Consider the following 72,089-nt stretch of genomic DNA (forward strand, 5'->3'; position numbering starts at 1 on the left):
TTTCCGAGAAAAAATTTAGCTTATTTTTGCAGGAAAAAGAACAAAAAACATTGCAAGCGAAAAAAACCAAAAAATCTTGCTTGAAAACTTTTGAAAACCGATTTTTCCCAAAAATGTATGAAATATTGACGTATTTTCATAATTATCATAACTCCCCCTCACTTAGCTGATTGAGTGGTAAGTTTTTTTCAGTTTTTGTGCCAAAACTGGTAGGAGCCTTACTGAAGTATACGAAAATTAGTTTCTAAGGGTTTTCGAGGATACTAACTCCATTCCCAAACTTAGTTTCTACTTAGCTACTCTCGAAAAAGGTGAAAATGAGCGGTGAAGGTGAAAATTTGAGATTCTTCAATAGCAGCTTTTTATGTTATATCACATAAAAATTCCCAGTTTTTTAGGATACTAGATTCTTACATCAAAATCAAACAAATCTCACTGTCCCCAAAGGTAAAGAAATAAGGGTTGGGGGTGAAATTTTTAGATTTTTCACATGACATGGAAATTGTACATTTTCCAGGATACTGTACTCCTTTTTGAAATAAAAAAAATTTCGCGATCCTCAAAAAATGCTCAACAAAAAAAAAATTCCAATACCGATCAACTAACTAAGGAGGACAGGAAATTGAAAGCTAATTTTTTTCTGTTTTATCGTATAAACCTCATGTTTCTGACTCTGATTATCTAGGAACAAGAATATCTTAGAATTGGTCAAAGAATACCCGCAATTGTTTAAGAAAAAAAAAACAAAATTAGCAATTTTAGTTTTTTTGATATTTTGGAAAACCAAAAATCATCTCAAAAAATTTTTTTAAAATGTCAGGATATTCTTTGACCAATTCTAAGATATTCTTGTTCCTAGATAATTTGTGCTAAACTCAATAGTTTCCGAGAAAAAAATTAGCTTATTTTTGCAGGAAAGAGAACAAACAACATTGCAAGCGAAAAAAAACCAAAAAATCTTGCTTGAAAACTTTTAAAAACCGATGCCTCATTCATCTCATCTTATTCGAAAAATTTCAAAAATATGTATTCCTTATACTTTTCCCAAAAATTTATGAAATATTGACGTATTTTTATAATCATCATAACTCCCCCTCACGTAACTGATTGAGTGGTAAGTTTTTTTCAGTTATTCCCAGTTTTTTAGGATACTAGATTCTTACATCAAAATCGAACAAATCTCACTGTCCCCAAAGGTAAAGAAATAAGGGTTGGGAGTGAAATTTTTAGATTTTTCACATGACATGGAAATTGTACATTTTCCAGGATACTGTACTCTTTTTTGAAATAAAACAAATTTCACGATCCTCAAGAAATGCTCAACAAAAAAATCAATTTCCTGTCCTCCTTAGTTAGTTGATCGGTATTGGATAATGTAAAAATTCAAAAAAATTTATTAATTGTCTATTAATTTTGATAACAATGGTAATCAACCGTATTTTGGGCTACTTTGTGGAACCAAGGAAATAGTACAACACTACTCAAAATATCAGCTGCTAATTGTGTCGTATATTTGTAAAGATGGCTTTCACATGTGGGTGAAAAGATGGAGTTTGAGTCGTTCAATACCTAAAAATATGAGTTTTATTCCGTTAATCAATTAACGCGCATGCGTCCCGATTTTTTACCAAACTTGGACGCAATGATTTTTTTATGTTATCGGCGTTGGAAAAATTGTTGTTTTCAGATATATCGACGTAGAATTGTATGCTCTTCCAGAATATTGGCTCAAAATTCCGATTAAATTTAAAGAAAAAAAGTATGGTCGATTTAAACGTGAAAAACATGAATATTTTTTGAAAAAAACTTTTTTTAATTTTTGAAAAATCAACAACCATAAAAAATCCCAAAACCTCTCTTTCCCACAATTTTGCCAACACATTTATTTTTATTATTAGAATATAAAATTGTGTTTGAAAGTTAGTTGAGGGAATATTGGTTCGAGCCGGGACGCTTTATCGAAATTATTAAAAAATCCACAACCATAAGAAATTCCAAAATCTCTCTTTCCAACAATTAGAACGATACCAACACATTTATTGTTATTATTAGAACATGAAATTTGCTCATTCAGAAATATTAATAGAAACACACATGTGGCGCACAACATTTACAGATCGATGTATCGACATTGTGGCAACCAACAATCATGAACCTTATTGAAAATGATTTTAACACGACAATTGAAAAAAACACAATGTCAATTTGAGACCAAGTGTTTATCGGTAATTCGGAATATCTATTTCTACGGGACGCATCAGAAACTTAAAAAGGTTTGAGGAATCAAAACATTTACCAAGTGACGTCCAGCACTCAAATTAACTTTTTCGGTTTTTATTTGAACGAGCAATCTGACTAAAAAGTGATGTGTCAGACCGGTATACGGTGAGAAAAATACGGTTACTGTATTTTGTTTAATAGAAAATTGGGCTCTGAAAATATGAGATCAATAAGATAATAAAACGTTGAACTGTCGATCGACGTGCCGAATGTTCCATGCTGGTGTGCGTGGAGCACACGAGTACGACTTGATTTCTTCAGTCGCCCGTCTTCTTCTCACACGGACACGAAATTAGATATATTTTAGTTATGATTATTTTCTGAGTCAGAATGTGAAACGTATCGTCAATCGAACATGCAGAAAGGGAGTGAGGCAGGTCAGCGCGAAATAAAGAAAACACAAGAAATTATAGATCGTCCGTTTATTCGAGAAATAAAGTGTTGTTACAGAGAATGCAGAAGAGAAGCTTCTGTGCGTTGAGACGCGCAATTTCCTACAATAGACGGGAGAAAATACTTCGTAACATTCATAGACGAATTTACTCATTACACTGTTGTTTATTTATTGAGTCATAAATTCAATAGGTTATGAATAAGGTACAATGCATACAATTATTTTTTATAAAAATGAAAAGCAGTTTTTTCTTTCTTACATGAAACCAAAATAATATGCATTATAAAAAATCCACATGCTCGCTCTCGATGATTCTGTGAATGATGATGATGATGATGATGATGGGATGATGATGAACATCATCATAGTCATGATCATGATTATAATGATGATTGTGGTACGAACCATCGTCACGTTGAAAACCATCCGTAGTTGATAATGCTGACCAGAAAAAACACAAACATGTATTAATTTATAGAAAAATTTATTGAAATTATATTTCTTAAACCTTCGTCTGTAAATCTAGGTCGTTCGTATCTGAGCAAAAAGAGCTTTGGCCCTTTGACAGCTTTATTGAATAAAAAAAATGATGAAAAAAATTAATTTTCGAGAAATAATGGATGAAACGCCAATGATCCACGTTTACAGGTAGGATGTGTGCAAAAAACGTTTGCAGACAAAGCGTTAATAGAACAACAAATGTGATTACTTACCATGATTAATTAAGTACGATTACGTCGTCGTCGTCGTCGTTATCCTTGTCCTTGTCCTTGTTGTTCTTATCCTCGTCGTCATCGATGGGGCCATACGGCAAAAACCAATATTCACCGTGATTGCACCTAAACAGCTGTGTCTCTATCCCAGCGATTGTGAGAGTCACATCATTACCTCCCGCGATGTAGGATCGAAGCGCTCGCTGGAGGATACTTTTCAGCTCAGCCCTCGAACAGGCTGTTATCCACTGTCTCGGCACGTTAACCGCAACAACTACTGAACTAGTCGACGATTTCATGATCTTAAAAATTCATATTAAAAATTGTAATGATATAATTTTCCTAGACTTCACTTTTTTAATCCCTCTTAACATTAAGTGCGTGCACAGACATAAATGTTCTGATACCTTTTGAATGATCACAAAATTGTGTATTATTGTTATTATTATTCATTATTTTAAATATTTAGAAATAATTTTATTTAAATGGTATTTATACTGGTATGTCTCGCATTAAAAAAGTTAGTGAATAATAATGAATATCACTATGAAAAACTTGTTAAATAAACTTGTTATCAGGACAATTTATCAAAATTTATTGTTATGAATCACTTTAAAAATTAAATTTTTGGTTAAAATCACTTGACGACCGAGTTTATTGGAAAAAGTATCAGAACATTTATTCGCTCCGTACAATCAATGTTAAGACACTTTTAAAATTTACGCACGAAATATTACGTACTGACGATGATGATGTTAATTGTTCGGCAACTCCCGGCGATTGATAGGTCCGACTCTGTGATGTGTCGCTTTATAAGGTCTCAAATGTTTATGTTTGATGATTCGAAAAAGATACAAATGCGACTTTTACAAAATTCTCTTTAAATTCTTTCAAAAATTAATTATAGCATTGAATTGGTTTTCAATAGAGATATACAGACTTCTTCTCTACAAAATGTTTCCTTCGAATCCGGTAAAATGGTAGATTACTTTAGATCAAATTGTTCAAATAATTTTATACATTTCTTCGTATGCTTCTATAGGAGTATCAAGAACATTCGAATAAATAAATTCAAAATAATATAATAATCAAAGTAAAAAATCATTTTAATAAAGAATGCATATTGTTTTCAAAAAGTTATTGATTTACCCTAGTGTTCACTATCAAAAATGGTTTTAATGGAAAAAACGTCATTTTCTTATAATAAAACCTTTTTTCAACGATAGATGGCTCTAGAAGTTTCTATATAAGTATGTATCAGTAAGAATGTTCAATAAATAATCATTTAAAATTCAAATGCATTTCTATAGATTTTTTTCAATATCATTTCTATTTACAAATTATATATGCAAAACATTTGTTATAAAAGGTACTTTGCAAAAAAAAACATTATAATAAACAATTAGTATTAATAATAACGTAATGCGTATGTCGTGAGTCTCGTGTCACTGGACCACGCAAAAGAAGATCGGGTTACAGGAGATAAGACGCTCCACTACGAAAAATGTTTGTTCATTCTATAGGTAAACTTGAATAAGCAGGTAATAATTCAAAATTTTTTTTGGATCATAGAGCAAAATGCATTGCTACGTATTTACGTCACTCGGTCACTCAGAATAATATAAATAATTATTTTTTCTCCACGTGACTGACTCCGCAAAGCATCATATTACAAGCATGCTCGAACTATCATGAATATTGAGACAGAATCCTTGTTCTTCACCCGGCGCGGCCGTGGTCCGTTCGGCTGCCGGGGCTCTTACAAATTATCTATTATAGATTTTCCTTTTTGGGCGCCAGCTAGATACTCTAGCAATTATATTTTCAGACTCTTTATTCTTTCGGGTGGGTCACGTTGAGGACCGTTAGGGATATGCAGGGTTGACAAACATGCGCGAAAGACGGCAAGAAAGATTGACAGCCCCGAGTAAATTAAATGGATTTATTCGACTTACTTTGTTCGTTGACAATCAGATTGACAAATTCTCCCAATTCGGGTTTTGACGAAACAATTTCCTGAGTTTTCCTCGTACTATAGGGCGCTGAACACGTTGAGACGTAACGAACTCCTCGAGGGTTTACACAATGCGCGTTAGACGACTTGACGATTTGCGTAGGATCACGCTTACGAATAACGACAAATACTACTTTCGACTCTCGTATTACAGACGAGACGAGATGTCGAATTACAATATTCTTTTGCCAAAATTCAGAATCGTTTCCCGTAAGAAGTCTCGACTCGATTTCCAAGACGGCTCGACTCGACAGATCTTATCGGGTTCTCGTAACTCAGTGTCTGTTTTTCCTATCGAACTGGCGATCCACGCTTCTCCCCACCCTCGATAGCTGGATCCCCAGTCACCCAAAATCGATTATGCGCATGCCAGCCCTCGAACTAGCCCTGTACGCATTGACTTCTTTACCTATCGAGCGCCCGTCGGTCAAATCGTACGCAAGTATGATCGACTCGACGAATCCTCGATTGAATGTGGGATGACGTGAAATTTTATCGGTTAACGCCTGGCCTAAAACTAAAGGCGGCATAATTATGGCTTTTTGGTTCGATACACTCGAGGAGTTAGTCGAGCGTTGATGTCGAGGCTATTTTACCTTCCTGTCACATTCTCCTCCCTCAAACCTTGACATCATAAGGGAGGCATCGTTCTCAATGTGGCTTGCCCGATTCTCGCGAAATCCAAGAAATTTTCCGGGGCGACCTTGGATCCATCCTGCAATGTCTTTCACGTATATTTGGTTTGTCAACCCTGCAGATCTTAAAAGGGTGATAGAAAGAAGGCGGAGGATACGCAATTGTTTGTTTAAGGTAGGTTTTAATGAACGAAGGTACGTAATTAAGCCCTGTGTGGGTTACATATTGTCGAATAATCCTAATGGTTTGACAAGTCGTATGAGTCGTATTATAGGACGAAACTCTGACGTAAGAAAGAATTTAGGAATTTTAGAGCAAAAAAAAACGAAAAAAATGAATAAACTGAATGTTAATAGTCAAAATTCGAAACGGTAGGAAAATGAACTTTTCAAAGCCGATGACTCAGTCTTCCCGCCTTGATGATGCTCGTTGCTTGTATTTCGTCGGGATGATGACGCGAATCTCTTCGCCTTCGTATAGTTCCGGTCGTTCTCGCATTATTTCGTCGAGGTGTTTGAGTGCGTTGGGTGTAGAGAGGGCCTGAACTGCTCTTTGTCGTTTCTCTTCTGGCAGACTCAATGCTTTTCTGGCACTAGGTGTTTTCAGGTGATTCAAAGCTCCTGCCTTGGCCAATGCATTTTCTCGTATTAGGAAATTCCTGATTCGGTTCGGACGGTCTTGAGGGTCGTCAAACTTAGCTTTGACTTTTCTCTTCAGGAACTCTTTTCCTTCGTTGACGAGGTATCGGTGGTCTTCGGGAATCCACGCAGTTGGCCATGTCGCATAATTCAATCGTAGCCAGTCGACCATTCCGCCATATCGAATGTTGCAGTCTGGGCATTCCGGGCAGTATAAACTTAAGTCCCGAGAACAGCCAGGGCATCTTCCCAGAGCAATTTCGTGCTCGATCCCGTGGGGGTAAATGCAGTCGTCTGTTTCGAATCCGTCTGCACCACAGATTTGGCAAAATCCTGGTCGGTATGGGAGGAGACAATCTTTGAAGTGGTGTTCAGACGACCGGCAGTTGACACAGCCCGCGACATATTTCTTCCCCACATAGGAAACGAAGGTTTGCGTGCCTCGGTCGATTTTTTTTGCTTCCAAACGTTTGACGAAGTATTCTGCACGTTTGCTGATTATTTTCTTCAGAAGAGGCTCGCTTATTATTCTGCAATCGGTGAAATACAATGGTTGTTGCCCCGTTGATGGGACGAAACCTGGGACTTGGAGTTCACGGAGGATGTCGTCGAATGACAGAACTTCTTCCAATGGCAAAGGTTTCACCGATACTGACGGTGCGAGGATAGCTTCTGGCATATCGAGTGAAGTCAATGGTCTCCCCATGGGTGATAGCTGGACTGGGTGGTTACGAGCGGGGATGCGGTTCCGCTTGAGATTTTCGGCTCGTATTTCTGCTGTTGAAACTCTGGCGGGCTCTGTTAATCTCAGTCGAGGCGGTGGGAGATTGTGAATTCCTCTTAATAATTCTTTTATTTCCGTACTGGAGCAGGCTCTTCGGCTTGATTGCTTACTTCTGGCCCCCGTATTTTTAGAGGTAGATGGTGTTGTCGTCGTTCTTTTGACCGCTCCTGTAGCCTCAGTGATTGGTGGCGTCGATGTTGCTGATTTGCATACGGTTCCCGTGACTGGGTTAGATGGAGCTGTTATTGTCGCCGACTCGACTGTCAGGTCTGTGTCCTCGCTATCGTCACTGCCATCGCTATCTTCGTCAGACTCTTCAGAATCATCGGTACTTGATGCCGATTGTTCATCCTCCGTTTCTGTGGCCGAGGCAGTAGCAGAGGCTTGTGAACGTTGCTCTTGATCGACGTCCTCCGTTGACATCCTTTTTATTCGGTCTTGAAGTTCCATGATTTCCTGCTGTAGGGCCAGTTGTCGATTAACTAGGGACTCCAGTTCTGGTTTGACTCGTGGGGGTTTCTCCTCGGTCCTCCCTTGATCCGGCGAATTTGACATCTTGCGCTAGTTACAGGACAATTCAAACGTTTCGTAAACTCCTTCTTGGTATTTTCAAATCCGTTACATAATATTTTCCAACAGATTTGTCATTCCTATCTACCAACTCGACAATCATAGGTCCGATCAAATTTTTCACTCTCGCGGGGAGGTATTTATGGCCTAATTTCGCGGTGTAACCCTCGGCCTTATTGCTCAGTTTTTTATTCGGGTAATACACTTCCATTCCCTTTTCTAGTTTAATTTGTGGAATTTTATCAGCGTTGGCTTTAGCAAGACGTTTGTCTGAATATATTTTCATTTGTTGTTCGACTTTATGGCGTAATTCGTCAAATTTGTCCATTCTCTTTACCCAATCGTCTATTAACGCGTTGGTTATTACCGGACTCTCATCAGAGAGACGTTCTTTCGGTTTGATTTGACCTTCTCGAGCATGGTTCAAGTAAAACGGCGTGATTCTACTTCCGGAGTGTGGTACGGTATTATACGCGAGTTGTAATTTCGACAAATTTTCGTCCCATTCATTTTGGTTATTCTTTAAAGTCGCGGCAATCATGGGTTTAATCGTTCTATTTACTCTCTCGACCGGATTGGCTTGAGGATGGGCTAGTGGGGTAGTTATATGACGAATATTTTTCGCGGCTAGAAATGCTTCTACGTCCTTGTTTACGTACTCGGTGCCGTTGTCTGTTATTATTGATTCTGGCGACGCTCCCCATCTGTCAAAAATGGTGTCTAAGACTTTTACAACGATTTTACCTGTTTGATTTCGGACGGGGAACAGCTCGATATACTTCGTATACGTATCTTGAACAACGATGAGGTAAGAATTACCCCTTTTCGAACGTGTTAGTGGACCTACGGTATCGACTGACAATTGTGCCCATGGTTTCAATAAGGGTCTTGTTGACAGTGGGCCCTTTATGGGTCTTTGGTTAAATTTCACTTTTAGGCAAGTTTCACAACTCTCTACGAAGGATTTTATATCCTGGGTCATACCTGGCCAATAGAAGTTTTGCCTGATTCGTTCGTAAGTGTTATCTCTGCCTAAATGTCCCGCCTGCGGAACCTCGTGGTTTTCTTCGAGGATTTTCACGACTTCACATGGTCTAATTACGCGTTTCCACGGGTGTTCGTCATCAATAAGCATTTTAGTATAGTCGGGTTTATGATAATAAAGTTCCCCATTTTCGACTTTCCATTCGGGGAAACGATCCGGTTGCTTTTCGACAATTTCGTATTTTGTCTCATACCAATTTGCACCTCGAATTGTTGACAATTGCCAATCTCCCCGGACTGTACCGTCAATTATTTTTTCCCAGCCTAGAGGGTCTACGTCAATGTCAAACATTCGCGAAAGAGCGTCGGGTGCTTCGTTGGTTGTACCTCGCCTGTACTCGACTGTCATTAAGTGTTGCAAAAGATAAATAGCCCATCTCGCGAGGCGACCGACTGGTTTCTTTAGACTGTAAAGCCACTGTAGGGCCTGGTGATCGGTTATTACCTTGAAAGGCATTCCTTCCAAGTAACAACGAAGTTTAGTTACTGCCCAGACCACAGCTAAGCATTCTTTCTCAGTTGTTGTATAGTGGACCTCCGCGCCTCTCAACGGTCTACTCAGTACTTCTAATAAGTTTTCCTTGTCGCTCGCCGGGTCCTTTTGTACCAGGATCGCTCCTAGTCCAAAATCACTGGCGTCTGTATAGAGTAAGAACGGTTGACCGGGTATCGGTGTGTATAGCCGTGGTGCGTTGATCAAGGCAGTTTTTACTTCCTCGAACGATTTTTGTTCAACGTCTGTCCATTTCCATGGCGTTTTAGGGCTCGTCAATTTATTCAGTGGGCCTTGTACGCGCGCTATATTCTTTAGGTGCCTATGATACCAGTTCACCAGCCCGTTAAACTGTCTCAGTTGGGACCTATCCTTAGGGATTGGAAAGTCTATAATTGGCTGGATTTTCTCGGGGTTAGGTCTGATACCGAGCTCGTCAACTATATATCCAAGGAACTTTACTTCCTTACACGCGAAACTACTTTTCTCTCGGTTGATCTTTAATTTCGCTTCCCGAAGGACCTCGAATAGTAATGACAAAAGCGTGAGGTGTTCGTCGAAATCTTGGCTGACAATTATCCAGTCGTCTAAGTATGCGAACACCTGTTCCGACCATTTATTTGGGTGATTTCTTTCCGCGATAAGCTCTTGCATTCGACGTTTGAGTTTGTCCATGAGACTTTGAAAGGTAGAAGGCGCCCCAGTTAAACCGTATGGCATTCTTGTCCATTCTAGCAACCCCTTCCCTTCGACTACAAACGCGGTGTATTTCTGACTATCTTTATCCATTGGGATTTGATGGAAGGCCTCGCTCATGTCGAGAGTCGAGATAACCTTGGCTTGGTGTAGCTTTGACAAAATTGATTTCATGTGTTGAAGGGGGTAGGCTGGTTTAGCAGTCTGACGGTTTATCGGGCGATAGTCAATGCAGAATCTTAGCCCCCCATTCGCCTTCGGAGCTACGACCGGTGAGCATGCCCAATCACTGTTGCTCCAAACGACGTAACCCTTTTCTAGTAATCTGTCTACTTCTTTGTTAATGAATTCGCGTACGGCCTCACTTCGAGGGTATGGTTTTTGTCGATGGGGTGTGGGATCTACCAATTCGATAACGTGTTTTGTTAAATTTGTCAGACCCGTACATTCTTTTTCCATTTTCGCGAATTCGTCATCTAAGAATTTGATTATTTCGTTCTTCTGGTCGGTAGTCAGGGCTTGAAGTTCGGCTTGAGTAAGTTGTCGACGCGCCATGGGATACGTATATTTACTTCCGTCTAAAGTCCAAGTTTTTGTTACCGAATCAGTTCGCACTTTAAACGCGAGCCAGAAATCCATTCCCAAAATTACCGGGTTCGATAAATTTGGGAGTATGCTGAACCACTGCGGCCCGTATATATCTCCGATATCAATGACGAAGCACGTGCCCCCCTGTGTCTTCACGACCGATTTGTCTCCAAGTCTCACCCCGTTCCGTGACGTCGAGTCCGCGCGGAGCTCTTTAACTTGGTAATTTTTTATTTTGTCGTATGTTGTTTGGCTCAGGTATGAGCGTTCACTACCGCTATCTAGTATCCCGTGAAGTTTTTTATCGAATATTGAGATCTCTATTGGTATTGTTCCGACCCGGATTGGTTCTGTAAGACCGTTTTCCAATCGAAAAATTCGTCGTTTTAATACGCAACGTGTAAAATCAAGTGACGGGTCTGCCGGTCTCCATTCTTTTAAATCTTCAGTTTCTAATGTCACTCGTTGTTCCCCGTTCGGGGAAGTCTCGAATTCGCTATTTGTTACCGTGAACAGCTGTGAGGTTCCTACCGGGGTTTCGTCAACGTCGGTGGTGTACGTGAGGTCGATTTCGTCTTCGGATAATTCAGAGTCACTTGACCAACTGTGTATTAAATCCAATTTCGTCGATGGGTCGAAGCTATTTAACAGTGGGTCTTGCAACGGAATGAGATTACTATCTGCCTCACAATTTGACTTGTCGAAGCTTTTCGTTTGCTCTATATTAATTATCGGGACTTCTTTGCTCGCCATTACCTCGCTCTCGCCCTCTGCGACAGTGACTTGAGGTCGAGTTACTGTCGGGCCTTGTCGTTTCCCGAAGAGCTAGGGCAATCTTTATTTAAGTGGCCGATGGACTTGCAAACGTTACATACAACCTGCCGTTCGGCAGTACAGAAGCGTGTTGCATGTCCCATTTGTCCGCAATTATAGCAAAACAGTTTTGCCGGATCTAATGGGAATTTTCCCTTAACCGCCTTGGGGTTTTCCCCAGTAGTGGAAGATCTGTTGCTCTTCTGGAAATTTGACAAATTTTTTTCGAGTCTTTGTTTGGTCAAAGATTTACTTTCGCGCGCCGATTTTTCTTGGACTGCGTTTAAGCCTGCCGTTCGGTCTGCCTCAGCATCGCTCTGAGATATTTCGGTATCGTCCTCATTTTCTGAAAATTCTTCGAGATATCTTAGATCTGAAAATTTTTTTCGAGTGTCTTTCTGTGCCTCCATAGAACTACGGTAGAGATAGCTCCGTTCATTAATGTAATGCAAAAATGTTTCGTAGTTGTTTATCGGGAGATTTAAGATTTCGAATGTTAGCCTCGGATTGAATTTTATGAGGATTTGTTTCAGTTGACTTCTAAAAGAAGGAGGTCTTCTCATTCGCTCGAAAATCAAGCGTGCCCTACACGTAAATTCGGCTAAAGATTCCCCCTTTTCCAATTTCATATCGCGTGCTTCTGAGAACAGGACACCGTCGTCCTTTTTCACAGCCCATTGGAACCGGAAAGCTCGTGTAAAGTCTCTCCAGGTTCTCCAGTGGGATTTGTTAAGGATATACCACGCTCTGTAAGGACCTTCAAAAATGCTTGACAAACACGGTACAAATAAATCTTTGTCTATTCCGCTTGAACTCAATTGGTCGCGTAAGATCAACAGGAATTGTTCCGGGTCCTTTTCGGTTTGCGGGAACGTAATCTTCCAATTACTGACGATACGACCGATTCTCATTGCGAAATCTATCTCTCTACTGTTAGGCGGTGCGCGTAAGTTAGTTAGTGGGCGGACATAACGATTGGTCATGTTCGCGTCGCGTCTGTTTCGTCTATTATAACGATCGTCAAAGTCAAGTACAGAGTTGTCGCTGTCGCTGGATTCGCTGCTTTGCCATGCTAGCGCCCCCCTTCTCGATCTCCCGGATTGTCCCGCTCGATGTTGTCGATAATCGATTTCCGAATCGTCTACTTGGCCAGGTTCGCGAAAATTTTTCATCATTCGTCTGTAATCGTTTTGACTGACGAAATTCTCTTCGGTAATTAGTTCGTCTTCCGAAGTTATACGCGAGACCGACAGTTTTACTAGGCGACCCGAAAGCCCTTCTATTCCGAAACCTGACTTATTTGTAAACTCTTTATTTCGAAAATGTACTTTTCGGTTTTCGCGTTCCGTATCTTCTTGAATTCTTTCTGAATTGTATTCTCGAATGGGTTCAATCTCTTGCGGATTGTTTTCTTTTCTATTTTGTATTGACGAACGCTCTCTCGTACCCGACGCTCTATACCAGTCGTTATTATTCGTTGGTGACACGTTTCCCAAATTATTTGAATTTAGTCTCGAACCCTGTTCAACTACCGGCATTCTGGGCAATTCATAATTATTTTCGTTGTTTGATAATTGACCGCGTCTTTCGTTCACACTGGTATTTGTCTTGTTGTAAGGGTGAAAAGCTCCTATGGATTCGAACGGTCTTTCGCGCGGTGCCTCTCGTGCGTACGGATTTCTGAGATTCCAGCCGTGGAAACCTACCGCGTTGTTTGACAATTGGAGGTTATTCCCCTCAGGACCGCCGACGAGTGTAGTATTCCGCGATTCGGCAAAATTTCTTTTGTTTTGATTTTGTAATAAACACGCTATCTCCTCGTCATTTTCATGTGAAGTATTTTCGATAGAATTTGACATTCTTCCTTCAAGAATTACGCTATTTGGTTCCCCCCCCCGTTCAGGCGTTGGGTTTGCGAGAGGAGGCTGCACCGGCATTCTATTCGCGTTACTCGGTTTATCATTCAGTTGTTTCCAATTGTCTAACATTTCTCTCATTAGATCTCGAATTGACTCTACGTGTTCTAACCTCGTACCGAATTCCTTCAAAGTTTTTCTAATCTCGCTTTGTTCCGCTGTATTATCGTGTGGAAAATTCTGGAACTGTTCACCGACTTGTGGGGTACCCGTGCGCGATCCCCTTCCCCTCCCTACGCCCTTCGGTATTGCTCCTTGCGCGGCCGTGAGGAGTGGGGGTGTCCTGACCGTTCTTGCCCCTCCGATATCGATCAACTCATTTTGCTCAGCTGAGGCTTCAGCATTTAGAGTTTCCCTCGTTACCGGCGGGGGAGGCGCCTCGTTATTCGAAGCAACGAGGCCAGTGGCTTGGGGCATTTTCTTCTTATTTTCGCTGATAACTTTTTGTCCCGAACGGGTAGTACGCTTGGGTGGAGAATTGAACATAATTTTGACTTACTTCATCTTCCGGACAAGGTTTTATTTCTAGACAAAAATCTTTCTTTTGATGGTGTTCTTCTACCGTTTTGTTTCTCTCCTGCTAAAGCCAAATCCAATCGTTCCGATTTATTATCCTCTTCGCCTTATTTTTCTCCCTGCCCGCTCCCTACACTTAGTTGTATCGAAAGAAATTGTTTTCCTTCAAATATTTTGATCGTACCAGTGATTGTCGGTTAATGTACAGCAAGCAATATAATATGTTAGTTAGAAGCAGAAGAAAGCGAAAGCGAGGCTAGAATATTATTATTCTATAGAACAGAGAAGAAGTTTTATTTTCGAACAGCGTGCAAAGCGGTCAAGTTGTTTACTTCGCCAGTGTTTACATCGGGCTCGCGCTCGGCCCGTTATCTCGAGCGATCGTCAACATGTACGCTGAGTTCGAAATATTGGTTCGAGAGTTTCCAGCCGAAAATAGACAAAATTTTACACACAAAATTTTCGCTCTGGATTATTTTCCCTTCTAAAGGAATTGAATTACGCATTTATTCCTTTCTTGATAAATTAATCAACATTCAGCATAATTTGTACACTTTTGACTTTAATAATTTCAATAAATTAACATTTAACACTAAATATTATTAATTGGCAATTAGAATAAATTAACATTAAATTTAGACTATGAATTTTGGCAATGGTTTTCTCTTAGAAAAATTTCAACGCTGCCCCACGTTGGGCGCCAAAATGAGACAGAATCCTTGTTCTTCACCCGGCGCGGCCGTGGTCCGTTCGGCTGCCGGGGCTCTTACAAATTATCTATTATAGATTTTCCTTTTTGGGCGCCAGCTAGATACTCTAGCAATTATATTTTCAGACTCTTTATTCTTTCGGGTGGGTCACGTTGAGGACCGTTAGGGATATGCAGGGTTGACAAACATGCGCGAAAGACGGCAAGAAAGATTGACAGCCCCGAGTAAATTAAATGGATTTATTCGACTTACTTTGTTCGTTGACAATCAGATTGACAAATTCTCCCAATTCGGGTTTTGACGAAACAATTTCCTGAGTTTTCCTCGTACTATAGGGCGCTGTACACGTTGAGACGTAACGAACTCCTCGAGGGTTTACACAATGCGCGTTAGACGACTTGACGATTTGCGTAGGATCACGCTTACGAATAACGACAAATACTACTTTCGACTCTCGTATTACAGACGAGACGAGATGTCGAATTACAATATTCTTTTGCCAAAATTCAGAATCGTTTCCCGTAAGAAGTCTCGACTCGATTTCCAAGACGGCTCGACTCGACAGATCTTATCGGGTTCTCGTAACTCAGTGTCTGTTTTTCCTATCGAACTGGCGATCCACGCTTCTCCCCACCCTCGATAGCTGGATCCCCAGTCACCCAAAATCGATTATGCGCATGCCAGCCCTCGAACTAGCCCTGTACGCATTGACTTCTTTACCTATCGAGCGCCCGTCGGTCAAATCGTACGCAAGTATGATCGACTCGACGAATCCTCGATTGAATGTGGGATGACGTGAAATTTTATCGGTTAACGCCTGGCCTAAAACTAAAGGCGGCATAATTATGGCTTTTTGGTTCGATACACTCGAGGAGTTAGTCGAGCGTTGATGTCGAGGCTATTTTACCTTCCTGTCACAATATGCTGTTCTATAGTGTGGCTCATGACTGATGTCATATTTGAAAGATGAAGATGAGTTATTTTCTTTCTTAACCCATTAACGCCCAAGCGTCCCGATTTTTTACCTAACTTTCAACGCGATTATTTTTTATGTTATCAGCGTTGAAAAAATATCGTTTTCAGATATATCGACGTTGAATTTTATGCTCTTTCAGAATACTGGCTTAAAATTCCGAATAGACACAAAGAAAAAAATATGGCCGATTCAAACGTGAAAATTTTTGAAAAAAAACTTTTTTTTTGTATTTGTTTTTTTTTTTTTTAATGTTACCGCAAAAAATTCGTACTGTAATCATGATCAGGGGTGCTCGCGATAGTTGAAGTTTAACAGGGAATTTTCATGTTATCATTGAACCACTCCGTTTTACAATATGGCGGTAAGAACGTAAATATTCTACAAAAACATAAGCTAATTTTTTCTCGGAAACTATTGAGCTTAGCTCAAATTATGTAGGTACAAAAATATTTTAGAATTGGTCAAAGAATATCCTAAAATTTTTTTAAAATTTTTTGAGATGGATTTTGGTTTTCCAAAATATCAAAAAAATTAAAATTGCTAATTTTGATTTTTTCTTAAAAAATTTGAGGGTATTCTTTGACTAATTCTAAGATATTCTTGTTCCTAGATAATTTGTGCTAAACTTAATAGTTTCCGAGAAAAAAATTAGCTTATTTTTACAGGTAAAAGAACAGGAGGTCTCATTGACCAAGAGACTCGGTAGAGTCTCGGGACAAGTACATTGACAACCCTGTCACCTGCTGGCTCGAGCTCGCCGAGACTATACTTTCTCTGAATAAAACGATTCGCGGTGGTGGGGGTGAAATTGGCATGTCATTTTGTTCAATTTATTTTATTCTATAAAATCATAAGCTAATTTTTTTCGGAAACTATTGAGCTAAGCTCAAATTATGTAAGGACAAAAATATCTTAGAATTGGTTAAAGAATGAAAAATTATAATTTCAATCAAATTTACTAGAAATGAATATACTATGTTTGAAAATGAAACACGAAAAAAAAAATGATTTTTAGTGTAAAAATTTTATAGGGGGTGTGATGATCGACATTTTTGCTAACGTCATGGGGAGCCTCTTCAGCTTTTTGGTAACGTAACACTGTCACGACGACTTGAAAATTCTTAGAAGGAGCAGCTCCCTATTAATTGCGACATCTACGGTTCCAATATTTTTCAGTCGGTAAAACAGGAATGAGCGTCTCATAGAACATTTTCAAATGACGTTCTAGAACATTCGAGATGACGTCATCTGATTGGTTATTTCCGTTGGATCCAGAGTATCCAGAACCGGAACATTCGAAATGACGTCATCCAGAAGGTTCGAGATGATGCATCATTCTGGAACATTCGAAATGACGTCATCTGATTGGACATTTCGGTTGGATTCAAATTGCGCCATCTACAGATCCAACCTTTTTCCAAAATTTTCAGTCGGTAAAACAGGAAATGGTGTCTCATAGAATATTTTGAAATGACGTTCTAGAACTTTCGAAATGACGTCATCGTTCTAGAAGGTTCGAAAGTCATCGTTCCACAGCATTCTAAATGATGACGTCATCGTTCTAAAACGTTCGAAATTATGACGTCATCGTTCTAGAACGTTCTCGAAGGTTCTGACTCGCTTCGTTAGGTGACTCGCATTACCCCGCAAGATCCAGAACATTCGAAATGATGACGTCATCGTTCTAGAACATTCGAAATGATGACGTCATCGTTCTAGAACGTTCGAAATGATGACGTCATCGTGACAATGACTCAGCAAAAAAGTATCCAGAATTTTCGAAATGATGACGTCATCGTTCCAGAACGTTCGAAATGATGACGTCATCGTGACAATGACTCAGCAAAAAAGTATCCAGAACCCGTGTTGTATATCTACTAGTGTCAAAAGAAACAAATAACAAGTAAAAAATAATAAACCGAAAAATCGCCCTTGAAATTATTCTGTAAACTGATGCCTCATTCTTCTTATTTGATTCGAACAGCTAAATCAACTGAAAAAAACTCCATCTAATTTACGTGCGGCATTAAAATTTATTATATTAATTCGAGGCCAAGTATCTTCTAATGAATTGAAAAAAGTTACCATTTGAATTACGTGCAGCATTAAAATTTATGATATCAATCGGTGGACAAGTATTTTATTAGTAACTCCAAATTTTGACATTATTAAATTCTTCTAAGAAGCTTTTAAATCCAAAAAAATCACATGAAAGCTAGTCATTTGTTACTCTATGGTGGCAGAGACTTATAAGAAAATCGACTCTTCTCAGACTTTCAGGATCCTCTGGTATTATTCACAAAATTCGACGTCGATTGGATCGATACAAATTATGTTTAAATATGTGTTAAAAGTACTTGTCCGGCCCATCACTTTCCGTTTAAATTGTTTATCCAAATAAAAGTCAGGGCTTGTCTAGAACTGATGGATTACAAGTATTTATGCACAGGGAATTGAGAGAAATATCTTCAAGTAATTTTTACTTAATTGCACTAATTTAATAAAAAACGGAAACAAATTATTCCGCAATATAGAAGGGATATTATTGTGCATCGATAAATGAAAAAAATTGTAGATAATGTATATGTTCAAGCTTCCAAAATAACTGTGCAGTTTACATTCCATGACGGCAATTTTTACTTCCCACTTATTCTTCCAGCGAACGAGTTCCATTCGGAATAAGAACTAACCTATAATATCATTAAGGTAGGAGTCGCGTAAAATGCTATGAGACAGATTTTTTTTTAATTTTGTGTATGTCTGCATTTAATTGAGACCAGATGACGTGCAAAATTTGAGAAAGCTTGACCATCCAGAAGTCAAGATATTAATTTTTTTTAATCGATGCTTATACACACGTTCTTATGGTAGAAATTTTGATTAAGCTCTAAAAAAAAACGACGAAACAGATCTTGATGAAAAAAATAACATTAGTATAACAAATGTTACTGTTTATTTCGGTAAAAAAAAAAATCAGCTCTACCATCCCGTTTCGAAAATATCTGCATAAAAAGTGTTGAATTTGTCGTGAAATCAAAGCTCTTGTGGAGGGGGAAGTGACGATCATGCAACACTGGCCGCTCAACAACTGGCGGGAGTTTGAATAGCCGAATTCAGTCATGTCAGAAGAAAACTCTACTACGAATGCACTCAAATAATTAATTTATATTACATTATTGTGAAAATCGGTATGTTTATAAAAATATTTATTCCAATAAATTCTTAATAGAAAAAATCAAAGTTTGGTTATTTGGCCATAAACTATACATTATTGTGAAAATATTTATTATGATAAAAATATTTCTGACAATAAACTCTCGACTCTCTCTTGACTCTTTTGTCAAGAAAAAACAAAATATCAAAGTTTGGTCATTTGGCTACAAATTTTGGCTTCAATTACACAGTTTTTTCAAAAAAGGTAGTTAAGTTTTTCAATATTTTTTTGTTTTTCGTGACCTTTGCTGAAAGAAAGAGCAATAACCCTTCGAATCCATTTTCTTTACGAGTCTCCTTTAACTTTTCGAAAGTGATTCCGGCATTCGCGATTTTTTTTATCATTCCAGCTGATACAACTTCTTTCAACGGTTGCAGAAATTTTGCGATATTTCCGGAATTTTGTGATCGGTTCAATTGTTCACATTTCTCCATAAAAGATTTGCGGTTCTCAAATAAAGTTTTTCTAGGGATGCAGCTTGTTACAAGTTCTTTCAAAACTTGTACATCAAACAATGCATCGTGGAAATTTTCTTTCCCGTTTATATTGATTAGATCATTGGCTAATCTTTCAAGTTTGAACATCCCTTGTCCTTTTCGCGTCGGGTGCAATTTTTTGAGGATCAGATATGTATCCGAGAAGCCAGCAATCCTTGTTTGGAATTCTCTTGTCATGCCATATTTTTGTGTGGCCAAGAGCAAATGCGAGCAATCAAAATTAGCATTATGAGCAACGAGCAGGCATGGCTGACCTGACACACTCAAAAATTGTAAAAATGAGCGCAAGGCATCGTGCAATGGAATTGAATCAACTTTCTTATCTCTGCAGTACAGTTCTCCGCCGACATTTTTGAATCCAGTAATTCTTTGAGCTTGAGCGTGAACTGTTTGTGTAGGAGTTACGTATACACAAAAAGAATTTTCTTCGCATACCGCTGCGATTTGTAGAATATCGGCTGAATATCCAAACCCAGAGGTTTCTAAATCAAAATAGATTACTTTTGTCTTATCTTCCTGCAGATTTGGTATTTCGTTTGAATTGACGTCGAGCTCGAAGCCATAATTAGGTCGGTATTGAACACCTTCTGATCGTTCTAGTTTTTTTCTTAATACTTCTCTGCCTTGTTTCAATATGTTTCGACGCAATTTCATGGAACGTAGCTTTGATTTAGCTGACTTTGCCAATTTCAACTTATCTCTTTTCTCTGCATACGTCGCATTATGTTTTCCAGGAGAAACATTTAATATGTTTTCAATACTTGTCACGTGTCTGTCGCCGTCATTCTTTGTGCATACTGCACTGGCCATACGAGCATCAGCTGATGCAGTTAAAGAAAAGCACGTTTTTTTAGGGCATTTATGAGCCATTATACTGTTGAGTGCTTCGTTTGCTTGGCTCGATGCAGCTACACATAACTTCGAAGAATTGGCTGCATATTTTGAAAAAATGTCGAGCAATTTCGAATATAATGCCTCATTTGTTAGCGTTATTTTATGCCCATCTTTGTGGCACCAGTCTCCACAATGTTCATGTTTCCCGAAGACATGATCTGGGATACTGCGTATGGCCACTGCTAAAGTTGACGCGTTGCCTTTATTTTGTGCAATAGCAAAATTGAAACATTTCTTTATATGAGGAATTGTTTCTTTTTTACTCATCTCAGAGAACAGTGGCTTGATTTTGTATAAATCGCTGACGAAATTCTTTGAAAGATGATTTCTATCAGCTAATTTATAGATGACTTGCGGATTTTCTTTACGAACTGCTGCCATCGTGGAACTATCCTCGTCGCCTATTACAACGCGAACTTTAACGCCTGCCGCTTCGAGAATAGAGCTATTGTTTATCAATTGAGCTCCAACAGATGCTTCCATAGCCTTGGCGCTTCCTTGAAAATTTTTCCGGCAATCGTGATCACTTTCCGAATGACCCAGATCACACTTTTTACATTTTCGGTTTCTTGTTGCGTAGTCCAAAACTTTGCCACTAAGCATTCCTATTATTGCTCCGTAGCCATTCAGGCTGTCGTAGCTTCTACCGTTTCCTCTTTTGCTCCATCCCATGTCGTAGGAAACAATAATATTAACAATTTCGCCCAAGGCTTTGTCGAAAATTGGCGAATTGTTATTTTTCGAAGACATCGCGGACTTAGCGATTTCATACTGGGGGTAGATATCAGCAACAACATTGGGAGGCCTATAGTAATATGGAAGGACAAAAAAGGGATTTGGCTTAGTAAAAAATGCAGCAATTATTGAGGAATTAATTTTCTTTCAATTCATTTATTTGTGTTTACAACTTTCAAATATTCGCAAATATGTATTCATAAAGTGATTATCCATATAAATTACTAATATAAAAGTTAAAAATAAATTGTTTATTGCGAGATCATATAAAACTAAATCCGATTAAATGTAGGTGTATAATAATTGTATAAATTGATTGTGTAAATATACTAAGTTATGTGTATATATATTGTTACGTTATATTTAGATGTAAATAGATTATTTGTAAATAGAATTATTTATGTAAATACAATATAATATATCTAACAAGTGAGAAAAAACCATAAATCAAAAAACTCACAACTCGCTACACAGCTTTTCAATATTTTCTAACACCAACTGTCGTTCTTCTTCTGCGACTCGTTCACAACTCTCTTTCGCTGCTCTCTCTATAGCTGGGCCAACTTCTTGCTCATACCGTTTAAATAGATCCTTCGAAATTACAGGTATGTTGAGACATGCCAAGACTTTGTTCAGCGTGTCGCACCCAATTCCAGCATGTAGGGTTCCTATTGAATAAAATGTTGAGGTTAGTTTTCAATCGTCATTGTCATATTTGATAACATCAAAAATATCATTTGGTAATAAAAAATACAAACTTACCAAATACAGCCTTAGTATTAACGTCAGAGTGAAGATGCTCGTTTTTCTCATGAACTCTATGAGTTTTTCCTGTTGATACAGCTGTCATCGATGAACATGATTGGCAACGCACAGTCAGTATAGATCGCAGACCCATTCTTTTTTCATTTACAATATTTTCGAGTGAGAGAACTTGAGAACATTGGCAGCATTTTAAGTTTTTTGCCAGTTCGTCCAATTCAACAATCCGTCTGCCCGAGGTTATGTTCGTCGTTTTGGAGGTTATGGCATCCCTCGCGTCGCTTGCACTGAGTTTTTTTTCACAACGCATTTTTTTAAATTTTAGCTGTTTATCAAGCATTTTTTTCTTGATAAATCTTCCTTTCAACCGTACTCGATCTTCCATTTCGGTTTTTATATGAATTAAAAAACTTTCGACACAATTTTACCACAACAATACGTAACACAACACAACCAACGAAGTCGCGAGAGAACCAAAACGAGCTGCAGCGTTGCCACATTTTTGTGTTGAGCAGTACACTTGTATGTATCTATCGGAACATCGATTGCTACGGACACCAATGTCCAAGCTGCCTGTACAATTTCAAAAGTTTCATCGCGTGTTCTGCGATTAGCCAAGTGTTTTACTTGGTTTTACTCGCTGCCATACGATAGAAACTTTTGAACTTGATCGTCATACGACTCCTACGTTAAGAACATTAAATTAATAATGAATCACATTTCAACAAACTTTTAACGAGATTCTGCCGTGCCATTTCGTTTTTTTATGATTGATTCTTTATTGAATGAATAGTGATGGGCCGGACAAGTACTTTTAACACATATTTAAACATAATTTGTATCGATCCAATCGACGTCGAATTTTGTGAATAATACCAGAGGATCCTGAAAGTCTGAGAAGAGTCGATTTTCTTATAAGTCTCTGCCACCATAGAGTAAGAAATGACTAGCTTTCATGTGATTTTTTTGGATTTAAAAGCTTCTTAGAAGAATTTAATAATGTCAAAATTTGGAGTTACTAATAAAATACTTGTCCACCGATTGATATCATAAATTTTAATGCTGCACGTAATTCAAATGGTAACTTTTTTCAATTCATTAGAAGATACTTGGCCTCGAATTAATATAATAAATTTTAATGCCGCACGTAAATTAGATGGAGTTTTTTTCAGTTGATTTAGCTGTGCGAATCAAATAAGAAGAATGAGGCATCGGTTTCCAAAATGATTTCAGGGGCATTTTTCGGTTTATTATTTTTTACTTGTTATTTAATGCTTTTGACACTTTAAAAAATAGATGCAGATTAGTTTTTTTTTAATATAACGTTTTTTCAAGATTTGTAAAATTTTTTTCGAATTGTTCTATATTTTTTTTTATGAAATAATTTTTTTTACAATTAAAAAAAAAAATTTTTTAAAGTTTTTTTTATGGGTGGAATTATCAGCAAACGAGGGACCATCAATGTACTTGTCCCAACCTTTTTTTCCCTAGGGGAAGTTTATGGTTTGATATCACGTCTTTTTTCTCAAAAGATCCTTATCTATGTCCAGATGACTGTAAGATTTTAGTTTAAATTTCTATGAATTGTTTATAATTTTCGGCGTATAACGTTGGTTTTCACGAAAAAAGACCTATTTTTCGTCGAAATTGTACTGAAAATATTTCGATAGAGGTTTAGTCTTGGACTTTTGTGATTTTTCTCCTTATCTTCTAATATGTTTCGTCCATTGGGAACTCAAGAGCATGGAGCAATGCGTGTTGCGGGCCGAGATATGATTTTCGGCTGATAACGTTAGGAAAAAGAAAGGAAAAGAGGAAAGATAGATCAAATTCAAGACACAACAAATCCAACAGAATTGGCCCTTTTTAAATGTTGCTTTTGCATTCTGAATCTAGACGTTTTCGTGTCATCCAAAACATGCCCCCAATGAAATATATTTCCAAAGTTTGCAAGTAGCCGCTGAGATCCAATTATCTACAGTTTGATAGTTGCAGAAAAAAGGCACCCGAAAACATCTATTGTGTCTGAACTCAAAGAAGCAAAAAAAACTGAGCGTATTTAATTCTACAGAGCAACGGAAATCAAAGACGTTTAAGGTACCTGCATTGGTTGTGGAGGAATACAATTTCATTTCAGGATAATTTAGAAAGAAATTTAGAAATTAAGAAATTTAGCATGGAATTTAGAAAAAGGAAAATTAAGTTAAATAGTAAAGCTGAAAACTATTGTGATGAATTTTTGAAATTACGTGTTACGGTTGGAGTAAAAAATTAAAATGATTGGCACACATGCTGCGACACAAAAATATCAAAGTTTGAAGGTATTCGCTCCATACCGCAGTAATACAAACTTCAATACTATTTGAAAAGAAACACTTTAAATCTTGCTGAACAAAGTTCCATTCCATATTACTATAATCAAAGATAGGGGATGATACTAGAACATATACTTATCCACAGAAATTTCAAAGTTCGCAGGTATCTGTTGCGATTCAATGTATCTGCGCAATTAGTTTGGAAGAAAGCAATTTCAAATCCTTCCATAAATGAGCAACTGAAGACTTTTCTAATGAATTTTTCACTTCATATTTATGTTACGGTGAGAGTCAAAAAGTAAAATGAATGGCACAGTATATAAATTTTATAGTTTGCAGATTTTTGCTGTATTTCAGTGATCCAAATATATAGTATTATAGTGAAAAGTTGTTAGAAGTCATGATGTCAGATTAAAATGACATAGCACACATAACATTCAGAAATTCTGTAGGTTTCCATGATGTTGGCAGGCATTATACTCAATCGCATTCAAAACTAAGCAACTGTAGACATATCGTAATGAATGTTTTCACCAATAATTCCACATTTGCAGTTTGCAGAATAGGAATACTCAACATACACGTTATTTCATAAGTATTGTTGTCAAAATTTGTGTTTGCCTACCGCATTCCGAAGATTTAACTTTTCATATTATCAGCAAAAAAAGCATCCAAAGACTTTTTGGAACAAGTTTCAAAATTTATTACTCAACAGGCCAGGTGGAAAAAGTATAACTACACTTATATCAACACCAGAAACTGTTTTGAGAATCTGATATACAAAATGTGCGAATATTGATCATAGTCGGAAACCACTTGAATCAGGTTACCACAATCAGCATGAAGAATAACATGTATCGATCCGCTGCAAACCGATGGAGTCAAAACAAGGATCGGAAAGAGCAAAGCCAGATTCAATAGGAAGCAAAATATGGGAATATTCAAAAATAATGATGACACAAAAAATAAATTAGAAAACATTTATTCGATTGGAGTTTCTCACATTATATATACTAACAGTTCCGTGTGTTCTTGTTTTATTAATTATCAACCATAATATTTCAGATCGCAAAAAGAAAATTTGACGTTATAAGTTGACGAACATTTTTTCTTACAACTTCCAGACCTATTTTTGATAAACTGATTTGCCTTATTTATATTATTCACTAACTATGCGAACGTTTGTTACATATGTCCCGCACTTCGTAACGTCAAACCCCGGCCGGTTCGTTACCACACAGCTATCAAAGAGAACTCGTATATATAACCTACATAATTACACATGATATATAATCACACAACTGACGATATATTTACACTGAACAATATTCCGCGCACTCTGGTTTAATTGAAAGATTATCTCAGTTGACACTTATTTCCAATCGAATGAAATAATGAAATCTTGAAAAGTTTCGTTGACATATGCATCGCGCATTTTTTATATTTTTTATTTGCACACACAGATCACAGTCTACATTTACGCGGCCGCTTTTATACCGGTTTAGTATACCACAAGGTTTAACAAAATAAATATTAACCACTTTTCACTAACCATTTTCATTTATTAATTAGAGTCCGCACACAACAGCACTTTGGGGATCATAACCTCACCTGTCAAAATGACGTTCAGTATGAAAACAAGTCTCGGGTGGTTTCGGATGTGCGTATCGATGTATTGATATCATATAACCTATTTACAAATGATATAAATGATAAACTTATTTTCAGTCAAACGAATTAATGAAATCTTAAAAAGTTTCGTCGACATGCACCGCGTATTTTTTTATTTTATTCTTTTTTACATACTGAGACGTGACGCTCGCGTAGCGGCCCGAGCCCGCTCGAACTATTAGATACTACGCGTGCGAAAAACATCGCGGCGAGATGACGGGCGTTCGTCCCAACCGGCGGCCATATTGGCGACTGGCACAAAGGCCCGAGCGACCCGGCGGGCAACGCTCCGAACAGCGCCACTTGACAAGAAATCAAACTAAATCATAATTTCTTTATTCTAATTGTTTTCAAACTTTTTATTTATCAATATGAGCGTAATTAGGCTCAAAATGTCGGGAAAAATAGCCGCTATCAAAGAAAAATAGAGAAAAGATTAAAGCTTGTAGAAAATTTGTGTTATTTCAAATAGAGCGAGATGCTTGATCACAGCGCATGCGCGGGGCTAAGCGTTCATGGGCTATAGGAACCCGAACGTGACTTTTTGTGATTTTTCAAACAAAATTAAATTAAATGATATTAAATGAAACAATGAAGCCAAATTACTCAAATAATTAAACAACAACAATTGACATTATAATTTTATTATTTTAAAGTCACGGTGAGCTGAAAATTGATCAAAGCGGAATTCGGCGCATCGGGCAAAATAGCGATCAGCCAATAGCAAGGCGCGAAATAAGGCAGCGGGCCAATTGTGGAGCCCGTTACAAAGGAATGCGCAGAACGCGTCCGAAATAGAGAAATTCGGCGTTTGAAAGAATTAAGAGTGGGGAACGGGGTATAAGAGTCGGTGCACAGCTCATTCGGAAGGCAGTTCACCCTACCTCTGGAACCAACTCGGATCTCCTAGAAGAACTAGCAGACTCAAATAGAAAAATACACTCTATTCTGATATAACCTAAAATCCTTTTTCCTATTATTCCTTTGGATGCCTGGGGTATTGGTGAGACTCGGCGACGTATCGATCCCGTAGTCCAGGGTCCATTCCACATAACCTATAATTTCCGAATTTTGCTGCACGGGGCATTGGTGAGACTCGGTGACGTATCGATCCCGTGGTCCGTGGGCAAAATTACCTAACCTAGTGAATGCTCAGGACATTGGCGAGACTCGGCGACGTATCGAGCCCGTGGTCTAGGGTTCACATCCTAACCTGTCTTGTGTTTTTGAGCATTGGCGCCATTCGGCGACGTTTGAGGCCCGTGGTCAAGCACAAACTTTCCACCTAGCATTTTTTTTGGGTTTATTGAGAATAGAGGCGGTAAATAAATGATTTTATGATTAATTATTATTAAATTCAAAATTGTTTCATAATTTATCCGATTTGGTTGGGTCGAACGAATTAATTAGCATTAGAATTGAATAAATCAATAATCCGCACCCCATTTGAACCATTGTACGACTCCAAAGTCAAGATAAATCATCTAATCAAATTATAATCGATTATAACAAATAACAAGCAGATAAAAGCGTTGATTCAAGAGGCAGCGGTAAGACTAGAGTTTGTATAGCATCCAAGCGATCACAAATTGAAAAAAATTGTAAAAACAAAAGCGTACAACACTCTTGAATTGCTAGGAAGCGTAAGAATTCAGGGTCAAGCGGTTAGGATTACAGGACATCGGTTGTCAATTAGTAGTGTTGCGAATTTCATTATTTTTTGTTTGTTTTTTTTTGTCTGAAAAATCTCATGCAAGCGGAAAGGAGAGGCAATAGAATAAGCAGGGGCACGATAAACCATAAAGCGTTCTTTATTGTATAAACAAAAACAAAAACAAATTTGAAAATTCAATCGAAATTTCATACAGTAAAACGCTCCGTTTTTCCGGGTCTTTCGAGTCTTCTCTCGCCTGACTTGGTTAAACAACGCGGACAGACAAAGATTAAAATTAAAAACGCGTATCATTTTGTAAAAACATAATTAAAATTAAAAAACGCGTATCATTTTGTAAAAACATAATAGTATTGTTTAATAAATTCATTTTGTTATCTTATCAACACAATTCTTGTCTCTCGTCTCGTTCATACCTGCTCTTTTTGAAATTAAGGTAGCTCGAACCGACGCGTGGCGGCGTTCAGGCCGGGTCGGCAAGAGCGTTACGTTACAACTGGCGCTCGAACAGGGACAGGTATTGCAAACGAGCGTGAGATTTGTTGAATGAAATTAATTAATCACGTCAAAATGGCAGAGAAGACCGATAGAAACCAAACAGCGAGAGATTCCGGGTTCCAAAATCCCGATGAGCGAACGGCACAAAATATCGATTTGACTACCTCAATTCCTCCCACAGGGGCGGGGAACATTTTCAATGAATCTCGCGGTAACTTTGGATTTGAACAACAAGAGAAATTTGACGATGATAATAAAGATCAAAATGAAGAAATTAAAATGGAGGAATTTGAAACCCCTAAATCGAATAAAGGAAAAATTGAATTCGCAGAATTAAATCATGAGCTATTGATGAGCCTAATCGACGCAATGAAAGAAATGAAAACACAAGTACAGAGCATGGCTAACGAGATTGCCCGAAATAATCAGGCCACTAGTGATTTGAGGTCTGAATTTACGAAAAAATTCAAGACTCTGCAAGCTACAATCGCTAGTGATGTCCATAAAATATATGACCCAATTAAACGTCACGTAACGGGTTTAACAAAAATAGTTCAAGAAAATGAGTCGAAAAGTGCCGTGATCGAGGTTAGTGTGGCTCAAATACAACTTGACGTCAGCGCAATCAAGAAAAGGGTGGAGAATCTCGAATCTAAGGACAAAATCCATAGTCCGAACACTGAAAGCACCCGGATCGTCCCGAAGCCCAGTAAAGTGGTTTCAGATGACGAATCCGAGAACGAAGAGGAAAAATATGAGCCCGAAGAGAAAACAGAAAGGATTCAGACGATGCTGCCAATGGACATGCATCCAAACAAAATTAAAATTAAACCTCCCACATACGATGGATCGGAAAGGAAAAGACCGATGAAGTTTATTAAGGAGTTCCGGCGGTATTGTGAGGTGACAAATCCCACAATCACTGAAATGAAATATTTGCTGGGACAGTGTCTCGAGAAAGCCGCAAAAGAATGGTGGGTTCTTATTGAGGACCGTGTAGAGGATTTCGAGGAAGTGGAAAAGAAATTCGTTGAGCGTTTCTGGAGCACCGACGTCCAGAGAAAGGTGAGGAAAGACCTCGAATTCGGACACTACTCTGATAAGGATAACAAAACATCTAAAGTGGAGTATACGATCAACATTTTCGGAGCCGCGAAGGATCTCATCCCTCCTCCAAGCGATGAAGACATAATTCCATCACTCTCGCAGCATTATACGGATGAGATTCAGGCAACTATAATAAGCCGTGGATTCAAAACATTGGAACAATTGATTGAATTCTTGGGAAAGATCGATCGGCAAATTCCAAAAAAGAAAAAGAAACCTCAACGAATCCAAATCAAAATAAAAACGAGCAAAGGCCATTCCGTATGCCTCAAAACAACAATTGGAATAACCAGGGTGGATTCCAAAACAATTTCAACCGGGGAAATCCAAACTGGAACCAAAATAACCGACCTAATGGAGGTTATAACAACAATAACGGCTGGAACAATCAACAAAACCGCAATTACCAGCAAAATTACAATCAAAGGCCCAACAACAATTATCAACAAAATTATAACCAGCGGCCAAACAACGGATATCCTCAGCAGAATCGAAATAACGGAAATAATAATCAACAAAACGGATATAATCGACAAAATCAGAATCCGAATTGGAGACCGCAACAGAACAATGGAGGATACCGGCCGCCGAACAATCCAAACGATCATCGCCAAACTAACGAACGACAACGGCCAGAAATTCAAGCGATAGAGGTCCACCAAGAGCCTCAGCCGTCGACATCTCGGGCGGGAAACGAATAGACGTTGTACCCGTGCTCAATGATGATAAACAAGGAAAAATGGATAAAGGAAACGAACGAGGTACAACGGAGAAAAAGAAGAAGATTAAGAAAAAAGGATCTCAGGATGGTTTATCGGAGGACCTCCACCAAATGAGAGATGCAAACAAACCGACAAACGAAATTCAGGACATAAAAGTGGCAATAAACACGATTTTTACGGATACTAGGGAGTTTTTAATGGAAGAGGGAATAAATGAAGAAGCTTTGCCAATTATTGAGTGTCCAGAAATTTATGCTAAAATAGAAGGTATTCAGGTTACAGCGTTAGTAGATTCAGGTTCTAGAGTTACCACGATCTCGGAGGAATTTTATTTGGAGAATAGGGAGATTTTAAAGGATTGTCCACTTTTGCCTGTCACGGGAGTGACGGTGAAAGGAGCGATAAAAGGGAAGTTAACGAAGGTTAGAAATCAAATAATGGCGATGACTGAAATCGGAAAAATTAAAACCTACGTAAAATTTTTGATAGTGCCCGGCTTGATTAGGGATGTGTTGCTTGGTGTAGATTCTTTGCAACCGCTTAAGAGTTTAATTGACCTGGGAGCGATGTCTCTCCAGGTGAAATATAATGAAATTATTGATGTAGTGCCCACGATTGGGACTACAGAAAAAGAAAATTTTTTACGAGAAATTGTTTTTGAAAAGAAAGTTAAAGAAGTAGAAGAAGAAGAAAAAGAGAATTTTAAGCCGGAGCAAATTTTGAAATTTGAAAAGAGTAACAGTGAGAAAATTTGTGAACCAATCCAAAATTTGATTTTTGATAATAGAAGTGATGAGGAAATAACTCTTGAGGAGATTAATGAGATCGTGGAACAAACTGAGCTCTCATTAGAACAAAAGCAAGTACATAAAGAAGTAATTTGGAATAGAAGGGAAGTCTTTCGTAAAATAACAGGTAGAATTTCAGTTTATGAGCATCGATTAGATATCACAACGGATAAGCCAATAGTTGCACACGCTTACGAGGTTCCTCTAATGCATAGGGAAAAAGTAGATAAAGAAATAGAAAAGTTACTAGATTTTGGAATAATACAGAGATCGAATAGTCCGTGGATTAATCCGATAATCCCGGTAATTAAAAAAGATGGTACAGTTAGACTTTGTTTGGACGCTCGAAAGTTAAATCAGGTTATGGCAAACGACCATGAGTCAGTACCAAATATGGAGGAAATATTCCAAAAATGTCATTCGGCAAAGGTTATGACAACGTTAGATCTAACAAACAGTTTTTGGCAGATCCCTCTTCATCCAGATTCAATGAAGTATACTGCGTTTCGATATAGGGGAAAAGTTTATGAATTCACGGTCACGCCTTTCGGGCTGAAAACAAGTACTGCCGCATTACTGAGAGCATTAGACATCATTCTCCATGGTTTGGGAGATCATGTAATTAATTTTGTAGATGATCTATTATGCAATTCTTCTAATTTTGACGAACACATGAGACATTTAGACGAATTACTAGAACGACTGCAACAACACGGAATGACAATTAAATTAAAAAAGGCTAAATTCTTTCGGGAAGAAGTAGAGTTTCTAGGTCACATCTTGACAACTAAGGGTATAAAGTCACAGCCAGAGAAAATAAAAGCAATCCATGATTTCCCTGCACCTAGAAATTTAAAACAGTTAAGAGGATTCTTGGGGTTAATTAATTATTACACTAAATTCACAAAGAAACATGCTGAAGAAACAATTCCACTCTTAAAATTACTAAAGAAGGAAACGAAATGGCGTTGGGGGGAAGAAGAAAAAATCGCTTTTCAAAGAATTAAAGATTTATTTGTTGATAACGTTCTTTTAACGCACCCAGATCCAAAAAAGGAATTTATTTTGCAAACCGATGCAAGTAGCTATGCTTTGGGGGGCACCTTGGCTCAAAAAGATGAAAATAACGATTTGGGGGTAATAATGTTTGCGAGCCGTACGCTCAAGGGTCACGAATTAGCCTACACAACCACAGAGAAAGAATTGCTCGCGATTGTTTGGTCTTTAAAAAAATTTAGAACTTATTTGCTCGGAGCAAAAATTAAAGTAATTACTGATCATCGAGCCATTACTTTCTTAAAAAATTGTCAATTATTAAATGAGAGATTAACGAGATGGATTCTCGCTATCCAAGATTACGATATTGAATTCGAGTTTTGTCCGGGAAATAGAAATGTTGTCGCGGATGTTTTGAGTCGATTAAATCCACCAGATGCTGGGGGGCGGAAAGGAAAAGAATTGGCGATTAGCACAATGTTAGCAATCAAACCGTCGCAGGAATTAGAACAGATGATTCGGCAGGTAGGACTTTGGCAAGAAAGAGAAGATAAGATCAGGGAAATTAGGGAGAGGATACAAAATGAACAAGACGATAAATATCGAATTCAAAATAACATTTTATTGAAAAAAATAAATCCCGATTCCTGGAAAGTAGTTTTGCCGCGAGAGATCCTCCATCTTCTCGTATCTGAAACACACAAAATGTACGGTCATGTAGGCGCGAAAAAAGTTTGGAAAATAATAAAAGAAGATTTCACTTACCCGAGATTATACCGCGTAATCAGACAAACTCTTGGTTCGTGCGATTCTTGTCAAAGAAATAAAGTTCCTAACCAGCATTCTTATGCGGCACAGCAAAATATCATTCCGGAGGGACCGGGAGATATTGTGTCGATCGATTTTTTCGGTCCCTTACCAGTTACGAAAGGTGGAATGAAACACATTCTCGTAACAATAGATGCTTTCTCTAAATTTGTTGTTTTATATCCCTTAAAAGCGGCAACAGCGCCAGCAACAATTAACAAAATCTTTAACCATTACATTCCCGAGTTCGGAAAACCAAAAAAGCTTCAATTTGACCATGTCACGCAATTTACTTCGCGATTATGGCTAGGGAAATTAGCCAGCGAGGGAATTCAGCCAGTTTCTCTTCTATTAGACATCCGCAAGGAAATATAGTAGAGAGAGTCAATCGAGAGATCGGTAGATTTTTTCGAACATTTCTAACCGATAAACACACCGACTGGCTGAAATGGGTCAAAGTTATCGAGGATTGTATGAATGAAACGCACCACGAAACGACTGAAATGACACCAGTCGAGATACAGAAAAATGTTAAGCCTCGAAGAATCTGGAGGAATTGGATGGAAATAGAGAGGGATGAGGAATTAGATGAGGAAGACGGGATCGAAGCAAAATTGATGCTTGCTAGGAATAGGATAGAAAGAAAAGGTAGAGAAAGAGCAAGAAAATTCGACTCAAAACACAAATTGATTCAATTTAATGTAGGAGATTTAGTTTTGGCCAAAGCGTGCAACGTTAGCGACCCTGTAAATAAAAAAATGGCCAAATTCTTCTCGATTTACGAGGGGCCATATAGAATAAAAAAACAAATAGCCACAGCCACGTTTATACTGGAGAATCCTGAGACTGAGATGGAGAGAGGCATGTATCACGCCGCAAACCTAAAAAAATACAAAAACTGATCAAAAACACGTATTACAAATAAAGTTACCAAGATGTATTGTTCTAAGCTATATAACTTACCTTTATTAATTAATTCCAAACGTATCCGCTGGAAAAAGTTTTCAAATTAATAAAAAACTTACAATTTTATGCTCAGGGTGACGTCACAGCTATACTCACCTGTTGAATCCATATCTCTCCTACGGGGCGACCTAAAACACATAAAAATCATAAAAAAACACAAAAAAATAAATAAAATCGAAAAAGAAAAGAGAAAATCACATGTTTATTACTATTTTTATTAATAATAACAATTTTTAATTCAAAATTACAATTCCCGACAATAAAAATGTTGATTATTTAAAAGTTACTAGCGGGAATACAGATTTATTACACTTGAAGACTTCAAATGTCGAAAAACGGATTTACGATAGCCAAATTTTTGAAAAATTGGAAGTTATGTACAATACAAACAGTGTCATGCTCCATCTCACTCTAGGGATACACTAGAACACGAAAAACCTATTTCCGATAATAAAAATGTCGATATTTTAAAAGATAATCATTCAAAGTGGTTTATTAGTAATTATTATGGCTTAATTAAACGAGTTATGACTCAAAAAACCATTAAAACAGTCAAAAACACAATTTTCTGAATGCTGGTAACGTCACGTCGTTGTAGCGGCGAACTTCAGGCGGTACCCGTAGCTGGGACTCGAAAATTTAGTTCTCCAGCAATCCGTCGTCCGCGAATGGCGCTTAGAGCAGCCGAACTCACGTGGTAACGGCCGAATTTGAACAAGAACGGTTGCTAGGTTCGTCACGTCATTCGACAACGGACACTGGTTCGAAGCAGATAACAACTGCAGAACAGAATTGAAATTTCAGAATAAAAAGGAAGTTAAGAAATATTCGAACACAAAACAGGTAATACTAAAAGATTTAGGCATGCAGAGCTAAATAAAAAGAAAAAAAAAATGGATAAAGGATAAGGAATAATTCTAAGAAATGCTACGAACAGGAGAAATGGACGTTGCTACGCAAACCGAGGGGATAGGAATGAAACATTTTCTACAACAGACGGGGGAAGATGCAGGAAAATGGATTGAGGAAGACGATGATGTGATAATCATTAAGGAAATAAACCCTACTCAGGGAAAAACACTCAACAAAACACGCATAATCAATCCATTAGAAAAGAAAAGGGCAAAGAACCAATCATCCCAAACGGCTAGAATGGGGAAAGATAAGGCAATACAAACGGATTGGGTGCTCCGTAAAATTGAAGTAGGGGATTCACGAAGATCGAGCCGAGAGGCTGTTCTCCTTCTTCTCTCACGTCACCATTTTTTTTCCATGATTCAAGAACACTTTACTATCCCTGAAATAGTCTCTCCAATGAAAGAGGACCAAATTGAAGAGGAATAGAAGAATTGGAAAGTGGGGGAATTTCTGTGGGAGTTCAAAAAAAAGGACGAAAAAGAAAACCAAATAAGTCAGCAAACAAATAATCCGAAGAAAAGGAAAACAACGATGGAGAATGACAAAATTGATGTGGTGGATGTTGAGGAGGAAAGTACAGGGGGAGATAATGAAAATCAACAAGCAAACAATGAAATGAGGAGCGACAAGGATGACAGGATGAATCGAAAAAGAATAAAGAAAGAAGACCTGGAGACATTAGATGAGGGTAAATGTTTGAACGATGAAATTATCAACTCATACTTGGATTTGATTTGCAAAAGGGAAACCTTCGGCCAACGAGTTTATGGAATGAACTCATTCTTTTTCCCGCGATTGTATGTGAACGGGTATCCGGCAATTAAAAGATGGACGAAAAAAGTGAATCTTTTTGAATTCGAAAAAGTGATGGTTCCCATTCACCTGGGTCATCACTGGTGTCTTGCAGTCATCGATTTAAAGAAAAAAACGATAAGTTACTACGATAGCTTGGGAGGAGAGAATCAGCAGTATTTGGAGAAATTATTCCAATACTTAATCTTGGAGGCCGGTGAGAAGGGAAAGATTAGGCCAAGACGAGAGGAATGGACGCTCACGACAAGGAAAAGCATCCCGAGACAGCTAAATGGACAGGACTGCGGGGTTTTTGCGTGTATGTTTGCAAGATATGAAGCAGAGAACAAAGACTTCGATTTTTGTCAGATGGACATGCCCATAATACGTCGGAAGATTAAAAGGGAACTAGAGACCGGAAGTCTCGAAATATGACTCCATATTATTATTATTTTTATTATTTCTGGGTTGAGAACACCATTATTAATTGTATAAAAAAAAAATCAAATATTATTACGGGGAGGGATCTCAATATCCAATAATTTGTTGAAACGCCAAGAATATTGAAGCAATAAAGGACGTTTATATTACATTTAGTTCAGGGATCTCGTGTTGTTATTTATTGTATAACCTGAAAAACAGAAAAAGGGAAAAGGGAAGGCATTCGATAAAAGATTCCTGAGATTATGTATTTAAAAAAAAAAAAAAAAAAAAAAAAACTTACGATGAAAGATCGATGTCCTGGATGTTTCCGTACCTGAAAAACATGCAAAATCATTCTATCGATGGTCCCCGCGCCTGAAAAAGAAAAATAAATTAGCAAAAATATTAAATCCAATTACAAAAATCATGAAAAATTACTTACCGATGAAACCGATGTCCTGGAACCCGTGAACCTGCAAAAAGAAAAAATGATTAGAAAATAGTTAAAATAGCTATGGAATGAAAAGAGTACTTACCTACCTGAAAAAAAAAAAATTACTCCGAAAAGCGCTGAAAAACCTAAAAATAAGAAAAAAGAGGAGAAAAGGAATAGAGAAAAGGGAGAAAGGAAAATGGGGTAAAAGAGATTAATGAGAAAGTAAAAGGAGAGAGAAGAGGAGAATGGGGGAGAAATGATAAGAATTTGGAATAAAAAGAATCAATGGAAAACGAAATATGGGACAAGACGAATTTAGGGAGTACGAGAGTATGGAAATGGAGTAGAATAGGGGGTAGGAAATTTTAGAGCAGGGTAGGAAGGATAAATAAATAAATGAAAGGGAAAGAACCTGAAAATCAAAGAAAAAAGAATTGAAGAAAAATAAACCTGAAAAAACAAAAGAACATAACCTGTAAATAAAAGAAAACCTGAAAATAAAAAGAAAAGGGGGGATAAAAACAATAAAGGGAGTGAAATAGACGAATAAAGAGGGAGCGGGAGTGATAGGAGATAAAAGGGACGGATAAAAAGGCTACGAGTGAAAGAGGGGGAAAATATGTACTAATGGAAAGACGAAAATAATAAAAGTGGGGTAAAATGGGCAAATGAAATGCGAAAAGGAACTGAGAAAAATAAAAGTGGGGAAAAATGGGCGAATGAAATGCGAGAAGGAACTGAGAAAGGTAAAGTGGGGTAAAATGGGCAAATGGAGTGCGAGAAGGAACTGAGCAGAATAAAGTGGGGTAAAATGGACAGAAATAGAGAAGTGGGGGAAGTGAAAGGAGTGGGGATAGAGAACGGGTATAAAAGTCGGAGCAGCAAGCTCCGGAGCGTCATTTGAGCCTCAGTCAAGCTTCAAACAACACCGGGAGCTACCCAAGCGATCGAACGACATCGGGAGCTCTACCTCGTCATTCAAAGCGACTTCGATAATCTAGACCTCGACAATTACCGAGATGCGGATTGACCCAGTGATTTCTGGAGTTCCAACGCCTTCTCCATGGCCAGCGACCTGGGAAGGAAGCTTCGAAATCATCGTGTTGGAATTCCTTAACCCAACAAATTTCTCTTACACAACTCTGACAAAATTTGAGGAACTGTGTGCATTCGAGGAGCAGTTATTCACCGACATCGCAGAAAGAAACCACTATCCAAGGGTTTATGCTTCCATCGACCGAATATACGCGGTCGTCAGTCAAGAAACGGCCTACAGAGGGAAATTGGTCGACGTGGAAGATGGAGAAGCTACCTTACTGCTTATCGATAGAGGGGTTACTCTCATGCATCCGGTTCATGAGCTTCAGAATCTACCTCATCAATATGTCAACGTGCCTTCTTTCTGCACGAAAGCATTCATTTCGGGAATCAGGCCATTTTATGGAAACAGATGGGAGATGACCTGCAGCCTCCATTATCAACGGAAGCTGGTTGATCAAAAAGCTAGAATCACGATCATCGGCGATCATCCTACGAAGAAGGGCCACGAAGTTCACCTTTTCATAACACCTCAACGGGTCAATCTGGGAGAAAGCTTGGTCAGGCACCAATATGCTCTACCTGGCGAATATCAATTCAGCCTTCGGGACGACGTAAAGTGTGCAACGCCTGAAGAAATACAAAGATTGGCGAATGGAGAGCAACTACAGGAGCCTTTCAATCCTATTGCGGCTGAGCTGAGACAACTAGAACATCTACGACTCCTAGACTTGGAAGAAGAACAAATGAACGAGGTCAATCAACTCCGCTGATAGGAGACAAGCTGAAAAACATCAAGAACATCGAGAAACCTGTAAATCATCATCTTCAAGACATCATCGCACTGTCCTCCCTTTATCCCCAAATCAAATTGCATTTTTAAATTGTCCACGATCCCAATCCCATTTTCGGCCTTCGAAAGTTTGAAATTTTGTATTTTTCTTTTGCTTTGACTCTTTAAATGAGTTTTTGAGAACAAAAAGCATCATTTCAAAGATCTTTTTGTTCTGGGGGGCATTTGAGACGTGACGCTCGCGTAGCGGCCCGAGCCCGCTCGAACTATTAGATACTACGCGTGCGAAAAACATCGCGGCGCGATGACGGGCGTGCGTCCCAACCGGCGGCCATATTGGCGACTGGCACAAAGGCCCGAGCGACCCGGCGGGCAACGCTCCGAACAGCGCCACTTGACAAGAAATCAAACTAAATCATAATTTCTTTATTCTAATTGTTTTCAAACTTTTTATTTATCAATATGAGCGTAATTAGGCTCAAAATGTCGGGAAAAATAGCCGCTATCAAAGAAAAATAGAGAAAAGATGAAAGCTTGTAGAAAATTTGTGTTATTTCAAATAGAGCGAGATGCTTGATCACAGCGCATGCGCGGGGCTAAGCGTTCATGGGATATAGAAACCCGAACGTGACTTTTTGTGATTTTTCAAACAAAATTAAATTAAATGATATTAAATGAAACAATGAAGCCAAATTACTCAAATAATTAAACAACAACAATTGACATTATAATTTTATTATTTTAAAGACACGGTGAGCTGAAAATTGATCAAAGCGGAATTCGGCGCATCGGGCAAAATAGCGATCAGCCAATAGCAAGGCGCGAAATAAGGCAGCGGGCCAATTGTGGAGCCCGTTACAAAGGAATGCGCAGAACGCGTCCGAAATAGAGAAATTCGGCGTTTGAGAGAATTAAGAGTGGGGAACGGGGTATAAGAGTCGGTGCACAGCTCATTCGGAAGGCAGTTCACCCTATCTCTGGAACCAACTCGGATCTCCTAGAAGAACTAGCAGACTCAAATAGAAAAATACACTCTATTCTGATATAACCTAAAATCCTTTTTCCTATTATTCCTTTGGATGCCTGGGGTATTGGTGAGACTCGGCGACGTATCGATCCCGTAGTCCAGGGTCCATTCCACATAACCTATAATTTCCGAATTTTGCTGCACGGGGCATTGGTGAGACTCGGTGACGTATCGATCCCGTGGTCCGTGGGCAAAATTACCTAACCTAGTGAATGCTCAGGACATTGGTGAGACTCGGCGACGTATCGAGCCCGTGGTCTGGGGTTCACATCCTAACCTGTCTTGTGTTTTTGAGCATTGGCGCCATTCGGCGACGTTTGAGGCCCGTGGTCAAGCACAAACTTTCCACCTAGCATTTTTGGGTTTATTGAGAATAGAGGCGGTAAATAAATGATTTTATGATTAATTATTATTAAATTCAAAATTGTTTCATAATTTATCCGATTTGGTTGGGTCGAACGAATTAATTAGCATTAGAATTGAATAAATCAATAATCCGCACCCCATTTGAACCATTGTACGACTCCAAAGTCAAGATAAATCATCTAATCAAATTATAATCGATTATAACAAATAACAAGCAGATAAAAGCGTTGATTCAAGAGGCAGCGGTAAGACTAGAGTTTGTATAGCATCCAAGCGATCACAAATTGAAAAAAATTGTAAAAACAAAAGCGTACAACACTCTTGAATTGCTAGGAAGCGTAAGAATTCAGGGTCAAGCGGTTAGGATTACAGGACATCGGTTGTCAATTAGTAGTGTTGCGAATTTCATTATTTTTTGTTTGTTTTTTTTGTCTGAAAAATCTCATGCAAGCGGAAAGGAGAGGCAATAGAATAAGCAGGGGCACGATAAACCATAAAGCGTTCTTTATTGTATAAACAAAAACATAAATAAATTTGAAAATTCAATCGAAATTTCATACAGTAAAACGCTCCGTTTTTCCGGGTCTTTCGAGTCTTCTCTCGCCTGACTTGGTTAAACAACGCGGACAGACAAAGATTAAAATTAAAAACGCGTATCATTTTGTAAAAACATAATTAAAATTAAAAAACGCGTATCATTTTGTAAAAACATAATAGTATTGTTTAATAAATTCATTTTGTTATCTTATCAACACAATTCTTGTCTCTCGTCTCGTTCATACCTGCTCTTTTTGAAATTAAGGTAGCTCGAACCGACGCGTGGCGGCGTTCAGGCCGGGTCGGCAAGAGCGTTACGTTACAATACGTCGGATCACAGACTACATTTACGCGACTGCTTTTATACCGGTTTAGTTTAGCATTCCACAGGTTCTAGTACTATGCACTTCGTTAGATGACCAAAGTTTTCTTTATTTATCCCACACGCATTCTATAATGTCAAAACTCCGTTTGTTTATACGATGATCGAAAACTGACACATGGTTTTTATATATATATTGTGACGATGTTTTTTTTTGATCGTCACAAGAATGACGAATAAGTGCGTGAAAGGCGCAAGGGTCCCTCCCGTTTAACACGTCGGCCACACAGCGATCTCGTAAGATTGGTCGTAACAAAATTTGTTTGAATTGATTTGACGTCGCGATCGAAAATATTGTTTTGTTACATGCGACGAGATAAACCGGGAAGGAGGGAGCGAACAAGAGGGTGGCTACATCGGGAAGCGGGAAGAACGAGAACAATTTCACTGGTTCAATTCTTTCGAGAGTCAAAAGGAGGAGTAAGAAAGAAGGAATTGACATCCTCACGACAGCGCACCTTGAGCAGGGCTCGTACTTCCATCGATTCGCTATAATGACAAGAAAACCACGGGAACAAAGCAAGGATTTAGGAGAGCTACGAAAACTTCGTTTTCCATCGTTGGCTTCGTCTCTCCGTCGCCACGCGAAGTTCATACCGGGGGAAAAACATCGAAAATCACATACTCTTGTCGTAAAAGAATGTTACCGTCCCTTCTTCGATTTATAACGCATCGTGTGGGATTCTGTGTAATAGGATCCCACAAATTATCATCGAATTTAAAATTCAAATTATCACCGAAAATATTCAGTCGCAAGCTAGGGGTTCGAACGAGAAACTTCCCGCCGAACGGCTATAACTCGGGACAGTAGATATACAACACCGGTTCTGGACCACTTTTTCTCTACTGCGCATGCGCAGAAAAATCCATTGCGCAGGTTCTACTGCGCATGTTCTAGAAGGTTCCATGGGGGGGGGGGGGGTACTGCGCATGTTCCAGAAGGTTCCATGGGAGGGGGGGGATCGGTGACGTCATAACTGCGCAGTGACCTTGTTTGCGTTGGGTGAATTACGGTGACGTCATAACTGCGCAGTGACCTTGGGTGTTTTTTGCGTCATAGGAGAATTGAGGAGGGGTCATCACTGCGCTGTGACCTTGGGTGTACAGAAAAATGATGCGTCTGGAAGCGCAGTGAGGGCCTTGGCAGCGAAGAAGTGGGGGTATTTCTAGGGCAAGATATAAAAGATTGGAATTAAGCATAGCAAATTTTATTTTTCAAGTTGATCTCAAGATGGACAGATGTGCGTATACAATCGATCCATTGAAACCACCTTCGATGTTGACTAAAAATGATCTCAAATCGATTCCCAAGGTTCTGCTCATAAAATATTATAGCAGATTCATTCCTTCGTTATGGGATCGATTACCTGAACATTAGCAGAGTGATAGTGAGGTTCAGTCGTATCAATATTGTCATGATCATTTTAATCCGCCATGGGTGCGGTCTCATATTGATGATCTGGGACCAATACGTCGAGACTGTGAAAAATGTTGGGTCATGGAGCAGCTAGTGAATACTTATGCAATTTATTGTACAAGAAATCCTACTGAAATGACGGCAGAAGAACTCTTGATCATATCACCATCAACATTCAAAAAATATTTCAGTGACTTTACAGATATTTTGTGGGAGCGTTTACCACATTATTACAAATCTGACGTTGAAATTCAATCATTTCGTCGATGTTATCATCATTGGAATACATCTTCGATGGGAGAGCACATTGATGCCCCAGCACCTTTACGAAAAAATTGTAAAAAATGTCAGGAGAGTGAAATTCACTCATGAACCTGCCCCTCGACGTGCGCGTTGTAAACGAGGCCGCTTCGAGAATTCTCTGTTTTTTCCAGAAATGTTTATGATATAATTATTGGAAGGCGACTTCTGCGCGGTTTTGGTAGTTTCAAATTACTTTTTTGGTGGGGGTAATCCCTATAAAACAAATGGTTTTCAAGCTGTTACGGCTCATTACGTTACACGATGGACGACTTGACACCAGATGAGATTAAGCACTTGTGCTGTCTTCCCCCATATTTCTGTGACTACGATGATGCTGTGGTCAAGTATTTCGGTGATGATCCACCGGAAAAAGTATACGAGTTTCTACGGGATCTATCGCAGTTCCAAGCAAATTTGGAACAAGTGAAAAGTGAACGGAAAAAGAGTGAACAAAAATGTGCGCGCTGCGGTTATACTCAGGGATCATTCGGGACTATCGAGAGTCACATTCGAAGTTTACATCGTCAAGTTGAAGAAATAAAAATGAAATTGAATGAGCTGAACGTAGACGATGACGATGACGATGATGATGAAGGAATCAACCTTGACGGAAGAATCAGCAACGTGATTAATCTTTTTCTAACATTGAAGAAGCGTCTGGAGAATATGAAGGAATTTATAGAAATCATACGAGTATAATATGTAGAAAATTTTTATTATTTTTACAAACGTATGTAAATGTTGAATAAAAAAAAAACAATTACATGTTTCCTTTTTTCCCTCTTACATCAGTTTTTTTACATTTCCGCTAATTGGGTTGTATTCAACGATCCGATCGTGTAGAATCAGACAGTACGCGGATGTTTGTGGTGGGAACGGAGTTCCCGATTCAAATTCCAAACGTATATCCACTGGTCCTGATTTCAGGAACTCGTTTTGTTTCGAACAATCGATAACAATGAGAGGGGCTTTTTCTACAAAATCAGCTTTGCTCAACAAAGGTTCTGACTCTTTGCCGTAGTAAGACGCTTGGAAATTCGCATACATATCGTATAGCAGAGCGTACTGATTGTGACTAATATCGAGATTCAAATTTCCATAAGGATAACATTGCGAGTTTAGAAACAGTTTAACATCGCGAATATCGCAATGATCAAAATTACTCGCATTTTTTATCGCGTTATTTTTTCTCGCGGTTTGAAATCCAAGAATCACGTATCGCGGTTTTTCGAGCTGCGTCGATGTTTTTACGACCCACACGTGTTTCGAGGTGACTGGGAGTAACGGATACTCGTACAATTCCCACGTACGAAAACTCATGGCGATGGATGGATCTTTGGCGATGTAGTTGAGCAATTGAACTTTTCGTTGATCCGATACTCTGATATACGGAATCATCCATTCAATTTTGAGTAATGAAATTTTGAATTGTTCAGCAGCAGCTTCGCCCGGTGTTTGCACAACAGCATTCATATCGCTGTTCGATCTCGTGAGAATCAGCTCGTGCTTGGCATTGATGACAATTCGATGATAATCCTCAGCGAATCCGAGAATAAGACTTAGGGGTATTGAAAGGTCAAAATTTCCATTATCATCCGTCAATGATGTTGCATCATCCTCACGCCAGCCAGCATTTTCCATCTCTTTTCTAGGATTTTGCGATACGTAATTTTTCATGAGTGTCGTGAGACCAACATTTTTGCTACGATCGATCTCGATAGCGTTCAACTCATAACGCATTTCCTCAAACAGATGACAGATGGCATTATTGGCGAGTCGTGTATGTTGAACCGCAGTTCCATCTGTTTTCGTTAATTTTCCATGTACGTGCAAAGAGCTTTTACTCGGGAGCAAGCACAGATCTTGATGTTGAACGGAAATGCGGATTTCATCGTTGTTGTTGAAGGTTGCTGACGCGAACGGTTGATGCGCATGAATTTCGTAGTGGGCGATGGCCTCATCGAAGATAACGGGTTTTTGTATGGCTAGGATTTCTTCCATGGTGGTGTAATGCATGCAATTACAATACAGCAAATTTTCCACTTTTTCTTTTTAGTTTTAATCCCAAATTCTTTAGGAACTGAATGTTTTGACGTGTTAGCTCCTTGAGAGGTGCTCGACGATTGATGGATTTTGTACATATCGATTCGTTTTTATAGCCCAATCCAACTTTAGTATTAAATACAATACCCATTATGTTGTTTTAATGTGTAATCTTATTGTTATAATTTCACCACGAAAATTCACCGGGTTTCCGTCTTGATCTACAAGTCTGAGCTGAAGATGATCTATTGACTGTACGGCGATCGGTAGATAAATGACGTGCGATGGTACTTCTATGATCTTATATCCTGGCGGAACAACGGGAAAAAATTCATGGATCGTGTGCACTCGTTGGTCATTGATGTAAGCACCTGTGGTGATATTGCACTCGACTCGTAGAGAATTGATTTTAAGAATGGCTACAGGTAATTCGGACTTGTGTACGGCATTGGCTTCCAGTTTGCGTGCCACGAATCCCAACAGTCGACCGATCGAGTCATCGGGTTCGAAATTTATTTGCTGATTACACTTGATCTCGCTGCATAGAGTATTGTTGTTTGGCCTGAGGTTTATGAAGATGTTTTTGTCAGAGAGTGCACTCTGTAAATAGCGCTCGATATCCGCAATTTCGTAGCTCCCAGTAGGTATAGTCACAACTTCTTGTCCCACATAAAATTTATTCTTGCCCACATCGATATTCGGTATGGAATTGAAGGTGAGCAATTCGACGAGTCCGAGGGTATAATTTTTGAACGGTGACAGTTCTATAGGTGGGAAGTAGTAAGCATCCAATACGGAGCTCGTTCCCGAAAGCGTCAGCGTGAAAGAATTATTCATGGTAGTTGTCGTTCAACTGATGATTTGCCACTAAAAATCATTCTTTTTATATAAAAAATTCAAGCATAAATGACCACACACGACAGTATCGTAGTTCTGATATCGTTCATGATTGTATGTGATAGTGCTACCAACACCAAAATATTTCTTCAAATCTTGAGGTGGTTGGAGATTGCCAAAACTGTCAAAATACATGACTTTGTCGTTGGTTTTCCGGTATGCGACCCAATGTGTGCCAGGCCCATCCTTGTCATCCAAATTTACAATAGCCGATTCGTATTTTCGAGGACCGTTCTTGGGCAAGTTGTTTCTCATGAAAACTCCGCGAAAATGAGGAATTTTCATAGCTCGAGCATACTTTATCAGATCAAAGTCGGTGAGTGCTCGGTGTGGTAGCTTTATGCGTTTTTTGTTAGATACAGTCCCATGCCTTTTTTGTAGGGTTTCAGGTATAGTCCTTTACCCATCGCGATAGCTTCCATCGTTTCATTGTGGCGTTTACTTTCTTCCAATTGACGCTTGGCAGCGCTAGCATCGTTCACAGCTTTCGCTATTCCTGCTGCGCCACCAGCGAGAGCTCCAGTGTCACTCAGCCCAGCGAGAATAGGCGCGAGAAGTGGTAGAAAACCACCAATTTTCGCTGGCATTGGAAGGACACGAGGTGACTTCACTTTGCTTCGTCCACCCGCCTTTTTTACTGCATCACGTGCACCTCTGAGAGCCGATTTTATGGGATTCGAACCACTCATTGATGCTTTAGCTGAATTGATAACCTGTTTCAGCGTCGTCTTGCTATGCTTTCGTTTTCTCTTGACGCCCATACCGAGCTTCGTTTTGGCTTTCATCGTGTTTGCTATACCCCAAGCCACTGCTTTTGCTCCAATACCAGCGTCTTTCGCGAGGACTCTTTGCCAGGCTTTTTCCTCAAGTACTCGATCCGCTTCGTGTCTTGCTGGAAGATTTTCACGACTCTTCGAATACGCAATGTCGTGTTCCTTGCAAGCAGCGTCCAGAGGGTTGAAACCGGGATCACCTCGTGCCACTCTTTTTGCTAATTTCGTACCTGGACCACAGTACTGATAGCCTGGTACGTGTACTTCGAAAGGGAGTTTATTGATCAGTTTATTGACAAATCCTTTTCCGCGTTTTCGTTTGATCATAATTGGACCGATTTCACTTTTTTATGGAGCGAATTTCTTTAAACTTGAAGTTATAGGATTGTATCGATCCATTTTTTCCGATGTGCTTCGGAAGAAAGCTCGTTTACGACTGACAGATGCCTTTATAAGCACCCTACTTATATGTGTTCGTGTCAGTCGTTATCAAGATGAGATTCGAAACACAACCCAATAAATTGACCGTCATGAATTTCGACGATCTTGCTCAGAAAAAACAACGTAAACGACGTCACGGCCCTCTACTGCCAAATAGTGTGCGTGCTGTAATATGTGGCCCTTCCAATTGTGGTAAAACCAATGCTCTTCTTACTCTAATTACCCATCCCAATGGTTTGAGATTTGAAAACGTTTATCTGTACTCGAAATCGCTGAATCAGCCAAAGTATCAACTTCTCAAACGCGTACTCGAACCCGTAAAAGGGCTGGGATATTTTGCTTTTCAAGATCACGAGCAAGTGATCAAACCGGAAGACGCTCGCCCGAATTCCGTAATGATTTTCGATGATGTTGCCTGTGAAAAGCAAGACAACATGAGAGCTTTTTTCTGTATGGGCCGACATCGAGACGTTGACTCGTTTTATCTTTGTCAAACGTACGCTCGTATTCCCAAGCATCTAGTTCGGGACAATACCAATCTTATTGTACTTTTTCGTCAAGATGAGATGAATTTGCGACATATTTATGATGATCACGTGAACACCGACATGTCATACACGCAGTTCAAAGATTTGTGCTCAGCATGCTGGAGCGAGGATAAATATTCTTTCGTCGTAATCGATAAAGACAGAGACGTCGATGACGGTCGATATCGAAAGGGTTTCGACTGCTTTATAAATACAGAAGCATCGATACAGTGAGATCAGTCAATGTTCGGTCAGCATGCAGAGCGCAGAATTTAATAAGGAAAAAGATGTTTTACGGAAAATCGCTCATGCGAGTGATGCGATTCGACGTAAACATAAACTCATAAAATTAGGCAAAGAGGCCGTTGAAAGGGTCATGGATGAAGTGTTTCGTCCTGTGGTGACTCCTCTGAAAAAAATTGCGAGTCAACAAGTAGAGAGTGTAAAAAAGGAGGTAAAAAGAGAGAAGAAAGAAGCGATGAAAGAGGAGGAAGATCTCGACAATACTTTCAATACCGCATATGAAGATGATGATGATTATCAACAAGTGTCAACTGAGAAGGACACTGAACCATTCAAGGAGCAAGCTGTTGAGCCGCTTGTTCAGCAGTATCTGCGAATGTTTGGAACGGCTGAAGAAAAAGAACTGGATACCTCGTACGGTGTTCGAAAACTCGCAGGAGGCGTTTTAATGATTGGTGACTCACCCGCGACATTTGACGACAAACTCGTCTCAGTGAAAAACAAGACGTATGAAGCCTCGCCTGGTTTACTCGAATTGATATTTAAAAAATTACCAAACAGAGAGATCGTAACTGCAGCAGATATGGATAATTATGGAACCATCATTATCGACACGAGTGCTCACCGAAAATACTATAAAGCTGAAAAACCTATTCGCACGGAGAGCAAAAAATACCAAAATATTATCTCGAATATTCTTCCAACAGGAAAAATTGGCAAAGCTTTGCCACGCTACATGACTATCCCCAAGAAAAATATGGATTTAGTTTATTGGGACGATCCTAACGAGCTGGTCGATAGATTGCGTCTTCTTCTCGCCTCACAAGCCGCTGGAAATACAAGCCACAATAACGAAATAATATCTATCATTGAGGAATTGCGTGAAGCTCAAATAATTTATTAACCAGTGCGTACTAGTCGAGTTCATTACAATTATGAGTGTTGACGTGTTTGGACGAAAATTATTGGGTGATCCTCGAGGTGCCCAAGGTCCTCCTGGTAATGGATTTAAATTTACAATCGATGGTCAGTATGATATGGACAACAAGAGATTGTGCAATCTTGCCGATCCTAAACTGGAAAATGATGCTGTCACTGTGCGGTCGATGCAAAGTTTTGTAAATACAGTGCAAATGGAAAAAAGTCAAAATCTTGAAGAACTAACGCTCCGTAATTATGAGCTCATTACGAGTTTGGAAGCGCGACTGAGAACATTGGAAAAAGCTGCTATTGAAAAAAACGACAACAAGTTGATGCCGAGTATGCAAACTAGACAAGAGTTGAAAAACGAAACATGAATGAGAAAAAAACGTTGGTCGTGGAGGAACTTCATAGGCCTGTACGAAGAAACTATCCCCGTCGTCACGTGAATATTCGTGGATTGGATGAAACCTGGCAGGCGGATCTCGTGGACATGTCAGCGTACGCATCGTTCAACAATCGGAAGAAATTCTTGCTAACGATTATCGATACATTTTCCAAATTCGCCTGGGCTGTTCCGATTAAAAGTAAAAATGGCAAAGATGTGGCGGACGCCATGAAATCTGTACTCGCAAAAGGTCGTGTACCACAAAAATTACACGTTGATCGAGGCAAAGAATTTTATAACAGCGACTTCAAAGCTCTCTTGAAACATCATAATGTTGAATTATATTCCACATTCAGTAATATGAAAGCATCGATATGTGAACGTTTTAATCGTACTTTGAAGGCAAAAATGTGGAAGCAATTCAGTTTGCGCGGCTCATACAAATGGATAGATATTCTACCAAAATTGATGTCTAGCTATAACAACAGCAAACATCGTACGATAAAAATGAAACCAAAAGATGTCACTGCTGAGAATGAAAAAAATATTCTACGAAATATTTATGGAAATTATCGTGTCAATCGTACGCGTAATATAAAGTTTAAAATTGGAGACAAAGTTCGAGTCAGCAAGCACAAACACGTTTTTGAGAAAGGCTACACACCGAATTGGACAACTGAGATTTTTACCATAAGCGAGATACGAAATACCGATCCCATCACATACAAGCTCACGGATTATCAGAATCAACCGATCGAAGGTGGTTTCTATGAGGAAGAACTCACTCTAGTCAGAAATCCGGATATTTTCCTTGTGGAAAAAATAGTGCGAAAACGTGGAAATCAGCTGTTAGTAAAGTGGCTAGGTTTCGATAGTACGCACAACAGTTGGATAAATAAGAAAGATTTGTAAAAGGTTCAACTACAACGTTCCTGCAATCAGTCGTGTCTTGGCAGCCATACGGAAAGGATTATTCTTTGTCATAAAAAACGATTTTGTAAAAAATTTTTAAAAATTCAAGTGTTCTCAACGTCGCTGCAATCAGTCATGTCGTGGCAGCCTAACAAAAAGGATCCAAAGGATGAGTGGGATAAGTCGTCGGAAAAACCGTCAACAAATCGATGTACCGTTTATGAAAATGGACGATGTATATGTGGTAAAGAAGACCGTCATAAGCTTCTACCCAATAATAATAAACGATGATGATTTTGTAAAAGATTTTTAAATAAAAAACAAAAAATATATTCTAGTGTTTTTATTATAGCCATATGGTACAGTATCCGTAGTATCAGGTAAAAGAATTCTCTTATCATCTAACCAACTTAATGCTAATTTTTTCTGTTTGACAGTATTGACTTCATGTTTTTTGCTTTGAATTAAATACTGATCTCTTACTAAATTTTCGTGCTCGAATAAACATTTTTTATAATCTTCAAATTCGATTTCCCTTAATGTCGATTGTTTTATACCATTGGCACGTTTTTTAGCACTCTCTTCACCAAATACTTTAAACGTATACAATTTCGCTCGAAGTCCGATAAATTCCTTCATAATTTTTCCATTCATCTCATCTTTCATTAGACCGAGAACTTTCTTATTTGCCAAAGGTATTTCATAAATATTATTCGCTGGATAATCGGAAGTATCAAATTTATGTATATCGCGCTTTATATATTCATATATATCGGGCATATTAAAGTGGTATAGAAGGCTATCAGTGTCCGTGTACATTAGTTTTGCCCGATCGCCAAAGGTATTTTTAACGTAATTATAGTGAAAATCATATATGTATGTTTTTGATAGATCAAGGACACAAAATCCAACGTAAATGGGTTTATTGAAATGTACTTTGATGCGATTCATTTCAATTATTACAATATCATGTTCGAAAACAGTGCAGCTATGGAAGTTGGGCTTCGCAATGAGAGCCTTTGCACCATATCGACCTTCCCACTGTGTCACGAATTTTACGTCTTTCTGTTTCCTCACATTTTCCATAGTTTTTCCGAATACCGCATTATTCATCAATTTGAAAAAATTTTTTTCGAATTCATTGGTTGATTTTTTTCGTAATTCGGTGTTCAAGTCGATGTATGTTTTGAGCCATGGAACTTGATGAAATTTTAAAACTCGGTGAATTTTTGTCAATTTCAGTCCGAAATTTAAGCATTGTTTCAAATTTTTGTAATGAATAACATATTTATTTTTCGGCAAAAATGTTGTCATTAATTTTGAATGTTTATTGTGAGGAGGTGCGTTGTGCTCGGGACAAAGAGGCAGATCTTTATGCAACTCGAAAAGCTCCTCAGGATATTCCAAATCTACTTCGAAAATATATCCTGTCGAAGAGTCATCGGGGATATTGAGAATATCTATAGGCTCGGACTCCCATTCGAAAGAACCAACAGGTAGGTATTGGGACATGGCTGCACCGTACAAATTATTCACGTCAAAGTACATTAAATACGATTCCTCTTTGCTTGGATCAAAATCGGCTCCCATGTACCGATTGTTTGCATGAGCATATCTATTGCAACACTGCGATACACCACCTCGAATGCCTTTTTCAATAAACAGGAGCATTTCAGGATCTGTGAGGAGTTCAAGTTGAACACCCGTACATTTGAGCATCGCGTCAAAAGCAAGTCCCGGAGCTGTAAAATAATGTAGAGGATCCAAGCCGTACGTCGAAGAGCAGTTGCGTCGAAAATTTTCAAATATATCAGCCAATAGTAAAACGTCTGTCTTTAAATATAAATCGGAATATTCACCCAATGAAATAATGTTGAAAATATTCCAAATGTTTTTTGCGTGTTCGTAATCTTGCTCCGAAATGTTTGCATTATTTAATTTTGAATAAAAATTTTCTTTCGATGGCAACTGCTCTTCGTCGAGTTTCTCCCACGAGTCCACGTATTCGTAAGGGAAAACTCCCTTCCTCGTGAGCAACTGGAATTCCTCTACAGTACTAGAGTGCTTACGTGTGATTGACTTATCCTCATCCCTCAGGTATGAGGCTAATTTTTCGAGACTATTAGCCATAAACCTGAAGGAGTCGATAAACCGTAAATTTACATTTGTACCTTCAACGTATTTCGTGAATGAAATGTATCGCTCTTTGTTTATAGGGAGAAGTTTGACTGTGCCGTTGAATCGTGTAGCCAATGTTTTGATTAAAAAGTGTGAGTCATAGCCAGAGAGATTGTGAAAAACTATTGGGATACTATGAGATTTCGTATAATTCAAATTACATCCAGGATGCGCAGCACCCCGATAATTTCCTGTGAAATGGCAATGATCGCGGTGCTTTACATCCGCGGAGTCGAACGGCTTTTCACAAATATGGCATTTTTGGCATTTCTAAACTGTATTTTTTCATCCGATGTGAGTGGTTTCATCGGCACAATATTTGTTAAATAAGAATTAACTGTTTCTGCGATTTCGTGCAATTGATCGATGAACCACTCGATACAATCGGTTTCACGTTTCATATCGAATTTTGAGAGTGAATCGTTGAAGGAACATTTCAAATAATACGCAGCACTGTGCGGGATATGCTTTTGAGACTCACCCATTGATTCGATAAGGCATTCGAGATCCGCGTACACGACGAACGGTACATCTTCTTTGAACCGATAATTTTTGAAATTCAAAATTTTATTTTCCTCGGTCGGTAAAACCATTTTCGTTTTGTTTATGCTCATGCAATCACGTTTATGATTTTCAAAAGACTGTTGAAGGTAAAAATGGTTCAAACAGTTATCACAAAACCATGTGCGTTTATCATAATTTGTAACTTGAGAACTCAGCAAACGTGATAGATTACGGATCCAAGCAAAGTGGTAGATTGGTTGGAAATTGTCTTCTTCATCTATATCCATATTTCCCTCAATCATGAGAAGATGGATAGTGGATTTATCTGATTTGATTTTACTCAAGTACAACGGCACTATTTCACTTTTTTTACCACATTTGTCCACACCGTATACGTTAATCGTCAAATTGTTCATTTTTTCAAATTTGCAAATGTCTTTCAAGGCAATTGGAAAACGTATGCCATCGTATTTCAATACTGTCTCGAAGTCGGGGTACAAACTTGTACGGTCGGCATGATTTTCTGCTGGATGAAGTGCTGCTGTCACAGTCCACAAGAAACAGAACTCATCGTTATTTTTTATAATGACGACAGCTTTTTTCATTTTTATATCTCGTGGGATATCGGCATATGTTGAGATACCACCCCGCAGTGGCTCGTAGCGATTGATGTTCACTGTCAAATTGATGATTTCTCGCATCGACCAGCCGGAATCACGTTCTTGGAATTCTTCCACGTCAACCAGGAGGCGATCTGTCACATTTTCGTCGAACCATGTCTGAATGTCCGTGGCTGTGAGAATCGCCATGTTTCGTGTGTTAAAGTACTTTGTTTCTTCAATCATAGCACCGTTTTTTATCATTGAAAATTTACACGCCAATACAACATTGGCTTTGATATTCCCGTCTTTCTTTAGTACATTTTTTAATCGTTTAACTGTAACGACTTTGGCGTCGTATAAGAAAGATCGAAGGTCCGTGTGTATGAGATTTACTACTGCACCGGTTCGTATACGGTTTTGAAAAGCGGACTCCAAATGCGTCCAACGAACGCGATCGGATGTTTTGTCTCGCACACCGATATTTCCACCTGCTCGAGCTCTGTACTTTTCACTCAGAGCCTTGAGCAGGGAAATCGTCGTTTGAATTCTTGTTTTTTCACCACTCGACAAATTTGGTGTTTTCAAAATTTTATTAAGGAGCCTAATGTTTCGAGCCTGGTGATTTTTCCACTTTTCTACTTGTTCGTGTGGTGCGTGTTTTAATGCTATGTAAGCATTTTCCATCAGCCTTATTAATTGCAAACACTTTGCCGAATCCATTTTTTAACATTTGTTAACTTGCAAAAGATTATGATGTGAATGACGAGATCGCACAAGCAAGGATCATTATATATGAAAAGTCGTAAAAAGAGACAGCGATATAATTTTGCAACGTTAGAGAGGGATGAAAACATTTCCAAAGAATTTTTGCGGCAAGCTTTGTAATTTGATATTAGAAAGAGATAGAAATAATACTCACAATCAAAAATTGTTTTTAAATGGAAAAAATGATTTTTTTATAATAGAACATTTTCTTAACGATAGATGGTTCTAGAAGTTTCTACAAAAGTATCTATCAGTAAGAATATTCAATAAATAATCATTCAAAATTCAAATGACTTTCTATAGATTTTTTTCAATATCATTTCTATTTACAAATGATATATGCAAATTATTTGTTATAAAAGGTACTTTGCAAAAAACATTGTAATCAACAATTAGTATTAATAACGTAATGCGTATGTCGTGAGTCTCGTGTCACTGGACCACGCGAAAGAAGATCGGGTTACAGGAGATAAGACGTTCCACTACGAAAAATGTTTATTCAGTCTATAGATAAACTTGAATAAGCAGGTAATAATTCAAATTTTTTCTTGGATCATAGAGCATAATGGATTATACGCATTGCTACGTATTCACGTCACTCGGTCACCCAGAAAAATATAAATAATTATTTTTTCTCCACGTGGCTCGCTCCGCAGGGCATCATGTTACAAGCATGCTCGAACTACCACGGATTTGTTGTTCTATCGTGCGGCTCATGACTGATGTCATATTTGAAAGATGAAAATGAGTCATTTTCTTTCTTAATCAGAGATTGATATTTCTTTCTATTTGCAAGCAGTATTGTGAGATTTAAAAAACTTGGAAACATTTATATATATATATTTTATTTATCATACAAATTTTCAGAAAAAAAATGACATTTGAGACAATTTATGATTAACGGTATAGGTCCATCGAATTCGTCAGTATCCGTTTTTTGATAGTGTTTTCGACATCGACGATAACTCTCATCGATGCACCATTCTTCAAGAAGTCTGACCCATACGTCGTCAATGTCCTTCCATGCGTACGTTAGAATAAATTCTTGAGGAAGACGAGCGATATCCTCCGTCTTCATTGCTCTCAGACTTCCCAATGTAGTGAAGATTCTTAAGGATCATGGAGACGATGAATTTTTAACACCATGCTTCAAATGCCATTCCTTCAAACGGTGAACGTTTTCAAATGCACAATTGTATTCGCGTACCCCATTATGGTACTTGTAATGTTGATATATTGGTGCGGGTAATTTTCGCAATGCGGGGCAACCCAAATCCTCCATATTAATGATCAACTTTGAATCTCCTATAATATCGGTGATCCATTGCTTTTTTTCCAACCCTTTCACATAAACAAAACTCACATTTTTTAAAATAATGTCAAATACGTTTTTCACTTCATCATAAGGAATATCACCGGTATTCCATGGGATACCGTGATGGTTGCGTTCACACCACTTGTTCTGATTCTTATACTTGGCTGGTAAACTATCCCATTCACATGGAGGCTTAACTAAAAGGTATCCAAACTCCTCATAAGCTTCCGCACTGGGATAAATTTTAATGACTGCCAGCTCTTTCAATACGAATTTATTGATAGGCATCTTAAAACCTTGCAAATCCAAAATGGCTTCCATTGCTCAGTTTGTTTTTCACAGTATCGCAATGCTCAAGTATTCAGCATAAAGTGACGATGAGGGAAAAAATCTCCTTTTATAGGGTACATCCCCACGCTGACACACATTTTTCCTGAATTTTAGAATCGGAACTCTTGAGATGAAATCGAGATGACGTCATCAATCAGATTTCACCCAAGATCACTGCGCAGTTATGACGTCACCGTAATTCACCCGACGCAAACAAGGTCACTGCGCAGTTATGACGTCACCGTAATTCACCCGACGCAAACAAGGTCACTGCGCAGTTATGACGTCACCGTAATTCGCCCAACGCAAACAAGGTCACTGCGCAGTTATGACGTCACCGTAATTCGCCCAACGCAAACAAGGTCACTGCGCAGTTATGACGTCACCGATCCCCCCCCCTCCCATGGAACCTTCTAGAACATGCGCAGTAGAACCTGCGCAATGGATTTTTCTGCGCATGCGCAGTAGAGAAAAAGTGGTCCAGAACCGGTGTTGTATATCTACTCGGGACCCTGTCTCATGCTTGCATGACATCGCGGCGAACCTGTCGATCATTTTTGGAAGTATCGAGAGCGGCAAGGGGGAATGGAAGGGAAAAGCAGTTACGCTGCCCTGTCCACGCTCGTTAGATTTTCGCTGACTGTTCAACAGGACGGACGTAGTAAAATCAAGGAAACCGTAAGTTCTCTTCTTTCGCTTCCCGTATCTGATCAGTGGGTCAGTCGTTTTCTTGGCTATTTACTTCCACGGTTCGTTCAGTTTATTTGAAATAAATTAGAATATTCGATCCCGAAACAATATATTCGGTCGCGGCTACGGTTGCCTCAAAGTGTGAAATTTATTCTCCCGTGGGAGACTTCGAGTTTTATCACGTGCGTTTTCGGCTCTCGTTGTACAGGCCGTAGAAAATTTCCCGGATAAAATTTCGCATCGTGGCCGTTAGCGGAAATCTCATCTTTCGTGTTTTGATTTTTAATTGTTGAAGTTTTCGGTAATACGTGAGCGAAAAATCGTGGAACAGAGGGGAATAGAGTGAGAGTGAGAGAGAGCGTGCGGTCAAGAGAAAACGGCTCGCGAATCGACATCTTAGTCCGGCCTGGACACCGACTAGCGGGTTCCCGGTATTTTATAAAATTAATGATATGATTTTAAACATTTCGTTCACGAGTAGTCCCGGGACGAAATAAATAAGGAAAAAACGGGCTCGTTTTAGAGTGTAAAGGACGTAGGTCTTGACCGGTAATGTGTGTGTTGTGCGCGTGTTAGTTCCACGGTTTCTCCCTCCCGTAATAATATTCGGTTTGATTTTTCCGTACAAAAGTATTGTTATTTTCGTAGGCTCGATTAGTTTGCGCTCGAAAGTTTTATTCTGCGTCGTTGCAATAAATTACTATCAATCAAATAAATATTGTTACACCTATTATCTAAAATTTCGTGACGTTGTTCAAATTCTTTCTCCTCGGGATAACCCCGCCCTCTTCCCGCTGAACGAAACCGGTCAACCATCCTTTTCTCTCTCCTCGTCGAGTCGCTTTGCGACTGGCGCCCACGGGATCTTGATCATCGAAATAAATCGACGAAAGAGAGAGACAGGGACCTTTGTGGCCTTGGATAAAAGTTTGAGCATAAGAAAAATTGGTCACAATATATAATATTCACGGAGTCTGAGCGCGGTCGGGGTAAGACTCAAAAGTTAGAAGGCCTAAAATGGCGAACAGGCATTCTGTATAACGCATATATAGAGATACAGAATGCCTGTTCGCTATTTTAGGCCTTCTAACTCTTGAGCTCCACCCGCGGTCGGCCTAGCAGCTGGAGGAGCCGACATCGTTGAGCCAATCAGAATGCGTAGAGGCACAACTCTACTACCACTAACTACGTCAAAACGCGTATACGTATACGTCGAACTCGTGATGTGTCAGTAACTTTTGCATAATCTTGAGCCCGTGCAAAGTTTTTTCTCAGCAAATACGCCACCGAGAATGCTGATTTTGGGCTCATTGGACAGATTTTCTTAATTAGCTTAAAGTTCAATTTTCAAAGCCGTACATAACTCATGAGCTTCGCTATTAAAGAAAATCACATGCCACTTTTACCCCCACCATCGCGAATCGTTTTATTCAGAGAAAGTATAGTCTCGGCGAGAGCCTCGGGCCAGCAGACGACAGGGCTGTCAATGTACTTGTCCCGAGACTCTACGGAGTCTCTTGATGAAGTTACTTTTTTATAATTTTAAACTTCTTTTGATTTTCAACTCCAAGCACTTCAAAAGTAGTGCCAACTCTCTTAGGGACTGGCGATCTTAGAGCCATCAAAATTCCAAATAGTCACATGACACTAGCGATGCCAGCAAAACTCGATCACAAGAGTCAGAAATTGCCGTAATCCCATTATTTCCTGAACAACCTCAGTCTAGAGGTGCATGAGCACCAAGGTTGAATGTATCACGGCAATGCAGCATAGATATGTTCCAATGTCACAGTCTCTATCCTAGAAGTTATTCAAATTCCGATGAATTGTATAAAATTTAATTCAAGAAAATATATGCCAGTCACAGAAACGGCACTATCTCTGACACGCATCTTGCTTGGTACTTCCGCCATATTACTCGTTGCCGGTTAGGGAAATAACCTGGAAACCTGGGGAAGTGAGCTGGAATCAGGGCAGGTTTCGAAGATCCTGATAGACTTCGGAAACAGAAACCACTGCATGACGAAATAAGAAAAAATAAAGATCTCACTTCTACTTCAGAAAGGAGTACGCTGTATAGATTTATTGACCAAAATATACAGATGACTAGATTGATTTGCTATATTCCCCACGGAAAATTTCAATACTGAGATCTCTTACAATACAATATGACATCGCTCATATTAGATATGCGGCATCAGATGTATTCGAAACAATTCAAAGAAATCACGACCTTGTTGATTTATATCTCGCCACTCTTAAATTAACTGAATCCAAACCTCTTATGGCCAATGCAATATCTTCCACAGAAGCTTCTCGAACGTCTTCACTGGATACTGCTACGATACGATCTCCTCGAATGATATTACCGTTTTCAGCAGCATAGCCCCCTGTAACCTAAAAAGAGAAATTTAATGTATGAATGTTATATTCTCTTCAGGATTGGTGGGTTAACAGAAATGTAACAATGCTTGACAGTACCGCAGGAAAAGTTATTCAAGAATATATCGGATGTATTCTAACCATGAACATAATACGGTTTACTTGGAGATTATTGTGAACATTTGAATCTAACAAGAAGGGGTACTTTAGTGCCCGACTCCGATTTTGATAATTTTTTTATATGTTATAGTCCATCGAAAAAAACCGGTATTTTTTTTATCGGCCGAAAGTTATTTCTAAGGGGGGAAATCAACCCCCAAGTTAGGCATGTTTGGCGTCTGGTAGAGTGTTTTATATAGAAGCACTCAACTGATCGAAACAAAACCAATTGCAAAATGTTCTGCATTTCAAATAACCATGACATGTTCAACTTCTTATGCACCCTTACTGCAAAGGGGTGAACCAACCCCGAATCAAGAGACTCGGTAGAGTCTCGGGACAAGTACATTGACAGCCCTGTTATCTGCTGGCCTGAGGCTTTCGCCAAGACTATACTTTCTCTGAATAAAACGATTCGCGGTGGTGAGGGTAAAATTGGTATGTGATTTATTTTAATTGCGAAGCTCATGAGTTATGTACGACTTTGAAAATTGAACTTTCAGCTAATTAAGAAGTTCTCTGTCGAATGAACCCAAAATCAGCATGATCTGTGTCATAATTTCTGAGAAAAAACTTTGCACGGGCTTAAGATTATGCAAAAGTTACTACCACATTCAAGATTTGACGTATATTGTAACGAAACGCCCTTGCCGACCTGGCCTGAACGCCGCCACGCGTTGGTTCGAGCAACCTTAATAATAAGGAGCAGGTATGAAAGAAACGCGGACACCGTTAATTTTAATAAAAAATAAAATAATCAGTTTTATTCAATTATTTAACCGAATTCTGACAGAAATAAAAGAAATTTTGCGCTTTGGCTTGTTGATTCTAAAACAATGTTCATGGAATCAAGGGAAAGCGGGTATTAACGTTGATTATTATTAATCTTAATAGTTGAACTATTATTATTTTATTTTGTATTATTCACTGACCACAATGCAACGATTTCAACTTCTGGAGCTGAAATCCATCGAATAATATTTGGAAAAAAGGCAAACAGAAATAAAAATGCGCGTGAAACTTAATGTGATATGTATATAGTTTCGAATTTCCTATCTTTTATTCATTTAATTGTTATTCATGAAGTAATTATAATGAAAAAGTAAAAAAGAAAAACGATATTTAAAAACCGTCATCATCGCTGGTATTCAGGAAACCTTGCCGATAATCGATATCAGCTCTTTCATCCATGTGATCTTCCTCATCTAAAAAATACACGTGTTCAAATTCCTCTAGCACGAAATTCAGACTATACATTTGAACAAAAAAATGTTTACCTGATTGATGTTCGGGATCTTCAAATTCTGAAATGACGTCGCTATAGAATCGGGGCAGTTGTTCTCCTTTAAACCATCTGAAATTAAGCGCGTTATCTTTTTGTACCCAGCCATAATCATTCGGATCCAATTCACCAATCGGATCTTTTTCGTGGGCATTCTTCCAAATTTTAGTGATGTACAAAGTTCCCAGAATGTGTTCCATTAGTTCGCAGTGACATGGTGGCAAATTTGAAGCGTCGAAATTGCGGGAAGAAAATTTGAAGGATGTGGCGGCGTTCGAAACGTCATATGTTTTTAAGAAAATTTCGTATCGTCCCTCGTTCACTTTCTTCGTTTTTTTAACACTGTACAAACTGCATACGAATTCTTCCAATGTATTGAAAACGGGCTCACAAGCATCAATATCTACATTCCCAATGGTGATAAGAGCTCTTTGCAATTCCTCGCACTGAATCGTTGAAAAGGTCTTTTTTTACCTTTTCGAAAAAATGCAGGATTATAATCACAACCTGTGATAGCGTGAAAACCAGGTAAGGAACTGCAAATCAATGATCCCATCTTCGAATAAATTTGCGAAACATCAATATACCGACGTGAATTGCCAGTACCAAAATCAATCCAAATCTTGAGAGAGTTCTGCAGAAATTCCATATTTCCGAGCATAATGATCAAGACGTCAGTATCAGCGCAGCATATAACGACATTGGCACGTATTTGAATTTGGCAAACGTGATAAATAATTTTGGTGTCGGCTTCTTCATGTATGACACAAGATAAATTTTCATTTATTGTCCGAACCACATGCCCATTTTTAACTCGAAATTCGTAACAAAGATCATGGTTAACATTGATTGTTTTATTCCCCAAAAATAGTGCCATTTCACGATTCGCCCAATGTTGAATAAAAAAGTTCACTAATGCCTCTTTAAATTTTATGTTTTTCATCTCTTTTGCGAAATCGACAGGTCGTACTTGCTGTGGTCTAGAAATTTTATATTCGTGCTCCGTCCTTCCGCGAAGAATGCGTTCTGCATCTTTAATCGAAGGTGTGAAGTATCTATCAAAAATTAGATCTATTCTTTCAGCATTTCTTTAGCATATGTAATGTAAAACTTTTCTTAACAAATCACTAAACGTCCGAGGTAGTTCTTTTAGTGCATTAATAAAAAAAAAACCATCGATAATCATGATGTCAACTTTTTCTGGGTCTTCAGAAACCACTTTCGACTCTAATATTTTCAATAATTGTGGTTTATCAGTCTTACAGATTGTTCCATCCATATGAGAAAGTGATAGAGGTATAGATGTTATCGGATAGCACAGCACTTTTTCTATAGCACTATTGTTATTTATTGATAATGCTCGCAGACGTCCGAATAAGTCTCTTTGCAGACGTACTTCCTTCACTTTATCCGCAACTACAATTCTTTGTTTTTTTACGGCTTGGCAAAAGTATGAATTTTATTTTTTTTAATAGGTAATTCATATCTTTTTGGGTCTCTTCTACATTCAGAGATGAAGGTTTCACGGGCAAGGTTTCCGTTTTTTTCAACATTTAAAAGAAATTCATCAATATCAGGTGAGGCAACTTCTCCGTTCGACATGTTAAATAACTTGTTTTTATCCAATGTTGGATCAAACGGATTCATGTATTCGTCGATGGATGCCATGAAATTGGACAGACTCTTCTGATTTTTCTTCATGACGCTATTTTTTAATTCCGATGCTACATCGTCGTTCTTTTTCAATCCAGCTTCATTCAAAATGTGGGAAATAATGGTCGTCCGAAGCCCATGGCTTTTTGCCCATCTTTGTCGAGCGGAAATAGAGTTGGTCATACTTGTTATACTCCTAGCTGCATCCGCGTTGATTGTCTGCTCGAGTGTCAAGTCAATGGGGATTCGGTTGAATCGCTTGTCTGTTCTCTTTCCACCTAAACAACCTTTCTGAAATTCTTCTTTTAATCCAGGATGCGTATTTTCTACATTCAATAGCTTATCGCGATATAGTACCATTGCTCGAGAATAGTTGGGTTCATTGAAAATGAAAAATAAATTCGTCAATTTCGGCAAAATGTAGATGAACATTTCAAAATTTGACGTACGGATACTTCGTTCCAAAATCAGATAGTAATCGATCAAATTTATATAAATCCTAAAGAACTGAGCCGTTTTACCATGATCCCCTTAAAGGGTTTTTGCCCTGTAACTTTCGTAATTTTCTAATAACTGGCGCAGTTGCTCGTCTTCGACCTTAGGATTTGAAGATTTAAATTTCTTCAAGTTATTAATTGTTTCTTTAAGGTTATCGTCAATCGTATTTTTTTTTAAGCTCAAAAATGCTTTAAACCAGGAAAAAATTCTATAAAAATAATAAACGAAAAATTGAAAAGTTCAAAAAAATTCAACAAAAATAAAAAACAATCGAAAAAATTCTGTAAAGAAAAATATAAAAATTTCAAAAAAATTCATAAATATTGAAGACATTGAAAAATGTACTATCCAAGTTACATGTAGTATAAAAATGTATGATATCAATTGGAGGCCAAGTTTTTATTGATAATTTGGAATATTTATCCAACAAATTGGAAACTTTAATGAAATTCATGATAATTATTTTCACGAAAAAAGTTAATGAAAAAAATGAACAAATGAAAAAAAAAAATGAGCAAATGAACGCAAAATGACAAATGAGCGTTGAGAATCCTTGTCGGGCTCACAACGTTTTATCAAAATTACTAAAAAATTAATGGAAATAAAATCATTAAAAATTCACATGAAAGTCATTCGTTACTTCAACAAGGTACACACTTTAAAGAATCGATTCCCCTCCGACTTTCAGGATCCCCTGGTATTATTCACAACATTCAACTTCGATTGGATCGGTACAAATTATGTTCAAATACGTCTTAAACGTACTTGTCCGGCCCATCACTTTTTATTCAAATTGCTCATTCGAAAACAAATCAGGGCTGTTCTATAATTACAAATATGATAAAATGGATAAAACTAAAAATAATATCTCTAAGTAATTTGAACTTGATTGTTCGCAAGTTCGTATAGCAATATCCACTTCTCATTTTCTTCAGTGAACACATACCATTCGGTAAGAACCAATGAAAATGAGAAATAATCAGGCGCATTACTAGAAATTTTCGAACCTACTCAGCCATGCAATGTTTTTTTTTCTATAGTCATGTACACATTTTGATAAATATCACTAGTCGAGTACGACACGTGGATTCCTGGAATTTGTAGAAAAATGATTTTGTTGTGAATTATGACTCCATATAATATAAATAGATTAATCAACTTCATCTTTCATTTTCGTTTCATTTTGACAAGAGCGATTCGAAGGAAAATTATTTTCTCGGGAATTACTGTTCCTTAATATTAACACATGCATTAACTTCGTTTTTGATTTGTTTTCGAATAAGCAATTTGAATAAAAAGTGATGGGCCGGACAAGTACGTTTAAGACGTATTTGAACATAATTTGTACCGATCCAATCGAAGTTGAATGTAGTGAATAATACCAGGGGATCCTGAAAGTCGGAGGGAAATCGATTCTTTAAAGTGTGTACCTTGTTGAAGTAACGAATGACTTTCATGTGAATTTTTAATGATTTTATTTCCATTAATTTTTTAGTAATTTTGGTAAAACGTTGTGAGCCCGACAAGGATTCTCAACGCTCATTTGTCATTTTGCTTTCATTTGCTTATTTTTTTTTTCATTTGTTCATTTTTTTCATTAACTTTTTTCGTGAAAATAATTATCATGAATTTCATTAAAGTTTCCAATTTATTCGATAAATATTCCAAATTATCAATAAAAACTTGGCCTCCAATTGATATACATTTTTATACTACATGTAACTTGGATAGTACATTTTTCAATGTCTTCAATATTTATGAATTTTTTTGAAATTTTTTTATTTTTCTTTACAGAATTTTTTCGATTGTTTTTTATTTTTGTTGAATTTTTTTGAACTTTGCAATTTTTTGTTTATTATTTTTATAGAATTTTTTTCCTGGTTCTGAATCTTTTTTCTATGTCATTATTTCTCATTTTCATTGGTTCTTACCGAATGGTATGTGTTCACTGAAGAAAATGAGAAGTGGATATTGCTATACGAACTTGCGAACAATCAAGTTCAAATTAATTGGAGATCTTATTTTTATTTCTATCCATTTTATTATATTTGTCATTATAGAACAGCCCTGATTTGTTTTCGAATGAGCAATTTGAATAAAAAGTGATGGGCCGGACAAGTACGTTTAAGACGTATTTGAACATAATTTGTACCGATCCAATCGAAGTGGAATGTTGTGAATAATACCAGGGGATCCTGAAAGTCGGAGGGAAATCGATTCTTTAAAGTGTGTACCTTGTTGAAATAACGAATGACTTTCATGTGAATTTTTAATGATTTTATTTCCATTAATTTTTTAGTAATTTTGATAAAACGTTGTGAGCCCGACAAGGATTCTCAACGCTCATTTGTCGCCGGAGATTATATTTCGAATAACTGATAAATACTTGACCTCGAATTGATATAATACATTTTAGTACTGCACGTAACTTCCGTTATGACTTTTGTTTCATTAACTTTTGTCTTGAAAATAATTATCAGGAATTTCATTAAAGTTTCCAATTTATTCGATAAATATTCCAAATTATCAATAAAAACTTGGCCTCCAATTGATATCATACATTTTTATACTACATGTAACTTGGATAGTACATTTTTCAATGTCTTCAATATTTATGAATTTTTTTGAAATTTTTTTATTTTTCTTTACAGAATTTTTTCGATTGTTTTTTATTTTTGTTGAATTTTTTTGAACTTTTCAATTTTTCGTTTGTTATTTTTATAGAATTTTTTTCCTGGTTCTAAATCTTTTTTCTATGTCATCCAGAAACAAGAGACCATCAATGTACTTGTCCCAACCTTTTTTTCCCTAGGGGAAGTTCATGGTTTGATATCTTGCCTTTTTTCTCAAAAGTTCCTCATTTATATTATGACGGTTATAGGATTTTAGTATAAATTTCTATGAATTATTTGCTTAGTACATTTTTGTAGATTCCATTCTCATACGAACATTTTTTATGGGATAATCTGTTTCATGAAATTATCAGCAAATAAGGGACCATCAATGTACTTTTCCCAATCTTATTTTCCCTAGGTATGATGTTCGGCTTATAAAGTTGGTTTCCACCATAAAAGACCAATTTTTCGTAAAAATTGTAGTGAAAATATTTCGTCACAAGTCTGCCCTTGAACTTTGGCGATTTTTTTCCTTATACTCTAATATGTTATGCCTATTAGGAACTCAACAGCATGGAGGAATCCGGGATGAGGCCCGCGAAATGAATTTCGGTTTATAATGTTGGTTTCCACGTAAAAGACCAATTTTTCTTCAAAATTGTACTGAAAATATTTCGGCACTGGTTTGGTCTTGGACTTTGGTGATTCTTCTCCTTGTCTTCTAATATGTTTTGTCTATTGGGAATCCAAGAGCATGAAGAAATGCGTGTTGTGGGCCATAATATGATTTTCGGCTTATAACGTTGGTTTCCACGAAATAAGATCTATTTTTCGTTAAAATTGTACTGGAAATATTTCGTCACAGGTCTGTCTTTGGACTTTGGCGATTTTTTTCCTTATACTCTAATATGTTTCATCTATTTAGAACCCAAGAGCATGGAGAAAAGTGTGTTGCGGGCCGAGATATGATTTTCAACCTATAACGTTGGTTTCCACGAATAACAACAAATTTCTCGTTAACATTGTACAGAAAATATTCCGTCACAGGTCCGTCCATGGAGTTGGGCTATTTTTTTTCTTCTACTCTAATTTGCTATGCTTATTGGGAACCCAAGAGAATGGTAGAAAGCGGGTTGGGGGCCGAGATATGATTTTCGGCTTATAACGTTGGTTTCCACGAAAAAGGACCTATTTTTCGTCAAAATTGTACTGGAAATATTTCGGCATTGGTTTGTTCTTCCACGTTGGTGATTTTCCCCCTTATCTTCTAATATGTTTTGTGTAATAGGAACCCAAGAGAGTGAAGAAATGCGTCTCGTGGGCTGTAATATGATTTTCGGCTTATAACGTTGGTTTCCGCGACAAAAGATCTATTTTTCGTCAAAATTGTACTGAAAATATTTCGTCACCGGTCTGTCCTTGGCCTTTGGCGATTTTTTCCAAGTCTTCATACCAAGAAAGAACTGATGTAAAGATTTCCTTAATAGAACAGATTTTATTTATCCCTTTTCTTCAAAATTCAAATGAAAGATAGACAAATTCATCCAACAGATTTGCCCACTTTAAAGGTCGCTTTTGCATTCTGAATCTAGAGATTTAATTTCATCCAAAACGTGCCCTCAATGAAATATATTTCCAAAGTTTGCAAGTGGCCGCTGAGGTCCAATTATCCACATTTTGATAGTTGCTGAAAAAAAGTACCCGAAAACTTCTAACATTTATTATGCCAGAACTCAAAGCAGCAAAAAAAACTAAGCGAACTTAATTCAACAAAGCAACAGAATTCAAAGACGTTTAAGGTACCTGCATTGGTTTTGGAGGAAAACCATTTCAGGACAATTCAGAAATTAATTTAGAAATTCGAAAACTCACAATGGAGTAGAAAAAGGAAAATTGAAGTATCTAGAAATGCGGAAGACTTTTGTGATGAATTTTCTAGATTACATGATACGGTTGGAGTAAATGATTTGAATGATTGGCACACACGCTGCAACACAGAAATATCAAAGTTTGGAAGTATTCACTGTATATCAGTCATACAAACTTCAATACTATTTGAAAAGGAACACTTAAAAACTTGCCGAACATTACATATTACATATCCATTACATATTACCATAATCAAAGATAAGGGGTGATCTGTTGCATATATATTTATCCACAGAAATTTCAGAGTTCGCAGGTATCTGCTGCGGTTCAATGTCTCTGCGCAATGAGCTTCGAAGACAGCAATTTCAAATGTATCCATAAATGAGCAACTGAAGACTTTTATAATCAATTTTTTACTTCATATAGATGTTACAGTTAGAGTCAAAATGTAAAATGAATGGCACAGTATTTAAATTGTATAGTTTGCAGATTTTTGCAGTATTTTAATGATCCGAATCTACAGCATTATAATGAAAAGTTGTCAAAAGTCATGATGTTACATTAAAATGACATAGCGCACATTGCATTCAGCAATTCTGTAAGTTTCTAAGGATGTTGGTAGGCATCATATTTGATCGCATCCAAAACTGAGCAACAGTAGACTTATCGGAATGAATTTTTTTTATAATAATTCCATATTTGTAGTTTGCAAAGTGGAAATTCTCAACATACATGTTATTCTATAAGTTTTGTTATCAAAATTTGTGTTTGCATACCGCATTCCTAAGATACGACTTTTCATATCATTAGCAAAAAAAGCATCCAAAGGCTTTCTGGAAAAGTTTCCAAATTTATCACTCGACAGACCTAATGGGAAAAGAATAACTACACACTATACCAAGCCCAGATTTTTTTTTTTAAATCTGATTTACAAAATATGCAATTCAAGATCATGGTTAGAAACCTCTCGAATCATGTTACCACAATCATCATGAAGGAGTAGAAAATCATAGAACACATATTAGGGAACGAATTAATAATATGAATCGATCCGCTGCAAACTGAGCGGGTGAAAACAAGGATCGGAGAGGACAGAGCCAAACTGAATATCAAGCAAAATATGGGGATGTTTAAAAATAATGACGACACAAGAAATAAATTAGAAAACATTTATTCAATTAAAGTTTCTAATATCATTCTAACAGTTGCGTGTATTTTTGTTCTATTTATTCGTATATATAACCTATGTACACATGATATATAACCACGCACTGGACAATATTTCTCGTACTCTGGTTTAATTGAAGGATTATTTCAGTTAACACTTATTTCCAGTCGAACGAAATAATGAAATCTTGAAAAGTTTCGTTGACATACATGCATCGCGCATTTTTTATATTCTTTTTCACACACACATCACAGACTACATTTACGCGGCCGCTTTGATACCGGTTTAATATATCACAAATAACAAAATAAATAGTAATCTAGAGTCGCGGCAGCGACTCTGAGACAAGTACATTTATAAGATATGACGAGTTGCTGCCAGAGACTCTTTACCGGAGCGATAGCGTTTCCAATTGTTTTCGAAAATTTTCAAAATTTCTTTCTTCAATAATTAATTAACTATATCATTTCGGAGAATATTATACATTGACATATTTTTTATTATTTTTTTTCTTTCGATTGCGACCTCTTCGAACTCTGTAGCTTGACGCGTTGAAGAGATATTAATTATTTATTTTCTAATTGCATCAAAAAATGGGTCGGATTTTCGCACACATTTTTGATGTTTATTTGTTTTATATCTAGTGACAAATCTGGTGCGATAATACATTTTATATACCGATATATTTTTTTTCTGGTGCCATAATACCAATATATATCTATATATTTTCGTGTCGTATGACGTATGGTGTGTTGTTTATGCTGATAGATGATGAGGTTATAAAGATCGCGAATTTGACAGTTCACCGATATCCCGGTCGGTAGTACAAGTATATACCTATATATTTCCGTTATGATATGACGTATGGTGTGTTAAATACAGTGAATGAATTAAGGTTCTTGTGGAATTCATTCGTGTACGCTTTTAGCCCTAATCCCTCACTTATTCAGAAAAATTTTCCAGCAAACGTCACAGAGCAACAAAGGTTTTTCGAATGATTCTGCAATTATTAAGAGATTATCATCTGTTTTTATGCTAGCTCGGGTTATAAACTTAAAACAGTTTACGCGTACAAGTGCATGCATTGTATCTATACGATGTACTGCACAAATTCATTTTCAACATTACACACAAGCTTGGCGTGCATGGTTTTCAATCGGAAGCTCGGGAAGAGACAATTGTTCAAATCTACTATGAAAACAATAATTAATTAGTATTGTATGAACGATTGTGAAAAAAACCGATCCCCCAATAAAATATGAGAGGCCCTGTTATATAATGATTTGGTAAACAATACAGATGGGTGAAATTTGTGGATAAAATTGAACAATTAAACGAACGGATAAAGAAATGAAATCAATCAATCCCTTTATATGCCTTTATCTTGTACGGATACATACGGCCATTCTTTCATGCCCATACGCATTCTAATTTATCCACGCGTCACTTTCACTCGTTTGTCCGTAAACTCATTTTTTTACCAAATGGGCAGATGATTGGATGAATTTCACAAGTACTGAAATGGATGAACAAAAAAGTAAGTTGTGTAAACATTGATTTGAGAAAAGAAAACGCGTTGAATACGAAACATTTGGAGTAATGAATTTATCAGTCAAACTAGTCAAGAATGGATATTTTTCTTTGTGTACACAACGCGGAATCTCACGTCGAACTACTCAATAAAATAGTTGGATGGAAAAGGGATGGCAAATTAAAAAACAATTACATGAAAGGATCATCAAGATTTCTTCAAATATATGGATGGATGAGGCATTTCTTCGCCGAGCTTCCGATTGAAAACCATGCACGCCAAGCTTGTGTGTAATGTTGAAAATGAATTTGTGCAGTACATCGTATAGATACAATGCATGCACTTGTACGCGTAAACTGTTTTAAGTTTATAACCCGAGCTAGCATAAAAACAGATGATAATCTCTTAATAATTGCAGAATCATTCGAGAAACCTTTGTTGCTCTGTGACGTTTGCTGGAAAATTTTTCTGAATAAGTGAGGGATTAGGGCTAAAAGCGTACACGAATGAATTCCACAAGAACCTTAATTCATTCACTGTACTTGGCTACGTTAGAAAATGATCTCATTTTTTTTTATTTCCAAAATTCAAAATTCCTACAGGAAATATAATTCATACACTGTATATGTTACAATAGATCTCATATTTTTTCACAGTTAAACATTTTTTTAAATTTATTTATTGAAAATGCGAATATAGAAAATCATTTAAAACAACGGTCACGACCTTTTAATACTTGGCGTGCCTTTTTTACTTTTTGAAGTTCTAATTTTACTGATTTCACTTCTTTTTGCGAAGCGTGACAACTATATAGGAATCGTATTTCATTCACTGTATTTGTCAACTTCAGAAAACGATCTCATTTTTTTTTATATTTTGAAGTTTTTTTTTTGATAATGCAAATATAGAAAATGATTAGAAACTACGGTCGCGACCTTTTAATAATTGGCGTTCTTTTTTTACTTTGTCAATTATTTTTTTTTTCTGATTTCACTTATTTTTTAGAGGCGTGACAATATTTACTTAAGAAAAAAAATACATTCCTCGTCTTCGACGAAAATTTTTAAAACGATTTGTTTCAAGTTGAGTACTTTTCTCTATGTGGCAAAAGCAATCGACACAGCCAATTTTTCTATGTAGATGGACGAAAACTGTGCGGTTATGTTCATGTGAGTTGAAACCTTTTACAAGCAATAATGGTGACGATTTTGATTATCCATTCAGCATATCGAATTTTCTAATGAAAGATTGGGAAATTCCTATGCAATGGGATGATATTTTCATTTTCTATTCCTTTTTTTGGAAAGCTCCATTTGTTTATTTGGAAAATTGATTTATGAAACTATCTTCTTCTACTTCTTCTCTTTCAATGGATTCCATGTTGACATGGATACTGTCAATGGTTTGCAATGTCCAAAGAAACGTTTCCATGCTATTTAATATCTAAGACGACAGCTTTATAGTTATTTGTGTCCAGTGATATTTTTTCATGGTCTTCTATAACGTCAGAACATGCTTTCTCAATGCAGACTGTTAAATCGCCGATCTAGATATCGATAACTATGAGGAAATATATTGCAAACCATTGCACCGTCTACCTAAATATCGGAAAATATAAAATTGTCGAATATATATTGAAAAATATGAAGGCATCCACCTAGACGTCGAAAACCCTATAGTCGCTAACCTAGACATCGAAAACAATAGAGCCATCGACCAAGATGTCGAAAACCATGCAGTCATCAATCTAGACATCGAAAACCATGCGGTCGTCAACGTAGTCATCCTTAGAAAAACTGACTGCACCATTGGAAACTATGGAGCCGTTGACCTTCATTCCGGAAACCATAGACAAATTCACCTCAACATCGGAAACTATGAAGTTATCGACCGGGATAGTGAAAACTATGAAGTCGTCGATCTAGTCCACGAAAACAATGGGAAAACATACCTGGACATTGAAAACTGCCGAGCCGTTGATCTAGACCTCGAAAAGCATGGAAAAACATACCGAGACGGCGAAAGCCATGAAGAAATATTCCTAGCCATCGAAAACCATAAAGCTGTCGACGTAGCCATCGAAAACAATGGAGCCGACGACCTAGACCATGAAAACCATGGAGAAACTTATCCAGACATCAAAAAGTATGGAATTGTTGACTTAGCATCAAAAACCATGGCGGAATATACCTGGACCACGAAAATCATGAAGGAACATATCTAGACATTGAAAACTATGGAGAAATATACCTGGACATCCGAAACCATGGAGGAATATACCTAGACATTGAAAACTATGTAAACACATACCTAGACATCGAAAGTTATAGAGCCATCGATCTAGATCACGGAAATGATGGAACAATATACCTAGAGAACAAAAACTATGTAAATACAGACCTAGCCATCGAAAACTGTTAAGCCGTCAACCTAGACCACGAAAAATATCGAGAAACATACCTAGACATCGATAACTATGAAGCCGGCGACCTCGCGCACTAAAACCATGAAAAAAAAACGAAAACCATGGAGGGACATACCTAGACATAAAAAAAATGATGGAATAATACACCTGGACATCGAAAACTATGTAGAAACATACTTAGCCGACGAAAGCCAAGGAGAAGCATACCCCGCAAACGAACAGTATGGAGCTGTCCACGTAGACATCGAAAACCATGGAGGAATCTACCTAGACCACGAAAACCATAGAGAAACATATCCAAACATCGAAAACCATGGAGAAATATACCTGAACCACGGAAACCATGATGGAACACGCCTAGATATTGAAAACCATGGAGGAATATACCTAGACATCGAAACCTATAGAGGAATTATCCTAGACCACGAAAACCCGAGAGACACATACCTGGACATCAAAAACTGTGGAGTCGTCGTCCTCGACTGCGAAAACCATGAAGAAACATACCTAGACCACGAAAACCATGAAGGAATCTATCTAGATCACCAAAACCATGGAGAAACATATGCATACATTGAAAACCATGGAGGAACATACCTAGACATCGAAATCCATGGAGGAATTATCCTAGACCACGAAAACCCGAGAGAAACATACCTGGACATCAAAAACTGTGGAGCCGTTGACCTCGACTGCGAAAACTATGAAGAAACATACCTAGACCATGAAAACCTTGGAGGAATCTATCTAGATCACCAAAACCATGGAGAAACATATGCATACATTGAAAACCATGGAGGAACATACCTAGACATCGAAAACCATGGAGGAATTATTTTAGACCACGAAAACCCGAGAGAAACATACCTGGACATGGAAAACTGTAGAGCCGTCGACCTCAACTGAAAAAACCATGAAGAAACATACCTAGACCACGAAACCATAGAGGAATCTACCTAGACCACGAAAACCATGGAGGAATCCACCTAGACCACGAAAACCATGGAGAAACATATCCATACATCGAAAACCACGGAGGTCTATACCTGGACCACGAAAACCATGAAGAAACATGTCTAGACATTGAAAACCATGGAGGAATATACCTAGACATCGAAACC

The 72,089-nt window shown here is 37.9% G+C and overlaps 3 protein-coding genes across 3 annotated transcripts; 1 reads left to right on the plus strand and 2 right to left on the minus strand.

The window, feature by feature from the left end:
* Positions 1 to 14,079: 14,079 nt before the first annotated feature.
* Positions 14,080 to 21,136, minus strand: LOC122416245 (uncharacterized). Its single transcript, XM_043429006.1, has 3 exons — positions 19,285 to 21,136; positions 15,058 to 15,372; positions 14,080 to 14,159 (listed from the first exon to the last, which is right to left on the minus strand). Exons 1-3 carry the CDS (start codon positions 21,134 to 21,136, stop codon positions 14,080 to 14,082), a joined length of 2,247 nt encoding a protein of 748 aa, XP_043284941.1.
* A 365-nt stretch (positions 21,137 to 21,501) lies between these two features.
* LOC122416044 (uncharacterized) lies at positions 21,502 to 22,363 on the minus strand. Its single transcript, XM_043428711.1, has 2 exons — positions 21,884 to 22,363; positions 21,502 to 21,789 (listed from the first exon to the last, which is right to left on the minus strand). Exons 1-2 carry the CDS (start codon positions 22,266 to 22,268, stop codon positions 21,578 to 21,580), a joined length of 597 nt encoding a protein of 198 aa, XP_043284646.1. The 5' UTR covers positions 22,269 to 22,363; the 3' UTR covers positions 21,502 to 21,577.
* Positions 22,364 to 34,874: 12,511 nt separating this feature from the next.
* LOC122416246 (sentrin-specific protease 1-like) lies at positions 34,875 to 35,570 on the plus strand. Its single transcript, XM_043429007.1, has one exon. It carries the CDS (start codon positions 34,875 to 34,877, stop codon positions 35,568 to 35,570), a length of 696 nt encoding a protein of 231 aa, XP_043284942.1.
* The last annotated feature ends 36,519 nt before the right edge of the window (positions 35,571 to 72,089 follow it).

This window comes from Venturia canescens, chromosome 9, assembly GCF_019457755.1.
Source record: "Venturia canescens isolate UGA chromosome 9, ASM1945775v1, whole genome shotgun sequence".
NCBI classification, from domain to species: domain Eukaryota; kingdom Metazoa; phylum Arthropoda; class Insecta; order Hymenoptera; family Ichneumonidae; genus Venturia; species Venturia canescens.

What these genes read in the sequence shown, in the direction of transcription:
- LOC122416044 (XM_043428711.1), bottom strand. Translation starts at nt 22,268, where the DNA reads ATGGAAGATCGAGTACGGTTGAAAGGAAGATTTATCAAGAAAAAAATG. An exon ending in TAATACTAAGGCTGTATTTG is followed by an intron (nt 21,790 to 21,883) that starts GTAAGTTTGTAT and finishes TTTATTCAATAG; the next exon opens with GAACCCTACATGCTGGAATT.
- LOC122416246 (XM_043429007.1), top strand. Translation starts at nt 34,875, where the DNA reads ATGGAGAATGACAAAATTGATGTGGTGGATGTTGAGGAGGAAAGTACA.
- LOC122416245 (XM_043429006.1), bottom strand. Translation starts at nt 21,136, where the DNA reads ATGTCTTCGAAAAATAACAATTCGCCAATTTTCGACAAAGCCTTGGGC. An exon ending in CGAAAAGTTAAAGGAGACTC is followed by an intron (nt 15,373 to 19,284) that starts GTAAAGAAAATG and finishes GAACCCGATAAG; the next exon opens with ATCTGTCGAGTCGAGCCGTC. An exon ending in TCTGATTGTCAACGAACAAA is followed by an intron (nt 14,160 to 15,057) that starts GTAAGTCGAATA and finishes ATTTGGCTTTAG; the next exon opens with CAGGAGAGAAACAAAACGGT.